The following is a 72,089-nucleotide window of genomic DNA, read 5'->3' on the forward strand; positions in this document are numbered from 1 at the left end:
CTCCAAGGGGCTAGATTCTTTTCCAAAATAGACCTGCGATCAGGCTACCATCAATTGAGAATCAGGAATGAGGACGTGTCCAAAACGGCTTTCAGGACAAGATATGGTCATTATGAGTTCTTGGTGATGTCTTTTGGACTCACTAATGCACCAGCAGCCTTCATGGACTTGATGAACAGGGTGTTCAAGCCATTTTTGGACCGTTTTGTCATCGTATTCATAGATGACATTTTGGTATACTCTCTGTAACACCCTCCCTGTACCAACTCCGTACATTCTACTGTTCCGGTGACCGGTGTCGGTCCGGACAGCTAGAACGTCCGGAAAAATATTTAAACTAAAGTCGGGAATCATAATTAACTCAAATATTAATAAGAAAAATTTAGTAAAAATTTTAGAAATAAAATACAACCAAGTTAAACGAGCCGGTGCCCTAGCGATGGGTAACCAGAGGGAAGTTACGGTTCTCGCAACGAGGAGCCCTAGACCCGGGGGAAAAATTATAAAATAATTTTTAAGACTCTAGAGAAGGGTTATTGAGGTTCCCATGGCATTAGAATGCCAAGAAAATACCTAGAAAAATTTTTCAATCGGTACAGACAATTTTGACCCGTTAAGCCAAACGGAGGGCATTTTGGTCATTTCGCCTTCAGAGGTGATTTTTGGCCGACTTGTCCAGTTGAGTAAATAATTAATATGACATAAAATATGAATAAACATTACTAGAAATTAAATTGAAAATGAGTAGTGGAAAAAAGAAAGGAAAATGGGAAAAAGACTTATTTATGACATCATTGTGATGTCATTTAAAATTTTCCACCAATCACACTTAAGCAACTAATTGACTAACAAATAAAAGAGACTAAAAGAAGACAAAAATAACAAAAATTGCAGCAGCCATCTCCCTCCCCAAAAGCCAGCCGAAACATGCCCTAGACCCCTCCATTGATTTTTTTTCAATCAAGCTTAATTGCTCCCTTTGTTACACCACTAAACCCTAACCCCTTTCATTAAACCTTGACCATATCACTTGGGGAAGCTTTTGGCAGCCAAGAAGAAGAAGGAAAGTGAAGTTTTGAGCTTGGGGAAAATCTCCCTACAAGAGGTTAGTGCATATATGTAGTTAAAACTCATTAATTCCATGATTGAGGCTTGTAATGGATGAGAAATTGTGAAATAAATGAAACAAATTCATGTGTATGTCCCCATAGAATTCGGCAGCCCTAATAGAGGAATGGTTTTGATTGTTTTAATGGACTTAAAGTGAGCTAGAAATGGTGTTTAAGGTATGAATATGCATGGATGTTGAACTAGTGTGCTAATTGAGGTTTATGGGTAAATTGAGTTGGACATTAGGGTTTTGAGAAGTGAAACTTTGACTTGGCTTATGAAACTGTTAAAGAACACTCTAATGGTCAATTAGTGACCATTTGAGGTATGTTGACCATAAATTGTACTGAAAAATGGCTTGGCAAAGAGAATGACTATGCTGCCTAAAGATAGCAGCAATGGACTGAAATTTCAGTCCAATTACATAGCCATAACTTTGGCTGTGTTGGTCCAATTGGTGTTTGGCCAATTGGACATGAAACTAGGCTTATAATGGCACATTTTTTCTGAAGAAACCATGCCCAAAAGACCAAAGCAAGAGGACCAAAACTTGGCCCCAATCCGGATACCCTGCAACTGATTCTGCAGAATGACTAAATGAACAGTAACTGTTCATTTGGCCATAACTCACTGTAGATTTGGTCAATTGCCCTGAAATTTTTACAGAAACAAGTTAAGAAATAGACAAACAACTTTCGTGAAGAAACCTACCCCAAATTATGGTCAGAACCAATTCAAAAATACAATCACAGTCACTGTTTATGTTACTGTAGATATGGTCAATTCTGCAGATTGGTAATCCGGCCAGCTGTGGTTTTTGAGCCATATCTGGAGCTAAAAAACTCCAAATGGAGTGATTCAAAAAAGGAAATTCAACTAGACAAAATAAGGAACAACTTTCATGTTTGTCATTTCTTCAAATTCCCACTGCAATAGTGTTTAATGGAACAGTAAACATATGCTTCAAAAACTGAAATTTTCTGCCCTCTTGGTTTTAAATTAGAAATGGTAATGGTGACCAATTCCAACAAGTTTTTAAGGCAAAATGTGGTATGTTGGGAGTGCCAAAACCAATGTACCTAATTTCTACCTAAAAGTCAACATTTTAGTTGACCATAGAGGTAAATAGTAACACCGAAACTTGAAATTTAAAGATTGAAGAATTTTAAAGTATCGAATGCCCTAGTATACCTAACATGATTGGTTTGGATAGTTTGGCATGCCAATAGGGTTCAGTTAGCAGTACTGCACATGGCAATATGCCATTCCGTGATTTCATGGCTTTTAGCCATTCTGACTTTGTATTGAGACTTGTCCTTGTGCCTGATGTTATTACTGACTTATTAGTCATTACGTACTGCCGGAGATGCATATGTGACCGATGGTGTGACGGCCCGAGGTACTAGATACCCAGTGCCAGTTTACCCGTTATCCAGTCCAGTCGTCTAGTGTAGGTTACTTGGGGCAACCAAATAAATAAAAGTGGACAAAGTAAATGATATACAAATACCAAACAAATAAAACATATACATTCACTACACATTTAAATTTTTGCTATTTTCTTTTATTATATTATTGCACCACTAAGCATTATTGCTTAGCGCGTTGCTTTTGCCACGCGTAGGTACTGGAGATCCCGATCGTGAGCCCAGTAGACCACGTTAGGTGAGTCCATCCTGCGATTCTGCACGATGTCCTTGTCACCTCAACCTGCGATTGCATTGGTAGGACACTAGGTGTCATTTTGATATTTTGTAGCAAATTTTTACTTTCTCATATGTATTTGAACTTATGTAATATATTTTGATGTTCATGTAAATAATGAAAGTTATGACTATGAATGAAAAATTTGAGCATTTATTTATTACTTGTATATGAGTATTATGAGAAATGGATGTTTGAGAAATGAAAAGGTTATTGAGAACTGAAATTGAGAAATATTGTTGAGATTTTGGATATTGGAGTTTGAGATGATTGAATACAAATTTTTGAAGTGTTTTTAACAGGTTCCGAAGAACTGTTTTCTCCATTTTTAGCCGGTACTCCGCCGGATTTTCTTTAAAATCTTCGGAACCTCAAATAAATAATACTTTTGATAAATGGCTAAAATAAATTATATTTCATAAATTATATTCACAAGCATGGTATAAATTAATTAAGGTATATTAGAATGTGCCAGACACCGTGTGGCATTACTTACTGGGTATCTTGTACGGGTAAGGGTGTCATACTCGCATCGAGGAAGAACACGTGTGGCACTTGAGGATGGTGTTGCAGACTTTGAGGAGCACGGCTATATGCCAAATTTTGAAATGTGAATTTTGGCTAGAAAGCATCTCATTCTTGGGACACGTGGTTTCAAGAGAAGGTATTCAAGTGGATCCCAAGAAAATTGAAGTCATGGCGATTGGCTTAGGCCTACAGATCCAACGAGGTGCGAAGTTTTCTGGGTTTAGCTAGCTACTATAGGCGTTTTGTGCAAGATTTTTCCAGGATAGTGGCTCCCCTAACTAAGTTAACTCGGAAGAATGTTCCATTCATTTGGACAGATGACTGTGAGAAGAGCTTCCAGAAGCTTAAGGAGTGTCTAACCACCGCCCCTGTGTTAACACTACCTATGAGTGGTGAAGGATACACCGTGTACTGTGACGCCTCCAGAGTTGGCTTAGGGTGTGTTTTGATGCAGAGTGGAAAAGTAGTAGCTTATGCTTCAAGACAGCTGAAGAGGCATGAGCAGAACTACCCCACCCATAATTTAGAAATGGCGGCTGTAATCTTTGCACTAAAAATCTGGAGACACTACCTGTATGGTGAAGTGTGCGAGATATACACCGATCGCAAGAGTTTGAAGTACATCTTCCAACAGAGGGATTTAAACTTGAGACAGAGGAGATGGATGGAGCTTCTGAAAGACTATGATTGCATCATCCAGTACCACCCTGGGAAGGCCAATGTTGTAGCAGATGCTTTAAGCAGAAAATCTTCTGGTAGTTTGGCGCACATTTCAGCAGAGAAGAAATCGTTGATTCAGGAAGTACATGAGTTGATGGATCAAGGTTTAATCCTAGATCTTTCAGATGAGGGGGTATTGCTGGCTCATTTTTCAGTGAGGCCAGACTTGAGAGACAGAGTTAGAGTTTCCCAGCACAGAGACCAACAATTGATGAAGATCATAGAAAGAGTCTGACAAGGTGAAGGTGGTGAGTTTGGATTTGCCAATGATGGCGCCTTAGTGCAAGGTTCTAGGATATGTGTGCCCGATGTGGACAATCTCAAAGACGAAATCATGCGAGAGGCACACTATACCCTGTACAGTGTCCACCCAGGTTCCACCAAGATGTACCATGATGTGAAGAATAGCTATTGGTGGAATGGCATGAAGAAAGACATAGCAGACTTTGTGTCCGAGTGCTTGACTTGTCAAAAGGTGAAGTTTGAACACCAGAGACCGTCTGGTAAGCTGCAGGAGCTCCCTATCCCAGAATGGAAGTGGGAAATGATCACCATGGATTTTGTGACTGGGTTGCCTCGTACCACACGAGGATATGATTCGATATGGGTAATTGTAGACCGCTTGACCAAATCAGCTCACTTCTTACCTGTGAAGACTACATATTACGTAGCACGATGCGCGGCTCTACATTCGAGAAATAGTCAGATTGCATGGAGTTCCAGCTTCCATAATATCTGACAGAGGGCCCCAGTTCACTTCTCGATTTTGGAGAAAGTTGCAGGAGGCACTTGGCACCGCATTGAACTTGATGCGGCTTTCCACCCTCGCAGACGGACAGTCCGAAAGGACAATCCAAACACTGGAAGACATGCTTCGCATGAGTGTTTTGGATTTTGGAGGTCAATGGGATGATCAGCTAGCTTTAGTGGAGTTTGCCTACAACAACAGTTACCATTCCAGCATAGGGATGGCACCCTATGAGGCACTATATGGAAGAAAGTGTAGGTCTCCTCTGTGTTGGACGGAAATGGGAGAAGCGAAGGTGCATGATGTAGACCTAGTGCGATTACACTTGAGGTAGTTCATTTAATCGAGGAGCGATTGAAAACTTGACTTTAGATGGCGAGAAGAGTTATGGAGACCCAGACGGAGGATGTGGAGTTTGCGATGGCGACTATGTATTCCTGAAGGTTTCTCCGATGAAGGGAGTCATGAGATTTGGAAAGAATGGCAAGTTGGCACCTTGGTATATCGGACCTTTTGAGGTTACGGATAGAGTTGGAGCAGTTGCCTATCGGTTGGAGCTACCACCCAACCTTTCTCACGTTCATCCCGTGTTTCACATCTCCATGCTCAGGAAATACATTCCAGATCCTTCTCATGTACTACAGCCGGATGTGATAGAGCTAAAAGAGAACTTAACATTTGAGGAGCAGCCTGTAGCCATAGTGGACTACCAAGTGAGACAGCTGAGATCCAAATAGATCCCTATGGTTAAGGTTTTGTGGAGGAGTCAGTCAGTGGAAGAGTGCACTGGAGTCGAGCGGGACATGCGTAGCAAGTACCCTTATTTGTTCAATGTATAATCATGTGCTTTATTCTGCCTTATGTAAAAATTTGAGGACGAATTTTCTGTAAGGGGGGAAGAATGTAACACCCCAAAATTTTAAATTTTATGAGCATTTTTGGTATTTTAATTTTATTTAAATTTTAGGAATTTTTTTGAGATTTTTTGGATTTTAAAAATCGGGTTCGATTTCCCGAAAATATAAACTTTGATGATTTTTAAAAATTAATTTAAAGACCACGTGGTAAAACTAAAAATATATTTGGAGTCTACGTGTTTTTCTGAGTTTTCTGGAATTTTTTCGAAATTTTTGGACCTCGTTTTCGGTCCCGAGACAGAGTAAAAATTCAAAATTTTATATCTTGAATCGGACCGGTCGAATCGAACCAGATCGGATTGGACCGGTCGAATCGGACTGGCCTTTTCCTTTTTCTTCTTTCCTTTCCCGCGCGCGTTGACCTCTCTTCCTTCTCTCTCTCTTTTCTCTCTCCTCCTGCCCCTGGCCAGGCCGACCTCCACCTGCCACCCGGTAGGCCAGCGCCTCCCGGCCGGTGGCGCTAGCAGCGGGGAAAATGCGCGTGAACTCCCTCCCTTGCCTTGGCGTTGGCTTCCGGCCAAAATTGGCCGTCCGCCACCAATTGGACCGGGTCTTGTGTCTAAAATCATCTACTCGTGAGCTTTCCATAGACACCAAGAACGCCGAAATCCATCGAGCGGTTTGTCCAATTTTTGCTCGGGAAGTTTTTAGCCCATTTCGACTTTTGGGCTAGATTTCTCGAAAACCGTGAATCCCACGAGAAAACCGAGAGTACCAGAGCGCTCCACACGTCGAGAGCTTCGCGAGGATATAAATTTCAAAATTTTCCGACACCGTTTTTCGGTGGATCCCACGGAACTTCGCAGTGTTTTTCCGAGCATTAAATGAGCTTAGAAAATTCTGAAAAATTTATGTACTAACCCCCGTGTTATGGGCTTCGTGTAGGTATCTCAATTCGCGGAAATCGGCGGTTGTCCTGCAGTGAATTTCCGGCGAGACGTTCTGGAAAAGTCTCCGAATTGGATCAAGGTTTTGGCTATCCCCCCATTGTCAAACGTCTTGAGCGCGTCCCCAAAGTCGGAATCGGCAAAGGTAAACCCGAACCTTGCTTTTTCATAATTTTCTAGTGCTTAAATAGGATTAAAAATCCATAAAATATTCGTGGTAGCTTAGAAAATTATGATTCTTTTTGCAATAGCCTAGTAATATTGCTAAGGATCGCGGGGCAAAGTTTTAGAATTTTTAGAGCTTATTTGGGCAGTTTTTGCAAAAATGGTCAATTATAGGGACTAAATTGAAATTTTACATGTTGTGATGGATGATTGATTTGGTGGGCCCAGGAGGGGCTGTGTGATGTGATTGAGTTGTCGACATATGGATTGTGAATATAGAAGTGTGTTTTGAGCCCTTTTGCAGGTTGGGTAGGTCCTAGGTATAGGGGAGACTCTGCCGGATTTTCGGCACGACTTAAGACGTATTGGTCTTTTTTTTTGTTTGTATTGAGTCAAATTTATTAAATGATTGTAATAAAAATTGTCAGGTGAGCAGGACATGACCTTCTTCCTCCGCCCAGCCGCCTCAGTGACCATCGTCAAGTCTGTGAGTAAAATATTAATTTTAATTGTAATTTCACTATTATTATATGTTCAAGCATGCCCATGCATCACTTATATGCATATATTTATGTAGTTAAACTCTAGGCACGATTTATGTTGTATTGATAACTGTTAAAGTGCCATGATGTTGTTGTGGTAATTTGGAGCAGTGTGCGTGCGTTGGTGTGCGTGTGATGTGGTGTGGACTATGGACAGGACGGGTAGTCACGGCTTGAGTTCTTCGCTGGGACCCGATCCTTCGGGGGGTAGTCACGGCTTGAGTTCTTCGCTGGGACCCCCGATTTGGTTTATTAAGCGAAAGTCCGGCTTGAGTTCTTCCTGGCACTGAGTTGGATTTAAGAGAGCTGTATAGGGGATCAGCTCCCATATATTATGATTGATGCTACAGGGTGCGTGAGTGCTCCAAATTACCTTTTTGATATTATGATGTGAAAATATTATTGATGTTGCATTTCACTCTACAGGGTGCATTAGTTTTAGATAGTTATAGAGATTATGGTTAAAATTGATATTTTACTCTCTGAGTCGAACGCTCACTCCTGTTCAAAAATTTTTCCAGGCCACAGGAGGATATTTTTGAGGTTAACCTGCTTTCTCCCTCGCAGGTCTATTACTAATGTTTGTATAAACTTGTTAAATCTTAGAATTTCCGCATGTGTTAGAAATGTTTATTTGATTTGGGTCTATAAACTAAATTATTATTTTGGACCTGTAAACTTAATATTCTATGCATGTTTGATGGATTGAATGAGGAAGCTGAGCTCCCATTTATTTTTATGCTGATGAGTATGTGGAGGGTGAGCTGAGCTCCCCAATTGAGTATTTATTGTGTTTACAGGTCGGGTGAGTCGAAAACTCCTCGTTGGAAAGTCCATTTTATGGCCGGACTCTGTCCGTTTGGTTTCTTGAAATTGGGCCCAAATGGGCCTTAGAATTGGGTAAATGAACAGTTAGGCTTACTACGGGTCTCGGGGGCTTTAGGCTGGCCCAGGTCCTAGTGCCGGTCCGGCCCATAGGTTGGGTCGTGACAAGTCATGTCATGCCACAGTATGATACAATTGATAAGAGTTAAAAAGTATATGGCTTAATTGGTAATTTTTTAACATGGGGTATAATTATAAAATATTCATAAGTATAGGTTTTTTTGGTAATTTTTCCAATCATTTTAATTTATACAAAATTTTAAATTACTTTTAAAATTGAGAGTGAGTTAACAATTTAATTTTGATTAATTTACTTGACATGAAAATGATAACACGAAAATATAATAAAAAAAGTGGTAAAAGAAATAAAAATGGAACGAGAGATACCTAAAATGACATGAAATGAAGTAATATAAAAAAATTTATAACCTTTAAATTTGATACGAAATTAGTTTTAAACATAATTGAATGATAAAAAATGTTTCATATAACCAACCTTAACTACTTTTAGAGACTTCATTATTATTTTTGTTATATATATTTTAATTAATTATATATAACTTAATTTTATAGTAAACATTTAAGAAAATTTTATATTTTAGTCTTTAGAATATATTAGGGATCGCAACGTGTAAAATATCTGTAAAAATTATCTATATAAAATATATTTATTATTGACAATTTGTATTTTAAAATTTAATAACTTTAGAAGAAATTGCCAAAACATCCTATACTTTCAATTTTTTTGCAATTATACTTTATACTAATTCTTAATAATCAATATCATGAGGTATGGCGAAATTTTTACGTTGGTCGTCACTTACTGCAACCATCCTCCTTTATCCAGGCTTGGGACTGACTAAGTACAAAATACTTAAGATATAAATAAAAAGAAATGATAGACCTAAACTGATTTGGAAGAGAATAATACAATATAATTTAGAAGCATTACATATTTTCGAAGATTTAATCTAAAATCATTTAGAGTAGAGAAAGAGAATTCATATAGCCGACCCCTATAAATTTTTAGAATAAAAACTTAATTGAATTGAATTGAGTATACCTTCTACTAATTAAATTATTAATTAAATCCTGTACTTTTTGACTCTTATCAATTATACCATATTGTTAGCATGACATGGCAGCTGAGATTGCATCTTCATTAGTGAGATAATGATTTTATTAACAGTAAGGTATAATTAATAAGGGTTAAAAAGCTTATGATTTAATTGATAATTTGTATAATATAAGATAGAGTTGCAAAAATTTAAAAGGTATAATTTTTTTAGCAGTTATAAAAAAAAGGAAATTGAAACTTAATTAGTTATTTATTTTAATTAAAAGAAAAACGATGCCATGCTTGAAGGTCATATAAGGGCTTGGGCTTTGGATTCTTTGGATTCTCATAAACTGAGCATTGAACCCACAAAACATTTCTTACGTGCAATTGGATTTAGACCTTAAACTCAATTTGAGTTTAGGGCACTTTATCTCTCATTTTGAGGGAATAAAGCTATATTTGCCTTCAAACTTTTTTATTTAATAAATTCAATTTTTTTACAAATTAATTATGAACTAATAAAATATTAACTTTTAATAATAAAAAATATATTTTTAATTCTAAATATAAAAATTATTTAATATTTTAAATCAAAATAAAAATTTACAATTTAAACCTAGAACACATTAAAATTCAAAATCATTTATCCAAAACACATCAACAACCCATAAATCAACAACACTAATTCAAAATTTAAGAACACCAGTTCATAAAACTGAAAATACATAGAATTAAGGGTTATTTATAGAGTTTTAATCTCTTAATCATAATAAAAAAAATATAAATACTAACCAAAGTAGGAAATTCAATTAAATTAAAATATATGAGGGATTCTAAATTAAATAAGAAAAATAAAAACTAAATTCTAATTATAAACAAAAACTTATAATTATAGGTAGAATAGAAAAACTAAAATAAGTTTTAGTTAAGATATAAAACAATAAGAAATTAAAGTAGTATTTTGACTAAATACGAAACCTAAATGAATTTGTATTATTATAAATTTATATTTTTTAATAATTTATATTTTAAAATTTAATAATAATTTATATTTAATTAATTATTTATATAAACCAATTTTGATGTAACACAAAAAATATAAATCCATGTCAAGAAAATTATTTATACTATTTTTTAAATTTAAAATTATTTTAAATTTGTGTATATATTATTTAAATCCATGTCAAGAAAATTCAATCAATTAAATATTTAAAAGAATTTGTTTGAAATAAGTTATTTATAATAAAAGAATTTAATTGAATTCTCAAATAATTATATTTATTTTTATTTATTTAAAAGTTTTAAAATAATTTTTTAATTTAAAAAATTAATATTTTAATTCCAAGGATAAAGTTAATAAAAAATTAATTAAATTTAATTTTTATAAAATTCTAGACTCTAAACAACAAAATATATTCAATTCATTTCTAAAAAACTTGTACCCGATCGATTAACCCTATAGATAACAATGGATAGAGTATCAGCGAAAGTTATCCTACTCAAACCTGATTAATATTATCTAAACCTGAATATGCCTCAAATTCATTTAAAATTTATTTTCAATTACTCGAACCTATCTCAAACCCGATTATTATTGCCCAAAAAAAATTCGAACCTGTTTAATTTTATATATTTTAATTAATATTTTACATAAAAAATTATTTTTATTAATAATTTATATTTTTAAATTTTAATAATTTTATAAAATATTTAAATTTTATTTTATATAAAATAAAATATATAAAAATTTATAATTATTATTATAAAAATATATATTTTATATTTAATTAAATATTTATATAAATAAATTTAAATAAAAAATATTCAATATATAAAATTTAAACCTTATAGAGATATTACTTTTTAAATTCAAATCTATTATAAATTTATCTATATAATACGCAAACTTACGAAATTAAATAACTGCAAATATCCAACCCTTTGCCTTCTCTAGTTAACCCGTTGCATGCCTCACTCTGACCCAGTACCGTTGGGATTTTGGCAGAGGCTGGTGATTCGCGACCGAAACGATTATCCCATCGAAACGGGTCGAGTTTCGCCGTATCTGCGGGTAAACACGTCAACTTTCGAAACATTTGACCCATCCGACTCGCTCTTAAACGACAGAGAGTGAAGGTCGAAGCACTGGCACCTAGCGATTAAAATGCACAAAAGGGAGGGAATTTCTCTCTTCCGAAGCAGTTTCCTTCATTCCAATGCACTAGCAGCAGTTCTACCACAGTACGAGAACCTGAACAAAAGAGCTACATCTATTTACGAAAATGTCTTCACCGTAAAGAATCAACGAAGAGAAACGGCCGAGATCTTCATTGAACACTGTTCAGGTACTCCCCCTACCTTTTGCGTTTCAGAGTTCGGAATCCAAATCCTGAAATCTGTTTCGAACTTCCAGTTTTTCTGGGTGATGATGTTAGGCTGTGAATTTATGTTTCTTATGGTTTGACTATTTTCGTTTGTTTTTGCAATAAATGTGATTAGTGTTTTGCTTTTTAGGTGTTAAATAACTTGTTGAGAATGAAAAGGGTTTTGGTTCTAATGTGAGCCAATACATGCATTAGTTTTAGTTTTGTTATATGCATAATTAATTATATTTATGGCATTGCATGGTAGTGTTAGGGGTGGTGGAGAGGGAAGTTAGGTAAATAAAGGGAATGCAAAAGAAGATTTAGTGAGAAATGGGTGTGAGCAGGTTAATGGATCAAAATGGTTAATTTCCATTAACCTTCTCTACTTCCAATAAAGTTTGAAGGCTAAAATCCATTTAAATTCAGCACTTTAACTTCGTCAAACCTGCTCTAATTCAGTGTAAATGAGGATATAATAAGAGAAGGCAGAAGAAATTATTTGCTAGATGTTCTTTATGGGCTATCTTAGTTTGGAGAGAATGAAACCCACTCTAGCTTTTGTATTTATTTCCAAATATAAATTTTTTAATTTCATCTTATTTTATTCAAATTATTGAAAATGATATTAATGATTTTCAATGCATCTACTGAATGAAAATTTATAAAGGGGGAGTTAATAGAATTGAACACCCAAGTTGATGGAGGTTACAAAAATGTGATTCGGTGCCCAAAATGTCCATAATGAGGATTCAAATTCAAGAATTCATTAGTAAAAAGAGAGAGAGCAGAAAATAGTTAAGAATATGGAACGAACGCTTGATTTTGAGGATGTTGAAATAATGGGAATTAGTGAAAATGAGGAAGAGGAAGATGTGATGCAAAAAATTGATCATGGAAAACGAAAGGGAACAATTCAGGGTAGTAGTATTAGTGCTTTAAAAAAATCAAAAGATCAACAAAGTAACAGAGGGCCTATTGATACTTATTTTTCCCCCAAATCGGCCATTTTGGGAAAAAGTGTGAAGCAACTATTATTGATGAAAATAGTCTAGCTAAGAAGCAGTTGTGAGAGCGTGCTTGTGTTGCTATAGCACAATGGATGTATGATGTAGGAATAGTTTTCAATGCTGTGAATTATGATAGCTTTGGCGAAATGATTCAAGCCATTGGAAATTATGGGAGTGAAATGAAACCTCCAAGTTATCATGAGGTTAGAATTTGGTTACTTAACAAATAATTGGTTACCACAAATGATCTTCTGGAATCTCATAAAGAAGTTTGGTAGAATTATGAATGTTCATTGATATGTGATGCGTGGACGGGTAGAAAAGGGAGAATTTTGATTATTTTCTTAGTTAATAGCCTAAGGGAAAGCGTGTTTATTAAATAAGTTGATGCACCAGAGGAATCAAAGAAAACGGCATTGTTGGCTAGTTTGCTTGAGAAATAATTGATGGAAATTGGTCTTGAAAAGGTGGTTCAAGTGGTTACAAATAATGCATCAAATAATGTTGTTACAGGTAAAATTTATTTAATATTTTCTATTAATTAAATGCAATGAAATATGGCTTTATTTTTATTATTAATGAAATGAATTGATGGAAATTGGTTTAATGAACTGAGCCTCCTCCCACAACCATAAGGAAATAATAATTGCTGCCTAGTCAACATGAATTGATACTTCATGAGATTGATGCAACATGTCTAAGATGGAAAATGACAGCATAAGATCTGAAAAATGTCAGACAACCAATTTAAAAGTTCTGCCTGCACGTGCATATATAATATTTTTCATATGTATGCACTTGCCTGTTCATTGTGGACAAATAGATATACTTTTAGGTGTTTTTTTCAATGTTGTAAATTATATAACTGTATGCGTCAAGTTAATGGCTAAAAAAATCCAAATATATATATATATATATATATATATATATATATATATATATATATGTATATGTATATATATATTTTTTTATTTTCTTTTGCAGTTGCTTTTAAAATTAGCTTAAATAGCCATAAACTTAACTAATGGTAACAATTGTAAACTTTGTCTCTTTTTTTTTTTTTCTTCTCTCTATACTACACTATATATTGATGATGGCGTGGTAGCCAACTAAAAGTGATTTGAATTTTCTCTCTTTTTTTTTTCAATGTTAGTTATGATCTCCACTTGCATTAAATATTAAAAGAATAGAAATACGAAAAAGTTCAATATCAAATTAAAATTATGAAAATACATAAAAATTATTTTTAAAAAGTGTATGAGTTCAAAAATGAGTTTCTCGAGTTCGAAGCATGGAAGCTGGATGTGGAGGCCAATGGTATGTGGATACAGATGGTATCAAAGATTAGAGAAGTAGCTAGAAAAGTATTTGGACAGTCTATAAGACGTGGACCACCCTCAAAAGAGAGATGGTGGTGGAATGAGGAAGTACAAAAGGCAGTAAAGAGAAAGAGGGAATAGTATAAGAAATTACCTAAATGTTATAATAATGAGGCCTATGAACAGTACAAGATAGCAAAGAAGAGGCAAAAAAGGCGGTTAGTCAAGCAAGAGTGCAGTCATGCAGGCCTTTGAAAAGTTATATTAGAAACGTAGAACTAAAGAAGGGAAGAAAGATACTTATAGATTAGCAAAGAGGAGAGAAAAGAAATGTCAAGATCTCAATCAAGTTAGGTGCATTAAAGATAAAGAAGAAAAAGTGTTGGTGAAATATGAGGACATTAAAGAAAGATGGAGAAATTATTTTGATGACCTCTTTAATAATAGTTAAATGGTAATTGCGTGAATATAAACTACAGAACAATAGAAAAGATTGTGAATTACACTAGAAGGATTAGATCTTTAGAAATAAATGAAGCACTTAAGAGAATGAAAGTGGGTAAAGCCTATGGACCTGATGGAATACCAATTGAAGCATGGAAGTGTTTGGGAGATGTGAGAGTGACATAGTTAACTAAATTATTTAATAAGATTCTAAATTCAAAGAAATGCCCGATGAATGGAGGAGGAGTATTTTAGTATCTGTTTTTAAAAATAAGGGAGACATACAGAGTTGCTCAAACTATAGGGAATTAAACTCATGAGCCATACTATGAAGTTGCGGGGGAGAGTTGTGGAACATCGACTACGTCATGACACTTTTATCTCCTCCAATCAATTTTGCTTCATGTCCGGTCGTTCAACTATTGAAGTGATCTTTCTCATTAAAAGCTTGATAGAGAAATATAGAGATGTGAAAAAATATCTATATATGATTTTTATCGATTTGGAGAAAGCTTATGATAGTGTTTCAAGAGATGTCTTATACAGAATGTTAGAACAAAAGAGGGTATCTATTAGGTACATATAAGTGTTGAAAGATATGTATGAAGTAGCAACTACTATTGTGCGCACAGTGGAAGGGGATACAAGAGATTTTCCTATCTTAGTTGGATTACACCAAGGTTCAGCTGTGAGCCCTTACCCTTTTACATTAGTTCTAAATAAATTGACGAAACATATACAAAAGAGTATCCCTTGGTACATGATGTGTGTGAATGATATAATTTTGGTAGATGAGACGCGAGTAGTCAATAGAAAGCTAGAGCTTAGGAGAAGTACTTTAGAGTCAAAAGACTTTAAGTTAAGTAGAACGAAAACAGAATACATGCATTGCAAGTTCAGTGAAGGTCGAACTGACGATAAGGAAAGAGTTAGTTTGGATGGAGTGGTATTACCCCAAAGTAATCACTTTAAATATTTGGGCTCAATCCTTCAAATAGATGGGGGATGCAAGGAGTATGTTAGTCATAGGATTAAAGCCGAATGGTTGAAGTGGAAACGTGCTGCAGGAGTTTTATGTTATCGCAAAATTCTCAATAAGTTGAAAGAAAAATTTTACCGTACAGTCGTACGATCGGCCATGTTATATGGTAGTGAGTGTTGGGCAATAAAGGAGCCATAAGTGTCTAAGATGCGAGTTGCGGAGATGAGAATGCTAAAGTGAATGAGTGACCATACTAGACTAAATAAGTCCATAATGAGAGCATTAAAGAAAAAGTAGGAGTGGTGCCAATTGAGGATAAGTTGAGAGAAAGGAGATTGAGGTAGTTTGGTCATGTGAAATGTAGACATACAGAGGCTCCAGTTAGACAAGTAGAGCACATTGGGTTAGAGGATAGAAAGAAAAGAAGGGGTAGACCTAAACTGACTTTGAGGAAAGTAATATAACATGATCTAGAAGTATTACACATTTTCGAGGATTTAACCCAAAATCGTTTAGAATGGAGAAAAAAAAATCCATATAACGGATCCCAATAATTTGGGATAAAGGCTTAGTTGAGTTGAGTTGAGTTGAGTTGAGTTAAGTTGAGTATATTAATTAACTTGAATATATTAATTAACTTGAATTTTGTCGCAGCATACTTGTATATAATTAAATTATCGATATAAAATGTCATTTCATTAAGGCATAGGGATTAGAGATAAAATGTAAATTGTTTTGTTTTTTTGTCACATGCCTTTTTTTTGTTGCATATTAACCCCTGATACATTTTACATCCACTGGTCTCTTTTTTGATCTGGTTTTACATTCCTGCGAAAATGTTCAATGGTTCAGAGTAAATACCAATAGATGATGTTTTGATTCACTTTTTGCTTGTAGCTTGGATTGGGAAGAATGTTTGTATAAGACATTTTAAGTTTTTTTGCAGATTGGTACCAAAGGTGCGGCAGGATATTGTGTAAATATACCATGATGTTGTGGAGGGGTTGGCGATAATGATTATACTTTTGCATTTCAGCATGTTGTGCTACCTAAGTGCCTATAGGTTAATATCTCACTTTATTCATGCATCTGCTCTCATTTCAGTGGGGGATGGTGGGCAGTATGCAGTATTGGTTTTGTAATGTGAAAGTCTGAGTTAGCCAAAGTAATCAAGCATTTCAGCTTATTATACTAAGTAAAATATTGAAGAAGTCCATCTGTCAATGTGCGAGTGGTGGCCAACTGGTTATTATCATAGTTCACCAGTGGTTTGGGGAATACATATTATTTTAAAATTTACAAAAACACATTGCATGCTATTAATACTGTTTTGTTGAAAGCTGCTCTCTGGTTCTGAAGTCCATCTCTTATTGCCCTTTGGAATGGTCTTCAACTGTCAGTTGGTGCTGATTTGGGATTAGGATGAAGTGGCTGAAATGGGAGCAACTGGAAGTTGTAAATGTTTCTCTTAAATTGTGTACTGTTTCTGCTTATCAATCTCTAAGGTTCCTTGTGTTGCTTTGCATTGAGCTCGGGTGCAGGCTGCTCTATTGTCATGGTGTTTTTTAATGCTTGAAATAGGCAAATTGCAACCAAACTGTCCTTGATGACAGCATATGACTAATCAAAGATTTATTATGTTGGCTGTGATTAATGCATGTTTACTCATCATTTTTTGTTCCATGGAGGATTTAGCTGTGGTATTAAATTCACTTTTTTGGTTTGGTTTGCAGTCATTTTGTTTCGAATAGCCAGTGTAATACTCTGTTCTAACCACTTCATGGTGTTGGAACCATATTATTGCAGCTGCTGAGTTTGTGCCTGATTTCACCATCATATCTGTTGGTTTTGATGCAGCAAGGGGTGATCCTTTGGGCTGCTGTGATGTAAGGACTTTCCCTTTTGTCTAAATGATTTGTTATAGTTTCATAGTTTATCATTTAATCAAACATAACTACTGCCATAGCTATTTGATTGTTTCCATGGTGTTCTCTTGTCAAACTGTCTGATGAATTTTAATTGTATAACATAGGGTATTTTTGGCAGTAGTCCTTTCAACACACTCGACTTTTATGCCAATTCTACTTTCTTGGAGTATCTTTTCTGTAATTTTAATTTTTGTATTTCTATACATTGACATCTTAGCAATTCCGTTGCATGTAACTCCTGCTGGCTATGCACAGATGACACATATGTTGTATACTCTTTCTGGTGGAAAGTTGCTTGTTATTCTTGAGGGCAGGTTTCTTTACTTGCTTTTATATTTCTTATCAATTTATTTATTTTAATTTTTTGTTGAGTTCACATTGATAATAAACTTGTTTGTTGCAGCTACAATCTACGCTCCATATCCTCTTCTGCTACTGAAGTGATTAAGGTGAACCCTCATTTATCTGAAATACGCAAGCTCGTTATACTAGAGAACATTTCCTTATTGGGCAGTGGATAATAGTGCTGATCTGATCCATTTCTCTATATATGTATGAGAAATATACACAAATTGCAAGATCAGAATTACCTTTACTTGATGGGTGGGGAGTTTTTAGAGAATTACTCTGTACTGTTGTCTCAAGTGTGCTGTCATCACCATTCTTAACTTTTTGCCTAAAGTTCTTCTTGGCTTTGTTTTTACCAGAAAAAAAAAAGGGGTATTGCTGGGTGAAGGCACTGGTCTTGAATTAGGCAACCCTGTCCCTTCTAAAGCTGGCCTGCAAACTGTTCTGGAAGTAGTGAAGATTCAGATGCACTTTTGATCTTTCTCTGGAGTCTAGTGTTGCAAAATTGAGTTGCAATGGGAAGCATACTGTTCTGAGAGTAAAAATGAGTGGTTCCCAGTCCTTCTATCAACTTTTCAGTCAAGTTAATGGTTGATGGTTTAAATTTAGGCTTGTATTTTTTTTGTTCTTTTTCTTTTTTATTCTCTTGGTTGCTTTGAAAATGGAAAGGAAATGGAATTGATCTGCAATTCAGAAATATGTTTAGATAGCAAAATAATCTTTTTTTGACCTTTACCTGCAGAAAAACAAATTAAAAAGAGGCGTAGGAGAGCTTATTGTATCATTTACTTGGTGGGATCTTTGATAAGATCAACTGCGGCTGACTAGATCCTCTCCTTGTTCATCTGCTTTGGTTTTGTGAATTTTTGTTATCAGTAGTTGCAATACAACTATTTGTTTAGGATGCTGATTCCTTACCGATAAAATCACATATTAGTTGCTTTGGTCAAAGAATTGACATTTTTATTTATTTATTTGTCCTCTTTTATCACTTACTAATTTGCTAATTCAAACCATGCCTTTCATTCACTGTTATCCCTCACCTCGTATTTTTAATACCATGAAGGCCATAATTGGACATGAGCTCAACTCAGGCACCAAGTTGCAACTCAAGCTAATGGCATGTTAATTTTGCTGGTGCCATGACTGCTTAGCATCTACTTCAAGACTGCAACTCAGACATCAGCTTTGCTTTTGTGAGAAGACAGCATTACCAATTGTGGTTTAAAAGACGCTTCATCTACGAGAATGTTGCTTTTTCTTGGTAGAAGTAGGGGAAAGAGGGAGAATATTGAAATTGGTGTTATCATTTCTAATCCCAGTTGGGTTAAAAATCGATGTGACGGATTGAAAAAAGAGATGGATTTCTAATGTTTTATAAGCAGCAACAGAAATTTCACAGCAGTATAGAGGAGGGTGGTTATCATTGATAATTCTTCTATCAAATACGCTGGGCATTTTAAGATTGGATACGAACAAATCTGGACGAGAAATGCATTTGACTTATTAATCAGACAAGGTCGATGATATGCCAAATTATTATGTTGCTACTCTACATCAATAAATCTCTGTTCCAATACCCAGCTAAAAGAATCGTCTTCCTTGGCATTCATCACAATCTCTTCAATCTTCGAACTGAGAGAGAGAGATGCATTATTATTAGTGCATTGTTTGTGGTGGTGCCATTGGGTAAGCGACTGGAACAACATAGGGAGGATGTGGGTGAGGATGGTGTCCAGGAGGAAGCATAACAGGAGTCCCAACAGCTGAAACCATGTGACCTGGAGGAGCAGCAACAGGATGCCCAACTGGTGCACCATACATGCCTAAACTAGGCATATGGGGTTGAACCCTATCCTTCACTGAAGATCCAATAGCAGCAGTGGCAACGGCACCTGCTGGGTTTGTGTTAGCTTGTTGGCCAGTAATGGGTGCTTGATGAGACGATACGTCTCCATTGTTCACACTAGTAATGTCATGGATGCTAGACCTCCTCCTGTCTCTATTCATTGAGTTCAACCGAATGAAGTATTTCTGAGCATGACTGGCCACTTGTGTAGGAGTTCTTGATATCACAAAGTTTCTTGATATGCTTCTCCAATCACCTTTTCCAAACTTGTCAAGACCTAGCAGAAACAACCTGTAAAAGCAAAGAGAAAAAAATTAGGCTAGTTTCAGCTTCCCTTTACAGAACTAACATATTAAAAGATTAAACCACTGCTCTAGATTAATTAATCAAATCATTTCATGAAGTCAAAGAATCTTGAGATAACATGCAAGTAGACCAATCTCAGAACAATTTCTTGAACTCCCTAATTGAAAAAAAAAAAAAAAAAAAGGCAGTTTTGAAGCTTTATACAACTTAGCATTTACCAGAAAGTGCATAGAGACAAATACCTATGCTCTTCTTCTGTCCATGGAATTCCTTTTTTTCTTTCTTGGTCCGTCCTTGATCCTCCTTTTCCTCCATGTCCGGACGAGTTATGTCCTAACCCAAAAAACCCACTTCCATAACCACAATTCAATCTCTTATCTGTAGCCACAGCCCCAGAACTTCCATGAGAATCCTTAGCTGAAGAAGTAGCTTCCTCTCCTACATAGTTAGGAAGTGGAATATTTCCTGCCTCTATTGCACTAACATCCTCCACTAGTAATTGGTAGTGTAGTTTCAATTCTTGAATACTTTTACTTGGCACCAAAGAAGCAATCTTTTCCCACAGCTCTTTGAAGTCCTCTTCCTCCTTAGTCCAATGGGTAGCAATTGCATTCTCAAAAGCTTTCTCTTCTTCTCTGCTCCAAGAAATTGCACTTTCCATGTTCAAAGAATCAGTGGGAATGATAACAGTGAAAAAATGTTAAAACGGATGGTGCATTGAAGTCTTCTTGTTATGTGGACCTGTTTTCATTAGGAAAGAAAGAAAAGAACCGTGGAAAGAAAATAAAAGGAAAAGAAAAGGGTGCGTAGGATAAGCAAAGAGGGGACACGTGGTGTGTAGGATAAGGAAGTGAGGTAGGGCATCAACCTATCAATTGAAGAGGACCACTTTGTATGATTTGTATGGGTAATTTGTCATCTTCATCCCACATTCTTGACAGCAGTTTTTAGTTTTACAAACCATATTGGAGTCCTCTTAAGTTGTTTAAAGTATCAAATTCCAACTTTAATTAAAATAAAATAAATTATAAATTTATTAATTTAATTTAATTCTAACTAATTAATAAAATTATAAAAATTAAAAATATTAATTTTAAAATAATATAAAAATAAATCAAATTAACCCATAAAAATTATTCCGCCATCAAAGATTTAACTCTTAATGTACCCATTTCAAATTTGAATCCCTGGCTGGAGTTCTTTATGGCGAACGATACACAAATCTTATTGTAAATCTTCAATTATTTGTAAATTTTTTTTTTCAGATGGGATATTTCTTTTTTCTTTATAAAAATAAATTAAATTATTGGTCAAATTTTTATTGAATTAATTTTATTTTTTAAAATCCTATTTGTGAAAAATATTAAAAAAAAAAAGTAATTAATCTCTGAATTGTGGGCTAGAGTTGTCTTTACGCTTCTTTGTATGATAACATCTTAGATTAGTGACACTTGCAATGATGAAGTTTGCAAAATTAGAGAAGATAGGTCCAAGAGAATCCACCACCGCATTGCCCCCTCACTATTCAAACGATGCTCCTTACGTTACGCGCCTTGTAAATCTTTCATCCTCCCTCAATATTTAGAGATGTAACGAAATAAATTGGAAAATCAAATCCCTAATAAAATTATAAAAATTTAATAAAAACTAAATTAATTCAATCCATTAATTTTAGTCAGTTAGTATATAATTTTTTATTTTATAAAATTAATGATTAATTAGAATTATATAATATCATTTATTAAATTTAAATTTGTTCAATATATATATATATTTTTATAATATTTTTAATTTTAAAATTCTATCTATTTCGTGAAAAATATTTTTTATATAGATTTTTTTCTAAAAGGAAAATATTTATTTTCTAAAAAAATAAGAAAATATTTTTTTATTATTTATTTATAATATTAAATTAATGATAGGTATTTACGTTTTTCTTATTTTAATAAGATTATTAAAATTAGAAAAATAATTTAATGACTTTCTATTAAAAAAAAGAAGCCATTTTTCTTAAAAGTAACATAATTTTCTTTTTAATCAGAAAAATATTTTTTATTAATTTATTTTTTAAATACTTCAAACAATAGAAAATGCAAAAAATGTTTTTAAAAAAATATTTTCCAGAATCTTAATTATAAATTTTTATAATTTATACTTCAACATTTAATATATCATATAATTAATTTTAAAAAATAAAAATATGATGAGAATAAAAATGCATAGATTTATATTTAATTTACAAGAATTTATAAGGTAATGAATTGTTAAAATTTAATCCAATGATAAAATGTACAAAGTATAACTACAATGAATTAAAATTAAAGTAATTATAGAAAACACATATAAATTTAGATTAATTAATATAAATTAAATTTAATCTAAAAATCGACTAACAATTGAAAATGTTATGAAAAAGTTGAAAAAAAATAAAATGGCTAACTGAAAGCCAGCTTTCAATTATTGATTTGAGGTATTTAATCAATAATTTTTAAATTAACTTTTCAAACAACAATGGTTAATAGCTTTAAACTATAATTATACTGGATTAATTTTTTGAAAAGTCAGCTTTAGCCTATACTTAGTGTGTTGTGCCTTGCGTTAAGGTTCACAAGCTAGTGAGTGTGCCCCCGTGGGCTAGCACTTTGATATTCTACATTGATTATAGAGTATTTGTTTATATTGATTATATAGCAAGAGTAACCTTATTAAAATTACTATAATTTTAATAATAGCTCGTTACTGTCACTGACTCATATATATATATATATGTTCTAACTTTTCAATAAAAAAAAAGTCAGCTTAAAATTATAATTATATTATTATAAAAAGTTCGAACTCATATAAGAATAAACTCATCTACCGTTAGACCTTTAAATTTTTAATCCTTCAACAATTAACCTCTAATCATTGATGGTAACTTCACTTGATTTGATTAGTTAATAATTAGAAAAGAGATTAAATTGAGTGAAGGTGATTGTTTGATAAAATTTATTATCTATATTTTATTAAATTAATAAATAATATTTTATACTTGTCAATAAATAATTATCACCTACTGTATGTATTATACACTCACCATACTTAGTAGTTGTCCATTGATTTAGTATAATACATGGTATAGGTTTAAAAAATAAAATCATAGCAAGGGTGTTCACGCGCTGTAGAGAGCGATGCGGAGAGATTGGAGTAGTTTTATATTGGTGTGGGAAATGAAGACGTGGCCCAATTTCCATTGCTAGTTGTGGCAAAAACGCGCCTCAGCCCACAACAAGGCTTTGGCTTCTTCTGCTTCTTCTAAGTCGTATATATATATATTTTTTAAGTGTCATTGATATTCTTTGACTTGCCATCACTAAATTACAAACAATTTCAGAGAGAATATTTAATTACTTATTACCATTATGTAAGATCATATTAACATCGTTCATACGAAGGGGGTAAAGATTTCTTTAAGATCAAAGGAAAGAGCTCTGAGATATTATAAGATATTCTACATCAGGAAAATTCAACAGTATCAACCTCAACCATTATATTCTCATTTTACAAATTGACAGTTCGTCCAATGGATAAGACTGCAATATAATATGTATCTTCCTTTCATTATCAGCGGGAATCTAATTTTTCAACATAACTAAAAGAACAGTTCATACTTTAATAGCAGTAAGATATTTTTAGCCAGGACTTGGATGTCTGGTGTTGATCTAAGAGTGGTTTCTAGAATTCAAATCTCATAAGTAATGATCTCCTGCCCCAATGCTATAAATAAATAAATAAATAAAGGGGGGAAAAAGAAAGACCAATATTTCCTTTTGGCAATGTTCTTGACAAAAAACATCAAGCACTGCCAGTGCAGGGGACTAAAAAAAGTTGGAAGTATAAAATCTACAGGTGGGAATTCTGCCCCAAGTGATTATACAGATTGATTGACAACTTGTAGACAAATTCAGAACAAAAACAACATCAGTCTTCATTTTTCATTAGATATTCAAAGACCAATTTCCCATAAGCTTGGAACAATCCCATTTGTTTGCATGACTGCAAAATAATAAAGGTTATCTCAAGTGCTCTTGGGGAGGGCATATACCATTGTGATTCTCATGCATCTGGAATAGAAATCGAAACAAGGACAATGTTCAGTAAATTGGATGAAACTAGTAAGGCAGGATATAAATATTGTACAGCTTATATTAGTCTCACCAAGGGGAAGAACCATGCTCAAAGTGGAGAAATTATCTCCAATCCTGTGATTGAATGAAGGACACACAATTGTTACAAGCTATGTCATCCTTCAGCAATGTGAGAAGAACTGCACAAGGTCCAACATGCTCATACCCATGCTTTGCATACTATCTGGGTGAAGTGGAAGGAGCAACCCCAATTTCTAATGATGGATAGCCTGGAAGTTTTGTTGGTTCTGGAATTCCTTGTAGAAGGGCTGCTCTTTCCGGGTTCATGAGCAGAAGCTGCTGCATGTCTTTGGGAAGAACATTGAACACTGCCTGGAGATCTTTCTTCAGTTTCTGGCAAGTTGCTGCAGAGTCTGCACTAGCCCTTCCAGACGACCGTAGCTGAAGATTGTGTTTATGAAAGGATTAAAATTTCACTATATCCATTTACATGAAAATAGAGAAATGATTGCATTTATGATGAACTATGCAAGCATCAGCATCGATGAATTAAGCATGGAATTTGTACACAAAGTGGATAAATTGTTCAGAAGGGCACTAAATTTCCACTCAATTAGATTTATACTGCTGGTCTCAATCTAGAAAAATGAGTGGGAACACTTGCAAGAACAGAGACATTCGTAAGAAACTTCATCTACTTGTATTCTATAAATATAAGGCACGCTATGAATGCAAATCACATCACCCAGTTCTCCTCAGAAGACAATAAACATTTTCTGCTACTTAAAAATGATTTTGTTGCTAGTTGTTAGCAGTCATCTTACACATCTGGTCTGGCTTGCCACTTCCTCCATATGCTTTTTGATGTGTTCCTCACGTCACAACTGATACCTAAATGTACAAAGCTTTGCAAGATTTATAGGGGAAGAAGATATGCTGGTAAGAGCAACTTAATAGCTAGTACAGCATCATCGCACATTAAAAAGTTAAAAAAATATTATCAGTTCTGAAGTTCTTCCAGTTGCAACTATCTTGTCCCTTCTTTCAAACAAAATAAAATAAAATAAAGAATAAGATTCAAAAGGTATCAGATGCTAAATATTAGGAGACTATTTCTTTTATCATTCTTCCTGATCTAGAGAAGTATTGCAAATTGCAATAGCCAATCAGAGCTTGCCATATCTGTCCATTTGACTTTTTAAATTAACAGTACCTGGCCAATAGGAACATGTGACACAGCAATCGCATACAAAGGCCATTTAACATTGGCGAAGTCCATTAGAAAGCTTCTCCAAGAAACTTTGGCACACAACACAAGATAAAAAGAAGAGCCATTAACAACATTTAATGCACAGTAAAAGGCATCTAGCTCTATTTTCTTCTAAGTAGACCCCATTCTACCAAATAGAACTTACTTGGGACACAATTAATACGGGAAAGGGATACCTCTCCATCTCCTTAGTCCTCAAAGGACGTTCATCTTACCCTCTTGCTTTCTTCATTGTCCACATTTATTTTATTGACATTACAACTTAAGCATCAGTTCTACAGCCAAACATGGTCACTGGCCACACCAATGTATTAGCTTGTGCTTTTGCTTTGGCTAAACCAACATAGGAAAAAACAGACTGATCATCTGGATTGAGAAATGCCAACATTGAGAAATGCCTTTTCTAAATAGTAAGCAGTAACTTTATAATTATTGTGATTCATCTGGATCTAACTTTCTAAGAGAGGGTTGAGTGTGACTAAAACTTCACCTAGGCATTTGAACCAAAAGAAGGATCTTTTAAAATCATACTAACTAGAGATAAGTAGTGACTTTGGAACTATTGTGATTCATTATGATCTTTTTTTTTGGCCTTTGCATGCAAGAGACTCGAGGAGTACTATAATTCAATTGGATCATTAACATGTGGGCATGTGTATCAGAATTTTAAAAAAGTCAGTTGCTATCACTAAATTGGCATGACCATGGAATATACATACAGCCATAGTTATTAAAGAGGCATGCTTAAAGGCTCAAGACTCACCAGGCTCCAACCCTAGCGCCTTATGCGCCTAGACATGTGCCTTTGTTCCAGGCACAAGGCTCTGGAAACGCATACCTTCTTTATTTTCACCTTTGGCGAGCACTTCCATTAGCAAAAAGTACTACCACTTAAATTTGATATTTGTCAATCTATCAGAATCCTATAATGATGCACTAGGAAGTTTTCGGAATTAATATTGCTGGTGATAACTAGTAATCAAAATCTCATCAAACCAAAACTTTTAGTAGTTTTTATTTATTTTATTTGGATTGCAAAATTATTATTATTTGATTGCTTATTAGTTATTATTATTTTTTAATTTCACGTTATTTAAAGTTTGATAGAATATTCACATTTATTTGACTTTTATGAATTTTTATTTTTACTTTTTATTTTTTTGCTTTTGTGCCTCACCTCACTCAGGCGCGCGCTTGCGCCTAGGCTCTAGGATGCATACAGTTGCAGCCATAATGGTTTCTTCATAAAAACAATAATAATAATAATAATAAATCTGTTTAAGGAATAACAAATTGCAATAAATGCGTAAATTTGCAAAATTTTAGCAAAAATATGCAACTATTTAAGTATTTATACACTGTTTATGAGTTAAGTTCATCATAAACCGAAGTAAAATGTCACATCCAAATGTCACCACCAAAAGGAGTCATGATTCAAAAACAATTTGGCAAACAATGTGAAGATAGTAAAGTTTAATTTACATCCTTCAAATAAATTAAAAAATTTGTTGTCTTGTAAGCTAGGATTTAAATTTTGGTAAGCAGAGTCTAGTTGGATCTTTGAGATCATAATAGTTATGAAAGAAATTTCAACTGTTTAGCACGAAGTAAATGGAAGAGAACAAAATTAGGTAAAAAATACCTCAGGAATTTATAAAGGCTCAAGCTTTAAGGCCTTCAATTTAATGTTGTAAATGGCCATTATCATTGCCTAATGGTTGTTACCTATACCTTTTCTTTGCCCCATCATAGGCAATAAGCCTAAAAAATCCTTCATGTCATCGCAGTTACATTAAACTAAGGCCATTAACTAAGAACAATGGGTGCATGCATTCATGAGAATCCTCATACAGAACAATCTTAACCATTAAGCGGTATACGCCAAGCACCAAAGAGGTTTCATCCTACTACTACAGTTTAGGAACAAATAATTTGTCCATTGTGAAAGAAAGCATCATTTAACCAAGCATAAACACTATGTTCTGCATCTCTTGCTGGGCATTTCAATATTAGAGCTCTCTTACTACTGGCACAAATTCTTGCTAATCCAGATATTTGCTTGACATGATCTCTCTCTTCTAATGACATTGTCTAAAATTCTTTACCAAAAATGGTCAAATTCCTGTGACCATTGGCCACTTTATTTTGATATCCTTCCTTAAGCCACAGGGCTGTAGACCTATTCTTCTTTAAGCAACAGGGCTGTAGTCTACACCTTTGTCCAATTGCCCCCAAAACTGGTCTGGTTGGAAATGGCAAATTATCATCAAGAAAAGACCAAAAAAGAGAGAGAAAGAAAGAGGATGTTGGAACCCAACCAAGCCTGCAGAATAAATCCGGAAAAAAGTCCACTGAGATTGCTTTGATATAAGCTTTTTCTATGAAAATCCAGCAGAAACTAAAGAGGGTGAGCTTTTCCTATGAAAAATCCAGCAGAATCTTGAGCAAGTTGAATTGACGATTCCAGCATGATTCTGGCTATAACATGGCAGAGAGGTGGAGAGAGATTTACCTATGAAAATCCAGTAGAAACTAGAGCAAGTGGACCTGATGATTCCAGTATGATTGTGGCTATAACATGGCAGAGAGAGAGAGAGAGAGAGAGAGAGAGAGAGAGCTTTACCTATGAAAATCAATCAGAAACTAGAGCAAGCGGACCTGATGATTCCAGAATGATTCTGGCTATATCATGGTGCATAGGGCTGCACAATAAACGGTTTTAACCAATAAAACCAAAACTAAACGGATCTAGTTTGGTTTTTCAGTAATCCTGTTTGGTTTTGGTTATATCTTTTTCAGAATCGTTTTTATGGTTCAGTTCGATTAATTTAGTCAAAAAGCCAAACTAATCAAATAGAACAAACCCATTTCTTATATTGTGTTGTTTGACCTCCATATAAAATCCCTGAACTCCTCCCCTTTTAAGAGAGAGAGAGAGAGAGAGAGAGAGAGAGAGAGAGAGAGAGAGCTTTACGTATGAAAATCCAGCAGAAACTAAAGCAAGTGGACCTGATAATTCCAGCATGATTCTGGCTATAACATGGTGCATAGGGCTGCACAATAAACGGTTTTAACCAATAAAACCAAACTGAACAGATCTAGTTTGGTTTTTCAGTAATCCGGTTTGGTTTTTTGTTATATCTTTTTCAAAATCAGGTTTTTTGGTTCGGTTTGATTAATTTGGACACAAAACCAAACTAATCAAATAGAACGAACCCATTTCTTATATTGTGTTGTTTGACCTCCACATAAAATCCCTAAACTCCTCCCCTTTTCCGATTTGGTTCGATTAATTTAGTCGAAAAACCGAATTAACCAAATAGAACTAACCCATTTCTTATATTGTGTCATTTGTCCTCTCAATAAAATCCTTGAACTCTTCCCCAAGCCCTAGTTCCCCTCTGCCTCCCAGGTCCTTAGCGCTTGATCTCAGGACCCTCTCTGCCTCACCTCTGTGAAATCAATTCCCTACATTCTCTCTTAGTCTCTTTCATGGCCAGCCACAACCCTTAAGCCTCCCTTTGTGATTATGGCCCCTCCTACTCTTAGCCTTCTTCCGTATTTTTATTTTACTTTATCTTTGCTTTTGTGGTTATCTGTTTCCATTTGCTTTTGTGGTCATCCATTTCAAATCTCATTACCTGGAAACTTTTCAATTAGGGATTTCCTCTTCTAGAAACCTCTCTTCCTCAATCACTCTTATTGCACCGTCTTCGAGATCAAATGCACTTTATCCATGATCTGATTCTCCAAACTCTAGAGTCGCTATGTCCAACACCTACGATAACGAAAACTGCAGGCTGAATATCAATTTTATTGCTCTATACTTTTGAAGTCTTTTTTGTAGGATCGATTGTTGCATGTATAATTCACAGATTCAGTGATTCTAGTATTTGTGATTGTTTTCTTGGGTCTGCGATTTGTACTTATAGTTTATGTTTCAGTAGATTTGCCTGGGATTGTGTTAGGACTCTAAAAATTGGTTATCTATAGGTTGTAATGACGCAGCGTATAGCGCAAAAATAAATCCAGAGGCGCTATGTCCAAATCCCTTAAAATAAACAAGATCTAATCCAAGATCTTAAAATAATAAAGCCTAATCCAAGGTCTAAGGATAAATAAAGCAAACACAGTTTTATAAAGAAGAAATTTTCATTAAATAATTTCAAAAAACTTATACATGCTAGGAATAGAATGAGTATTTATAGAGTTTTAAATCCTAATCTAATTAGGAATAATTTAAAAGTTTTAATCTAAATAGGAAATAATTTAAAAAACATAAAACTAAATAGGATATAATTTTAAAAAATAAACTAAATAGGAATATTATTTTAGAGTCCTTAATAAATTAGCAAATATAAATAAAATCTATTTAGGAAAATAAAGGAATCCAATTAAAAATAAAATTTTTGTGAAATATGGAAAATGCTAAGTCTAGTATTGATTTGCGCACGGCATCGGTAAAGAGAAAATGGCCATGTCTGTGTAGATTTGCCTAAGATTGTGCAAGAATTTTGAAAAATTGGTTCTCTGTAGGTTGGAATGAGAAAATGCCCTAAAACTAATGAACCAAATATTTTTAGTTCAGTTTTATTTATTTATTTTTAATTTAGGTTTATGTTAGAATTGATGAGATTTTTCTTAATTTAAAAAGAAAATTCCTCCTTAATTTATGAGATAATATTTCTCCTTAATCCAAGGGATAGTAGTCTTCCTTAATTAAAGGAATATGTCTTATATAATCCATTATAATTATAAACTATTGCATTATGTAATGAGTGTGTGATGTGTGAGTGAAAGATGTAGCTTTTGTGTTCTTTCTCCCTCCCTTCCTCTCTTTCTTCCTCCCTTTCTTTCTTCTTATTCTCTCTTTCTAAAACTTAACATGGTTTCAAAACTTGCAAAAGATTATAGAGTTTCTTCTTTCATATTGTCCTCCTTCTTCACAAAGCTATAGGTTTGAGTCTTAAAAACTATTTTCCTTCTTTAGAGTTTGACTCCCAAAGTTGTGGGTTTTAGTCCCAAGCTATTCATCTTTCTCTTCTTCTCTTTCTTCATGATTTGAAAGCCAAGGGTTGAAGTCTCTACTCTCCTTTCCTCCTTCATCAAAGTCTAGGGTTTGAGTCCATGCTCTTTCTTCTTTTTTCTGGCTTGAAGCCATTATTGCCGAGAAAACCATTATCCATATTAAAGGTGTGTGAGGATAATATGAGTCTCATCACTCCTCCCCCCTAAAAGTACAATCACCGGCAACCTTCCCCAAAGAAACCCTAATGTCGAAGCCAAGCACGTGAGCCTCCATGTACATCTACATGTTTTCTACCCAAAATCCACATGTCGATGCATAAATGAGCGTCCAGCCACCGTTTCTTGCCAGGGACCTCTTCGACGAAGTTGCCTTAAGTCGGCAATCCTACCCAATCATCTGGTCTCATCTGAAACTCGCCAAAGCTTCATTCCTTTTCCAACAATAGTTGCTTATTTATTTAAAAGTTTTTAAAAAGTCTTGATTCCATAACTTCAGAAAAATCTCATCAAGGGGAAGTGTTAGAATTGATGAGATTTTCCTTAATTTAAGGAGAAGATTCCTCCTTAATTTATGGGATGATAATTGTCCTTAATTCAGGGAATGGTGGTCTTCCTTAAAAGGAGTATGTCTTGTATCCTCCATTATAATAGACTATTGTATTATGTAATGAGTGTGTGATGTGAATCAAAGATGTAGCCTTTGTGTTCTTTCTCCCTCCCTTATTCTTTCTTTCTAAAACTTAACAGTTTGGACCGGTTTGGTTTGCATAATTTTACATTTTGGCTAGTTAGGTTCGGTTTGGATCAGAACTGAACCAACCCATTGTGCACCCCTAATGGGGCACGCGCGCACAGACACAAAGAGAGCTAAATGAAAGCACAATTCTAATACAGCACAAACTTAAAACCCTCAAAATTGTAGATACATTTAAAAAGAAATGAAAAAAACTGTCACTGGCAAACAATGAAAGGATGGGATTACTAAGATACACAGTTATGGGAAAAATGGAAAAATAACCTGGCTTTATAAAAACCACATATCAATTCTGTGAAAAGACAATCAAGTTACACAATCCTGTGCTTTTCTTAATATCTACTGATCTCAACAGTAAATAAGTAGCCATCCTTTCCTTTTCTTAGTATCTACTGATCTTAATTTTTCATATGCAAGATGAAGCCATTTGCTAGGACCAGTGTTGCAGCGCATGTTAGTGCACCATGTTGAAGGAATCAAAAGAAAAAGGCTTGGAATAGAGAGTATGATAAACAGACATATCAGTAATTTAACACGCAGAATTACTGCAATACAGAACTGAACAAAGGCCTCCGTTGTTCCCAGTCCCTTGTGAAATATATTATAAGTAATTTATTTTGCAACTTTGTATAGACTTGCATCAACCATCACAACAATACTAAAAACATGATTTAAATTATTTTCAGGCACTCCTATGACCAGAACATAGCTAGCTTAACATGATTTATAAAATTATGATATATTCTCTCAGCAACAGAGATCACTCTATGTTAGGATTTGTTCAAAATTAATGCCTATATTTAGACATGTGCAAATATGGCATAATTTTTTTTAAGTGAGATTAGAAAGAAAAAGGAATAATTAGAGGGGAAAAAAAAAAGTGTGTGCGTGCATGTGTGAAAAAAGAAAAATGAAAAATCACTTACCTCAATCTCTCCATTGAGATGCCTCTCAATAGCATTGAATGAATCAACAACCTCCAATTCAGACATTTTAGAAAGGAATAGTTGTATGTCAGTCTTCAATCTTGCTTGCCTCCATAGTCTATGTTGTTCTTGTTCAGCAACAGCACGCCTTCTTTGAAACCATGGCATAAAGTTGGGTCCTTTTAGAAACCGTCTGAACAGTGATGAAATGAAAAACTTAATCACTGAAAACATGAATGGGACTAATTATAATGAAGGAATCAGAAGCATTTGAACAAATTGAAGAAGAAGAAGAAGAAGAATGGATGAATGAGTAAATTAATAATGATTTAAAAATTCATTACCTGTATAAGTCCAACCAATTAGATCTCATCCGCTTTGATAAGAACTTCCCCACACCTCTTGCTGATAGGCTTGCCAAGAATTCATCAGTGCTAAATGGAGGGAGAGGAGGAGGGTCAGCAAAAGGAGAAGATCCTTCTGAAGGTGTGTTTGCTCTAAAGAATGGGCCAAAGGGAGCCAAAAAGTTGGTGGTGAGTTCCAAGAAATGCCGTCGCAATATCTCATTATTGACAACTGACATTGACTCCTCAACCCTTGGAGACATCCCAGCATCAATGAGTCTATTCAAAATAGAAGTGTCTGGCTTTGTTGTTGCAGTATAAGTGCTCCAAATGGCTTCCTTATGTTCTGTCATAAGGCAAAGAGGACCATCTCTTCTTAATTTAACAGCATTTAACAGTCTTGAAGGAGAAAACTTCTTTAAGGAAAGCTGTTGAAGACCCAATCCTTCAGGTCTTCCAGGCATCCTACCAGAAGAGGACCTGTTTGAAAAGGGAAGCCGGTTTGAATTTGGAGCAGGGCTTCCAACTGAAACAATGTGGGGAATATTACGAAGTGCTTTGAGGAAAAACAGGTTTGTCACTCCCAAAACAATGGGAGGGAATGAGTCTCCTTGAAGTGAATTCAAACAAGCAAATTCAGGGTCATGGATGGTGAAATATGGCCTAAAATCAACACTATATAACAGTGGCGCAACCAAACTTACAAGACTAGCAACTGCCTCACTGCACTGGGAAGGTGTTGGTCCTATGATAAGAATGGGTTCACCAATAAGTAACAACTCCCATAACACCCAAAGTTGCAATAAAATTCCCCGGAATGTACCAAAAATATCAGAATCATGAAAAAGTCCCTGTGGTACTGACTGATTTGTTGGAAGAAAAGGAGCTATAGAAGAAGCAGACTCTTCAAACATCCCATTTTCCAGGGGCAAGCTATGAGCAGGTGGCAGGTTAACTTTAAGCATGGCATTCCCAATAGGAAGCTCCATTAGCTTACCAGGTACTGGGGCAGGCCACATTGAAACATAAGCAGCAATATGCTCAAGAGCTTTCTTTCCCATGTCAAAATATAAAGGACCCATGATTTGTAACAAAGGTCTGAACACACCAGAGTACGGATTATGAGATAATATCACTACAGATTTTTGTTCCCCACCCCGCTTTAGCCTCTCATCATGTCTTTGCCTATTAAACACATAACCGTACAAGTATTTCAACCCTTTGTCATTTTTCCTAATCTTTGTTCTTGGAGTCGACTTCTCCTCTGTGGACATTGAAGATGCTTCTTTATCATCGATTCCTGTTATCTCAGGTGCAGTCACATTGCTCACATTGCTTTTTTCAGAAGCCTTCCGTCTCCGGATACGGAAAAAAAATATACAGTCATGAATGCTTGAACGGTTCTGGTGCTGGGAAATAGAATCTGGAAATGAACTAAAAGCAACATCGAGTTCTTCTTCATTTGTGAGTAGACCAGGTGGATAACACTCTTCAATAAGCTGACCTTGTTCAAGATCAAATCTAATGATACAAAAAGTAACCACCCATTGCTGCAAAGCTTCTGGATCAGGTCTTAAATTATGCTCTGGCTTAACAGAAAATGAAGGAGATCGACTCATTTCTAGGTTATTCAACAGCCTAACTCATCCATCCAAAAAACCAATTCTCTCCTCTTCAACCACAATTTCCTGTATTATCTTCATGGTTTTTACAGGATGTTGACCGCTCCTCGGCTATTCAGCTGTTTTCCAGTCACTTTCTTCTGGGATTACTCCTCCTAAGCAAATGTAATGAGAAAATCAAAGCCTACAAAAGGAAACCCAAATATATCCATTACAAAGAACTCACTCTAAAGATGTTTTCTACAGCTACTGCAACGATTTGTTTGGTCACCGATATATGTAATCTAAACTTAAAAAAGCCAAGAAGTTATCGAAACTGATTGCTGAACTAACATTATAAGCTCAGGCAAAGTAATTTATTTAAGAAATCAAAATAACACACAATACCGGAATCCAAATTACATATATCCTTCACTCTTCCCCTTTTCTTAAGCGACTAACAAGCAATGCATAAACGATGCAACAAAAACATTGTCAAAAGTCAGAATCTGAGAGATCTAAAATGGGTATATCAGAAGGTTACCTGAACGGAAGAATCCAGATTAGTTATTGCATGAATCCTCTAGATCAGCCAAATATGGATACCCAATTGGCCAAACACAAATGGCTCTTGGTTAGAATAGAAGAAGGTAGAAGAAAATGGAGATCTCGGTGAGCTTCCACACGAAACACAGTTAACTGTATGAATTGCAGATAGTTTATGCAATTATGAACGTAGATGACGAATGATTTCAGCTATATTTTGCTTAACTATCCAATAATTTAAGGGTTTTTGTTTTTTAAATGGATAAATTCGTGGGCTTTACAGAAAAATAAGTACGTGCTTAAGGTCTCTTTCAATCCCGGCGATCTTATTTTTGCCTGAATAAGGAAAGAGGAAAGGCAGTTGCTCCACTCTCTTCTTTATCGGGTAATTGTGAAGGAAAATGCTATTTCTTCAAAAAAATTTTTAACTTTTTTTTCTTAAATATTTCATGATAATATAAAGGAGTAATAAAAATAATAATTTGAAATATCACCAATAATTGGTTATAAAATAATAATAAAAATTTTCCAATATAATTTTTAAATATTTGATAAATATAATTATATTTTTATTCATTTAATTAATATTTAAATTTAAAATCTCATAATATATTAATAAATTAAAAATAATTAAATTTTCCATAATTATAAATTTTGTATATACTAAACCATTTAATTTATTCAAATATTTTATTGATAGAAAAATCTGGGTACAAATTCTTGTAGGATTATCTGATTTGATATTTGATGATTAGATGTAAAAAGTTTTTGAGATGGGTTAAATGCTCAATTTAGTTTGTCACAAGCACAAATAACCGCACAAATAATGGACGCATGCGGCTGATTAATATGATGCATATATATATATATATATATATATATATATATATATATATATATATATATATATATATATTATACAGAGTTAAATAATTAAAATATATTATATTAATATAAAAATACTTATAATTGTATTATAATGGGTAATGATAATAAAAATAAAGAAAAAATAAATTTTTTTAAATTAATATAAAAAAAATAAAAAAAATTAGATGAAGGTGACTAATTTTATTAAATTTTGGGTTAATTATTTTTTTAATTTACATTGATAGAATCTCAGCTTGTATTTTTGAGAACATCTTTCCTCTTTTTTTGTCATTAAATATAAAATTAATTAAAAATAACAATATAAACTTTTTTAATAATACAAATATTATTAGAGTATATTAAATTTTAATTAAGTACTTATTTTATTATAATTTTTTTGAAATTTAATTATTATTTTTAAAATGTAAAATCATTTTAATGTCTTTTAATTTTTTTTTATCAACTCATTCATGATTTATTTTATATTTTTTTTGTACAATTGGGTCTAATTGAAATTTTAGTTCGAGACATAAATAGCTCTAAAGAATTAAGATAAAAGGCATTGATTGTATTATAATTTTTTATCGTATATAATAATATTGTATAACATTAATAATATAGTTATTTTCGTATAGATAAATTTATATTTAAATAAATAGATGCAATTTTATAGCTTAAATTTTTGAATATATGGTGAATGTTGTAGCATTTTTTCGTAATTCATTACTTTAAAATTGTCTAAAATGGATGATTGATAGTTTAAATAAAAAAACAGAAATATTTAATACAATGATTACAATATAAGTTGATTAAATATATTCCCAACTTTAAAATATATCAACTTAAATATGAATCAATCTATGTAGCATATATCAGTAATTTTTCTTTAAAAGCATACGAACATGGTAAATGCATATCGTATCATATTGGCTAGTGAATTAATATTTTAAGGCGTTATGCCTATGACAATATTTCTTTTTTTTACTTTCAAATAATGAGATAAATGCTGAATGTGCTCCGCTAAATTATATGTCATCTAAAAGTATTAATGTTTATCCATAATTTAATATTTTTTGTATACAATTTTCAAATTGTATGTTTTATAATTTATTATTATTTTATAAAATGGGGTTTTAATTTTTATTTATCATGACTTATTTATTTATTTATTTAAAATAAAATTAATAATATAATATTATTTTTATATTTTAAAATAGACTATTCAAATTAAAATATGAGATCAATTTTTGTGTGAGAATGAGAATATCTCTACCCTTAGATTTGCCTCCGCGCGCGTGTATATATGTTAAATAATTTAAAAAAGGGTAAAATTGTAATTTTGATTACTTAAGAACAGTAAAAATCTTGTTTTTTTTAGTAATATATAATAATATATTATTACAAATTTTTATTAAAGTAGCAATTATAATTATATTTTTATATTTTTATTTTATTGATAAAAACAAATTTTACTTTGAAATCATAGAATTTCTCTTTTATTAAAATTTTTTAAAAAATAATTAATAATTTTGGGAGATTTGAAAGTTAAAATAAATAAATAAATAAATTATAAGTTTGTTTTGATATATGTTAAAAATTATATGTCAATAATTATTTTTTAAGGTTTGATTTTATTTATAAAAAATGAATTTGATTATAATTTATATATATATATTTATGTAAATAAGATAAAATTAAATTAAAATATTATTTCCTAAAAATATTTATACGTTATAAATGAATTATAATTTTAAATGATTTACGTTTAACTATATATTGTTAAAATAAATTACATTAAATCATATAAAAATTCAATTTTCTTAGATATTAAAATAAATTTTATAATTATTTTTATTAAGAATGCAATTATAAATAAAATTAGTTTTTCAAATTACAAAACTATAAAATCAAAATTTAAGATTTTAGAAATACATATTTTTGTTTATTAATTATTTTCAACTATTTAAAAAAACACATTACTATATTTTAATTTTAAAACTTATATATTAATTAAATATTTTTAATTGTATAATTATTTAAATTATATAGTTATTTAATTATATTTATTTACACAATCGTTTGTACTATATTAAATAAGAAATAAATAATTATTTCAACATAAAATTTGAATAGAAGAATTGTTTTATTAATAAGTAATAATTAAAAAAAAATAAGAAAATTAAACGTAAAATTAGATGAAAGCATGATAATAGAATTAAATATTATAAATTAAATTATTTACAAATTTATATTTTTAATATATTTTAAAAATTAATTTATAATAAAATTAAACCGGTTCGATCATCTGATGAAAATGCAAATCAAATTGTGCAGATACTCACCCAAAACCAGCCCCATTTTCTAGACATTTCTGTTTGGTTACCGAAAAGGTTACTCTCACTGTCAAGTTTGATAGATAACTTTGGGTTGACATTGTACCTTTATTTGCTGTTTGACTTATAATCTGCAAGGTCCAACCAGTCCCAATTTGTCAAAACAATGGTTGATTTTTTTTTTTTTTCAATTTTCATCTTTTTTAAAGAAAATGTCGATTACGTCCGAACCAGAAGAAAACTGCCTGGTCCAATTCCAGTCCAATTCAAGGGAGGGGAATTGTTTCAATATGATTCAAACCCATGAAGCTCTGGTTCTAATCTAATGACCAGGCCAGTTCCAACTCGAACCGTACCATGGCGGAGAACATGAAGGGCAACAAATACAAAAACAAAATACACTTTCAGAAAAATTCATGTCTTTCCAGGATATGAAAATACCAAGCCATACCTGAAAAAATGATCTTCAATGCATACAGAGTGATACTAACGTATTGTTGCACCCACCATAAAGCACAAGCTCTGAAATTATGCACCTCAAATTCAACAGTCATGTCTATACAGTTAGTATAATATACAGCTCTTACCTTTCTAGTGATCTCTGTAGCATAACAAAAGCTCAGGACTTGAACAATACACTGATCAAACTCAGAATTATTTACAGTTTCTTGCTGGAACACAAAAAGAGGTGTTGAGATATAAGTACAGCAAGTGTGTTCTCTGTATATCCTCGTGCTTTCTCGTGTCAATTTGAACAAACATTGTCGTAGAAGTCCCAGATAACCATAAAAAGAGAACTTCCCTGTTAAAAGTTATTTCACCTTCTCTATGCTTTCTTATCCATAATACAAAAAGGGCTGGACAAGTTAGAACCTAAACATCATACACAGGCAAGCACTCCTCGATAGGGATACGACAAATTGGACACTTTTTACACTTCTCACAGCAGACACTGCAATATGTTTATTAAGAGTAATAAGCACGACAGAAGAAAGTGGGAGGAAAATGATGAGCCACACGTTTCAAGTACCATACCTGCAAAGGATACGATGTCTACAGGGAAGTAGAACCACGCTGATCTCTCCCTCGAAGCAAACCCTACATAAGACTTTTTCCTAAAAAGTATATTGCAACAATATTTAGATATTAATATGACTGACCATTATAGTGGAAAAAACAGAATATCTGAAGCAAATTCGGATAGGTCATGTCTTTAAGTTTCACAACAACAGAAATATCCAATTCACAGACCTAACAATGCATGAAAGTTTATCACAACTTACTCTGATAGATAATTAAAACCAACCTATACACAAATATATCTCAACTCTGGCTGAAACTTAACAATTGATGCTCGAGAAAAATGGAGGTCTTGGTTTTAACAATAACTAATTGATGTTCTGGCACTAAAGAGACTCAGCACCATGAATATATTTTTATAGTATTTGCAATCCAGTTGCAAGTTTTTTTTTTTTTTTTTTCTATGTTGCAACTGATAATATAAACTAGAACTCAAATGCTTGATTATAGTAGCCTTCTTCGAAATAATTGAATAGCTGTAACCATGTGACAAGTACATTGAAAACAATCTATATATATTTAAAAAAAAAAAATCAAAACAAGGTCTATTTACTTTGTCTTGCAACAATATTATCATTTTCAACATAATCATCCCTGCTTCAAGTGATCATAAAATTGATACAGGAATAAATTCCACATTTCTCTCTTTTCAAACAAGAACATATAAAATGTGTGTGCAACATGCTAAGAAAGTACATCACTTTCAGGTTCTCTCAACTCAATGGAGTTCTCACTTTTCCTTAAAGATATTTAACATTCCTTGAGTTGGCTGAAAGAAAAAACATCACTTTAAACAATAGACACCTAGGTTGATGATTCCACCTCAACAAAACAAGCCTAACTCACTCTGAAGAAAAATGAAGAGGCCCTTCAGGAAGAAATTATAGAACAGATTAATTTAAACAACGAAATTATGTCAAAATTCAGAATTGAAGTGGAATAAACTCACTGTTCAGAAAATTAATAAACTTATTAACCCAAAATGATAGATGCAAATAGTTAGCAATTTAAACCTAAACCCAGAAACAAAAATGGACTAAAGTGACTCACAAGGCAAGAATCATGTCACAGAAAATTAAGACTGTTCAAAGATATGGAAGAAGTTTTGACGCCAATCACAGGTAAAAGCAACATGACAAATAGGACACTTATTTGAAATATATATATAAAAAATGACAAAAAAAAAAACACAAATAACAGAAATTATTCATTTGGACCACATGTCCCCTTAATAAAAAACCAATAATCACTTGTTGGAAAGGGGGAAAAATGAAACTACAAGTCATAGAGGAAAATATTACATTTTGAAGTCTTTCAAACGCCTGCTGGCTATATTTGGTGATTTCTGTCTGTTCACCAAGGGCAGCTTGAAGCCTCCAGACCTGAGAAGAAACCAAATAGATAAAAACAAAATACAGCAGAGAAGCATCATCAATTACTTCGTAACTGGGCAACAAACAGCTCTTAACTGGATTAAAGAACAAAGTAGAACCTCAAGCCACAGGAGAGAGAGAGAGAGAGAGAGAGAGAGAGAGAGAGAGAGATCATAAAATATTGTACTTGCCACAAGAAAAACAAAACATTATATAAAACAAATCACCTCCTCGGCGAGATCCTTTTTAGGCATTTTCTTCACTATCTCAGGAGGATAACCACAAAAAGTGTTGTAGCTGCATGTCAAGGAATGAAATGTAAAAAAGATCAGCAAATACTGCTGATTTAATTTCATGAAATTTTCAGATACTCTACACACAATTCAGCAGCAAGACCACTAATTGCTGCTCCTGTGGCATGTAGAGAAAGAGTATAATATTTCATTAAGAAAAATCAGAAATACAAAATTGCAGACATTTTATAAAATAGGGATATTCAAATGTCAACAAACCACTAAAACTTTTAAGTGAATTTCTGATTTTCAAGGTCTTGCTTCTATTGTTATATCCTCGCTTTTACCCTCACTTAGGGATATCTCGTCATAAAATGAGACATAAAAATGAAACATGTACATATGTTGCTATTGCAGTTGTAAAATCTATAAAATGTACTCACCTAGAGGCTCCCTCGTGGTAAAGTCGGGCCTTTTCCTCTCGACTTCCCTCATCAATTGACCACCAACCCAGTAGCCTGTTTTAACAGATTGAAAAATGAAGAAAGACTAAATTACGTAGTGTTTACACTACATCAAACACTCATATGGACTCAATAGGAATGATGTTGCCCATAAGGTTTGGCTTCTGATGAAAGAAAAACTCAGTACCTAGAACCATGGTGCAAGAACCCCAAGCAGTCATGAGCCCGTGAAGAAAATCTAAAATATATTCCCGAGCTAGATTCACTTCTTAGTAAAAGAATAAGCTTCTCCACCAACTTGGATGCAGCAAATAGCACACCAGCACCTTGAAGTATGAAAAGGGGAGAGAAAAGAATTGGAAGTGGGATATTTTTTGCACCAGCAGGTGTTCCCTGATTTTCATAAGTCACTATATATCTGTTAATAAGATAATACCAGCCAATATCCATGAACACAAATCAATCATATACATACCTCTAAATGCATACAAAGGAGGACTTGAAAAGCAATTAATGGAATTTTCATGATATGGCCACCAATGTCTTGCAGGCCACACATTCTATCCTGAAGTTGATTCTCCTCTGGAGAAACTACTATGCCACTGTTCCAGTCCAGATACCTAATAGTTGTAGAAGATGAACTAACTTCTGTTGTCTGGGAATTTCGATGAATCACTGGATTTGACCATTTTGTACAAACAAGAAACGCAAAGCACTCTGCAATACTGCGGAAAGAAAGTCACTTTTAACAAAATTTTGATGCATTAAAACCTTGAACAAAACTGCAAGGTAGCTCTATTCTGTTCAGTCAATCATTGCAATAAAGAGAGCGTAACTCAAGAGGAGGGATAAGTGAAACAATACCCAAAATTTATGAACAAGTCCCACCAGCCTAAAGCACCTACATCACCTGTAATATATTCAGAATCAGAAATGAGATCATTATTTTGATAGGAATTATCATATTTAAAGTTCAGCAATAAGGATTTCATACACAATTACATAACAGGAGTGTGAGCTATTACATCATGGTGCAGAGCAAAGAGAAGGGCAGAAACCAATTACCATGATTCAAAGGATACATATGCTTTTCCCCTTTTATTATATGCGAGTGAATTCATGTGGATAAGGAAAGATATCAAAATATTACCCCAAGAGTAGACCTAACTAGCCTTTACAGTAATAATTGGATGAAAATCAAAAGAAATCATCCTAAATAGAAATTTTATTCTTTTTTTTTTTTTAAGAGGGAACTGAATAAGGAACATCAGAGGAAGAAGCATCTTATGAAGACTCTCAAGTCTCATGCACATCTGGACATGATGCATTCAAGAGTTCTGCAACATGTTGATTTATTAACCATTTTTTCAAAGATTCACAATACGCTACTTGAAAATGTATCTATAGTATTCACTTTGAAAATATATCTACAGTAACTCAGAATATGTATCATTGAACTGAACCACAAAGGTTGTCGCACCACTTAATTTGGGATTATCAATTCATCAAGATAGATGATCCTGCAGGCAACTCCGCCTAAGTAGTTTGCGCTTAGCCGGTCCCAAGCCCGGATAAAGGAGGAGGGTTGCGGTAGGTGACAACCAGCGTAAAAATTTCGTCACACCCTATGATATGGATTCAAATGATATAAACGTTGGGGCGTCCTCTACTAACGACGCGCTACATCGGAGCCCGGGTGTAGTGATAAATATGCAAAGATGTAGGGCGTTCACCGAAAGCGACGCGCCATGCCGGCGCCCGGGTGTGGTGTTAAGTGAGCAAGGGTTCCCACATCATGGACGGGTGTGGGTAAAGAAGTTAGTCCATAAGACAGATAATAGAACAAATAGTGGAACAGAACACAAGATAGACATAGAAAATAATAGAAGATATCATAGAAGGAGACCAATTAGGAAGGAGCAGGATAGGAGGAGGATCAGGGTTGGTACTTGGAATGTTGGATCACTTACAGGAAAATTAATGGAGCTTGTGGATACCTTGGAAAGGAGAAGGGTGAATATTGCTTGCATTCAGAAAACTAAATGGGTAGGAGAGAAAAGTAAGAAAGTGGATAATTCAGGTACAAATTATGGTTTATCGAAAAGGAGAGAAATATAAACAGTGTGGACATAATCATAGATAGGATATTGAAAGATATTGTGATAAATGTGAAAAGAGTATGAGATATAATTATACTAGTAAAACTAGTACTAGAAGAAGAAATAATAAATATAGTTAGTGCTTATGCCCCACAAATAGGACTAGATAGTGAGAGTAAACAAAGGTTTTGGGAAGATATGGATGATTTAATGCAAAGCATACCAAATGAAGAGAATGTTTTCATTGGTGGAGATTTGAATAGACATGTAGGAAGTGATAGACAAGGTTATGAGAATGTTCATGGAGGTTTTGGTTTTGGTTTTGGAAATCGAAATGAGGGAAAAAGCATTTTGGATTTTGCTATGGCATACGACCTAATACTAGCAAATACCTACTTTATAAAAAGAGAGTCACATTTAGTGACTTTCAAAAGTGGGCAACATAGAAGCCAAATCGACTTCCTCTTAACCAGGAAGACAAATAGAGCTCTATGCAAGGATTGCAAGGTCATTCCAGGAGAAGCTTTAACAAGTCAACATAGGTTGGTGGTCTTGGATGTCAAGTTTAGGAACAATTCAAGTAAGGTCAGAAGAAATAGTGTAGCTCGAACAAAGTGGTGGGAGTTCAAAGGAGTAAAGCAAGTGAAGTTCAAAAATGAGCTTCTTGAGTCCGAAGTATGGAAGCTAGATATGGAGGCCAATGATATGTGGATACAGATGGCATCAAAGATTAGAGAAGTAGCTAGAAAAGTACTTGGGGAGTCTAAAGGACATGGACCACCCTCAAAAGAGAGATGGTGGTGGAATGAGGAAGTACAAAAGGCATTGAAGAGAAAAAGGGAATGGTATAAGAAATTACCTAAAAGTGATAATAATGAGGCATATGAACAAGACAAGATAGCAAAGAAAGAGGCAAAAAGGCGCTTAGCCAAGCAAGAGCACAGCCTTTGAAAAGTTATATGAGAAACTTGGAACTAAAGAAGGGAGAAAGATATTTATAGAATAGCAAGGAGTAGAGAAAGGAAATGTCAAGATCTCAATCAAGTTAGGTGCATTAAGGATAAAGAAGGAAAAGTGTTGGTGAAAGATGAGGACATTAAAGAAAGATGGAGAAATTATTTTAATGATCTCTTTAATAATAGTCAAAATGGAAATAGCGTGAATATAGATTATAGAACAATAGAAAAGAATGTAAATTATACTAGAAGGATTAGATCTTTAGAAGTAAAGGAAGCACTTAAGAGAATGAAAGTAGGTAAAGCCTGTGGACCCGATGAAATACCAATTGAAGTGTGGAAGTATTTGGGAGATATGGGAGTGGCATGGTTAACTAAATTATTTAATAAGATTCTAAACTCAAAGAAAATGCGATGAATGGAGGAAGAGTATTTTAGTACCTATTTTTAAAAATAAGGAGACATACAGAGTTGCACAAACTATAGGGGAATTAAACTCCTCAGCCATACTAAGCAGTTGTGGGAGAGAGATGTGACGCATCTCCGACGTCATGATACTACTATCTCTCTCAATCAATTTGGTTTCATGCACAGTCGTTCAAGCTGTGGAAGCGATCTTTCTCATTAGAAGCTTAATGGAGAAATATAGAGATGGGAAGAAAGATCTACACATGGTTTTTATTGATTTGGAGAAGGCTTATGATAGTGTTTCAAGAGAGGTCTTATGGAATGCGTTAGAACAAAAGAGGGTATCTATTAGGTATATACAAGTATTGAAAGATATGTATGAAGGAGCAACTACTATCATGCGCAAAGTGGAGGGGACACAAGAGATTTTCCGATCTCAATTGGATTACACCAAGGATCACCATAAGCCCTTACCTTTTACATTAGTTTTAGATGAACTGACTAAACATATACAAGAGAGTATTCCTTGGTGCATGATGTTTGCGGATGATATTGTTACGATAGATGAGACACGAAGGAGTCAATAGGAAGCTAGAACTTTGGAGAAGTACTCTAGAGTCAAAGGGTTTTAAGTTAAGTAGAACGAAGACAGAATACATGCATTGCAAGTTCAGTGAAGGCCAAACTGGTGATAGGGAAGGAGTTAGTTTGAATGGAGTGGCACTGTCCCAAAGTAATCACTTTAAATATCTAGGCTCAGTCCTTCAAGTAGATGGGGGATGTGAGGAGGATGTTAGTCATAGGATTAAAGCCGGATGGTTGAAGTGGAGACGTGCCACGGGAGTTTTATGTGATCGTAAGATTCCCAATAAATTAAAAGGAAAATTTTACCGCATGACCATACGAATGGCTATGCTATATGGTAGTGAGTGTTGGGCACTGAAAGAGTCCTACGCATCTAAGATAAGAGTTGCAGAGATGAGAATGTTAAGGTGGATGAGTGGCCATACTAGACTAGATAAAGTCCGTAATGAAAGTATTAGAGAAAAGGTAGGAGTGGTGCCAATTGAAGATAAGTTGAGAGAAGGGAGATTGAGGTGGTTTGGTCATGTGAAGCGTAGACATACGGAGGCTCCAGTTAGACAAGTAGAGCACATTAGGCTAGAGGATAGAAAGAAAAAAAGGGGTAGACCTAAATTGACTTGGAGGAGAGTAGTACAGCATGACTTAAAAGCATTACACATTTCTGAAGATTTAACACAAAATCGTTCAGAGTGGAAAAAGCGAATCCATATAGCCGACCCCAAATTTTTGGGATAAAGGCTTAGTTGAGTTGAGTTGAGTTGAGTAGATGATCCTGCAGGCATTATCACAAAACAAATAATCTTTTCCCAATAAAAAATCTGCACTCTAATTGAATTTAGATATGACTACTGACATGTATATAAAGGAGGTTCCCAGTTAGAAGGTATACATATCCATAGTTCAAAAGAAGAAATCCGTCGACTCGTATCACTCACATTTTGAGAAAACCATTTATGCTGTGTTTGGTAAGGGGAAAGGGGAGGAGAGAAAATGAGTTGTGGAGCTCACAAATTTAGATCTTAAGATGTCAGCCCTTCAATTTTCTTTCCTCCTCCCTTTCCTCCCTTCTCCCAAAAACGGCATTAGTAAATTAAAAATCTCTCTCTAGGTTACAGTGAAGCTATAGTTTCCTAACATCTTCAAGTGGGCACACCACCCCAGTAATATACACGGCAACCTAATGAGCACATAAATGGGCACAATCCACATAATTTTTCCAAATTGGATATGGAAAACAACACAAAATGTGGTAACCCTTCACCAACTTAAGAAACCATTAACAAACAGGGAATCCATTGCAATTTGCAACAATCATTATTCCAGCATTTTATCCCAGAAAAACTACCCAAATTCAGTCAAACACTGACACTGAAAGATTGACCAAGTGAATGGACTCCAAGAAGCATGAAGCAATCATGAAACAGAAGTGCGCACGAAATTGCTCACTTTAAGCCAGGGAAAAGTTCAGTAGCAAATGGGAAGTATCAAGGAAAAACAAGACCATGCAGACAGACACATGCATTCACTGAAATATACAGACAATACTTAACTCAACTAAACCTTTATCCCAAGAAATTGGGGTCAGCTATATGGATTCTCTTTCTCCATTTTAAACGATTTTCGATTAAATCCTCGGAAATGTGTAATGCTTCTAGGACATGTACTACTCTCCTCCAAGTCAGTTTAGGTCTACCCCTTCTTTTCTTTGTATCCTCTAACCTAATGTGCTCTATTTGTCTAACTTGAGCCTCCGTATGTCTATGCTTCACGTGACCAAATCACCTCAATATCCCTTCTCTCAACTTATCCTCAATTGGCACTGCTTCTACCTTTTCTCTAATACTTTCATTACGGACTTCATCTAATCTAGTATGACCACTCATTCACCTTAATATTCTCATCTCCGCAACTCTTATCTTAGACACATACGACTCTTTCAGTACCCAACACTCACAACTATATAACATGGCCGGTCGTATGACTGTACGGTAAAATTTTCCTTTCAACTTATTGGAAATTTTGCGATCACATAAAACTCTCGTGGCACTTGTCCACTTCAATCATCCGGCTTTAATCCTATAACTAGCATCCTCCTCACATCCCCCATCTACTTGAAGAATTGAGCTGAGATATTTAAAGTTATTACGTTGGGGCAGTACCACTCCATCCAAACTAACTCCTTCCCTATCACCAGTTCGGCCTTCACCGAATTTGCAATGCATGTATTCTGTCTTCGTTCTGCTTAACTTAAAACCCTTTGACTCTAGAGTACTTCTCCAAAGCTCTAACTTTCTATTAACTCATTCTCACGTCTCATCTATCAAAACTATATCATCTGCAAATATCATGCACCAAAGGATACTCTCTTGTATATGTTTCGTCAATTCATCTAAAACTAATGTAAAAAGGTAAGGGCTTATAGCTGAACCTTGATGTAATCCAATTGAGATATGAAAATCTCGTGTCCCCTCTCACTGTGCACACAATAGTAGTTGCTCTTTCATACATATCTTTCAACACTTGTGTGTACCTAATAGATACCATCTTTTGTTCTAACACTCTCCATAAGACATCTCTTGGAGCACTATCATAAGTCTTCTCCAAATCGATAAAAACCATGTGTAGATCTTTCTTCACATCTCTATATTTCTCCATCAAGCTTCTAATCAGAAAGATCGCTTCCATAGTTGAACGACCGGGCATGAAGCCAAATTGATTGGGAGAGATAGAAGTGTCATGATGTAGTCGATGCTCCACAACTTCATAGTATGGCTCATGAGTTTAATTTCCCTATAGTGTGAGCAACTCTGTATGTTATATGGTAGTGAATGTTGGGCACTGAAAAAGTCGTATGCGTCTAAGATAGGAGTTGCAGAGATGAGAATGTTAAGGTGGATGAGTGGCCATACTAGACTAGATAAAGTCCGTAATTAGAGTATTAAAGAAAAGGTAGGAGTGGTGCCAACTGAAGATAAGTTGAGAGAAGAAAGATTGAGGTGGTTTGGTCATGTGAAGCGTAGACATACGGAGGCTCCAGTTAAACAAGTAGAGCACATTAGATTAGAGGATAGAAAGAAAAAAAGGGGTAGACCTAAATTGACTTGGAGGAGAGTAGTACAACATGACCTAGAAGCATTACATACTTCTGAGGATTTAACCCAAAATCGTTTAGAGTGGAGAAAGCGAATCCATATAGCCAACCCCAAATTTTTGGGATAAAGGCTTAGTTGAGTTGAGTTGAGTTGTACTAAAATACTCTTCCATTCCTTAGGCATTTTCTTTGAGTTTAGAATCTTATTAAACAATTTAGTTAACCACTGAAATCGACAGATAATAAAAAATTTATATTGCATCTATGATTCTTTATAAACCCCGAGGAAAAAATAAAAATAGGTCCAGTAATCAACATATTGCAGGAGCTAGAAGTCACAACTAGAAAAAAAAAATGTCTTAAAGAGTGACTGCATGAAAGCCGATATGTAGTAATTGGATTACATCTGAAAAGAATATATAACACTACAATGGAGTAACAGTAGCTTTTTATTTTGCCACATAAGGCATTAATGGTTGAAAAAGAAATATGAATTTCTTGAGATAAAAATCCATACAAAAGCAGAGGTCAAGTCACTGGAAGTTACAATTCTATTGCAAGAAAAAAGATTGCCTCTGTTGCTTCTCTTTGCCAACCAAACGAAACTAGTTCAAGAAAAGTTCACCCCATTGCATCTATGAGGATTTAGAGCCAGCTGCTCATTAGATACTTTTCTAGACAGCTTTGGGGCTTCAAGAACTTGATTTGACGCCAACCAATAAAATCACCGCCTGAAAATTCTGTGTCACTAACCTCCATCCAAGACTCCTTTTTTTGCCAACCAAGACATGCTATTTCCATAGGGAAGCACAAAATTCTAATCCACCAGCAAAGAGGGTGAAGTTGCAAGCCTCTGAACACTTAGTCACGCGCTTTTTATTTCTTTTTCTAATAAGAAAAAATCACACCTTAACTCCAGTTCATGAATTTGTTTTCATCTAAATCAGCCTTTAGCAGGCTTTCTTCGGCACCAATATTTTAACTGATATCATAGAACTTGATAGAACCAAATTGTGGCTTTCTGATTTTCAATTACTTTACTTTTTCATATAAAAAATCTCCTAATAGAAATATTTGATGCAAGCAAAAAGATGCAATAGAATCAAGTAAAGTTTGAGAAATTACCACATAGCTTCAGAAGGGTGAAGACCGTAGCAGCCACAAAGAAGACCATAGATATTGCAACCCAGAAGTGCTGCAAAAAGTAGATGCATTTATCACTATCATTCAAATTCATATATTCTTAGCATATATGTGTCCTAATTGCATTTTCAAATTGCAAATCTACATATTTCAGAATACCCAGTTGCCACTCTTCAGACCTTCATGGATAGTATCACCAACATAATAAAATTTTGCACTTACTGTTGAAGATCTCCAACATAATAAAATTACCCCAAATCATAAAACAGGTAAGGCATTTTTTCCACGTGAACAAAATAGAGCAATAATAGCATGCACACAATAAACATCATAAATCCATTAATAAAGGAAAGCAAAGCAATTGCTTGTGACCTATACCACAAGATAATCCTAGATGGCACAAGAACTTTCCATGAAGTAATTGTCTTGGTTGTTCACCTCGACAAAAAAAAATAAAATAAAAATGGAAGGCTTTAATAAAAACCACTAATATACACCTGACCTATAATACTTAAAATGACACAGAAGTTCAAATTTTACAAAAATTTAAGTTAGACCATTAAAAACCTGAGAGGCCCATTTGCATTCAAAATCACCAACCCCTCCTACTTCTTCTTCTTCTTCTTCTTCTTCTTCTTCTCTAGTTTTGTTGTGACCATACCCTTTAGAGAAATGTCCTAAAACAGCCATTTTTTCCCGTTACAAAGTGATACAACACCATTTGTAATAGGAAAATCCATCCTATTACATAACAGGTTATTTTTAAAACCTTGTCCCCATTAGGCCCTAGCCTTCCTGTCAAGGGGACACAGAAAATAAATAATTTCAGCCTGTTGAAAGCCCAGAATAAACAACCACATCACACATGGTAGTGGCCTAGTGGGCATGGGTTGGCTTTGATACCATTTAGAACAGTTCTGATCCATCAACCAAATTATCCTAGCTGGGGTTGTTTTTAAGGTCATTGAACCTAACAATTATACTTTGGATCTCCCAATAACACTATTTATAGAATGTGGGGCACAAAATTGGAGACGGAAAATTTTGAGGAAATATGAAATATATGTACAAAATAAGATTGTTGAAAAATTCACAGAATACAAATACACACACATGCACGTAGATTAGAATAATGATCACAGAAAGAAAGAATAACACAGCAAAAGGAATTTTACATAGTTTGACGAAGTGCCTACATCCTGTTACGTACCAGACTTGCACAACTTACTGGAACAGAGAAATAGGAAGAGAAAGGGACAGAAATAGACTAGGCTGAGGAAAGAAATGGAGAGGGAATAAGATTTAAAGAGAATTAGAGAAGAGGAGAGATAGAATGAGAGCAGAAATAGAGAGAGAAAGAGGAAGAAGAAGAAAGAAAGACGAGATCTGCATTTGTTATTAATTTTAGGAATGCCCAATTACAAGTGCCTCCCTCCTATTTATACCAGATCTTCCAGAACAGGGTTTCAGCACCAAGTTTCAGGGTAACAGAGAAGAAATTGGGAAAGAAAGAAATGAGAGGGAATTGCAGAAAAAGAATATTAATTTCAGCAAAAACCCTAATATCAGGATTTGTACCTTGAAAAGAACTGAAGGAAAAAAGAAAAAAAAAATTCCAATTCAAGAACCTGAAACAGAGCCGCGGGTTGGAAAAATTGGAAATGGAAGAAATTTAGAAGTAATTGCAGCAGAAGATTGTGAAGATAGAGTCGCAAGAGAGGAAGAATATAGGAGAAAGAGAAATTAAGAAAAAAGGAAGAAGGAAAGAATTTCAAGAACAGGTTTTGCCAAGAACAAGAAACAAAAGGAAAAGAAAGGGAAGAATTTCAGGGAAGAAGAAAGAAGAATTTAGAGGGAAAGAAGGAAGAGAGAGAGAAAAACAGAAAGAAACCTGATTCTGGCCTTGATGCAACTCGGATGAACCTTTTTTTCTTAAGGTCAAGCCCACTCAGAAACCTTGCTTTGATACCACTACCAACACAACTTACTGGGAACAGAGAAATAGGGAGAGAAATGGATAGAAATAAACTGGGCAAGAAGAGAAATAGAAAGGGAAGAAGATTTAGAGACAAATAGAGAAGAGGAGAGATAGAAAGAGAGCAGAAATAGAGAGAGAGAGAGAGAGAGAGAGAGCAGAAATAGAGAGAGAGAGAGAGAGAGAGAGAGAGAGAGAGAGAGAAAGGGGGGGGGGGGGGGGTGGTGGGGGGGAGAAGAAGAAAGAAAGAAGAATTCTGCATTTGTTATTGATTTTAGGAATGCCCCAATTACAAGTAACTCCCTCCTATTTATACTAACACCTACTACTTGTAACAAAATAACAGAATACTGCCCTGCCCATTTCAGTCAGCCCACCTAAGTCAGCTCATCAAGCTCTCCCATCCCTTGGTCATAATATTTGCTGTAAAAGAGAAGATTACAAGTGCATATTTATAAAGTTGATAAAGTTTTACTTTCACAAGTATGATTATTCAAGCATTTTGTACTCTTTAATAAACTATAATGCAACCTTTTTTTCTTTTTTTTTTTTTACCTTTTTTGGGGATGAAGAGGGAGAGGGAGGGGAAGAGAAGAAATAAGCCCAAAAACAATTGCTAAAGGACTTCAACAGCTCTTCAAGTTAACAAAACTCACAGGTAATGTCTCCCATATCGATTCATCATTCATGCTTTCTTCTTCTCCAGGCATTAGAGCCCTACACATTCTGCACAGTAAAAGAGAATCAGCTATGGTATTACAGACAAAAATTAATTATCGGTCCAGAAAAAGATAAAGGCATGGATAGAATCAGGGTACAGAATAAGGTCAACTGGAGTTTCCAGTAATAAATGGCTAAGCAAAGGCCGACACAAAAATTTTAGAATTGGCATTCCATATATCATATAGGATATTCAGATTTCACGCAAAATGGATGCAGGATTCCTATCCTGAAGATTAGAATTTTGTTATTAAATCAAGTGCAAATTTTGATGCACTGAAAATTTGTCTTCAATAAGCGGTCATAGCTTGATGAAGAAAGGAAACATTGGCTGAAAATTGCCAAGCATGAGCTGCACAACCTTTCATGCACAAAGTGGTATTAGTCTGTAGAATGGTCTAAAAAGTGGGAATCATGTGGAGAAAGAATATCTAAATATAAAAGACAAGGCAAGTGTATGAACATATTGAGCTCAATTAGATACCTATGTCAATAAATTGGCATTGTAATGAATTCAACAAAAATTGAAGGAAAATACAAAGGACAATATTAAAGAATAGCATCTTTCTTAACTTTGTTTATGACATGAAGCTAATATGTTAACCAAGAAACTATGACCTGTTGATAAAAAAAATCTTCATGATAATAAGCACTAGCATTCAATATGGGGCAGCATAAGATGTCCAAAAGAGCAAATTATTATAATGAACTGATAAATGCTATGGAAATACCTGAAATTGTCTATTAGAATAATTATTTCAAATGCCAACAAAGGAATGAAGACAATCTTCAAGTTTACAGCTGCAACACCATGAACTACAAAAGAAGACAAGGCATTAAACAAGATTGAAGAGCCACACACCCGTACAAAATAACTAGGAGAATTTAAACAGCAGTGACTGATCCTCAACAACGCAAAAGCAATAACAGGGTGTTTGCCATATACCATAAAGACTCTCAAGATAAATACAAAGAAGCAGTTCAAATGCAATGAGCAATGGTGTTGCTACGACTGCATGACATGGTGCCCACTGTCCAAGAAAAAAAAAAACCTCAATAGTACATTTTCAGAAATTGGCATCAAAAAAATGGTGACCCAAAAGAGAGAATTATTGTACCAAAATATTGGGGGAAAAAGGTAAGTCTTGTACAAATTCATATTGACATACATGACGATTATGTGGAACTGATGGAGCAGGTAGTGAAAATCTTCCTCGAGCAATAACTCCATGGAACAACCAAAGAGGAAAGAAAATCAACCTGAAATTGAAATCAAAACATAAACTAGTCGAGTCCATGATTGCATGCTTCCAAATAACAAGATATTATAAATTAACATCAAATTCACAAATTTACAACACGCTAGAAAGGAAATTCCACCCAACTTATATCTTCTAAATACTCAAAAATGGAGGCAAAAAAAATAAAATAAAATAAATGATAGAGAAATGAAACTTTTCAGCAATTGAGGGGGAAAATCACTGCTTCCATAACCTATCAAAATTCACCTAATTCCATTTTACTATTTTAGCTTATTTCATCTCTGGCTAAGCAATCCACCATCGTGCAAAAAATTATTTGTAGTTCCTAAGTTGTCTTAAGCCTTGACTAAAAATTTAAAAGATAAATAATCCAACCGTTCATATTTTCCTTTGCCTCTACTTCCAAGCAAGTGACACTACTAGATTCAACTTATGCATAATTCCCAACTTAACTAAACAATTCCCCCACCACAATAGATAAACTGTTCAAAACAACAGAGAAAACCGTCACAATTTTAGAATAAAGAAAAATAAAAGGTCCCCAACAAGCCTCCTGGAGTCATGAGTAATGACACAAGGAGATGTTGTAGAAGCAATTGAAACATTGCTCTCGGTAGTGTTGATAAACACTCACTTCCCACTATTATGGAAGAAGAACCTATCCAACATGTAACTTTGTTTTGTTGTTGAGGGGGTGGTATGGTTGTGGACTTTCACGGGCGCATTTCTGTCCCACTACTTGCATCATATCACACAACCATAACATCTCCATATGCACCACACTTAAGAGTTTTCAATATTAATACACGAAATTTAGCTTCTAATAGTACAATTTACAATCTTTACAGGCCACAATCCACTAAAAAGGTAATTTATTTCCTTATCATAACCATGATTTCAAGTATTGGCCAATACCCATTGGAAATTTCAAGGGTAAAATTATGCGAGCTTGTTTTGTTTGCACCCATATCACAAATACAAGTAACGACACTGTTGTTACACCACAGGAGCAGTTATTAAAGCAGTTAAGCTTATAAACTCTTTTTCAATGAATAGATATTTTAGGCGTAGTACTAATATGTTCCACAGTTCCTTAAATTATTGCTAAACTATGAATTCATTTTCCTTTTGTTATAAAAAAATTGAAGGACCAATAGCAGTGGCTGTTATGTTATATCTATGCAACCCCAATACCCCAAGATTATGGTGGCAATTTTAAACCTTGGTCATAACTCCCAAACTATAGTAACCCATAACTATATAACTCCACTCAATGTAAACTATTTAATCATGGCTGAAGGTTGTGGAAGTGGTTGGAAGGTGGTGGTTTGGTTGCATGGAGAAATTCAACAGCTTTAAGACAGCTTCTTGCTTTTCAACAAAGGTCAATCATATCAATTTCTTGACAAACATCAGGTAGTAAGTTTCTAACCCATTCTGTAGACTCCATTATATGATCTATTATGAAATTAATAGTTTAATCCCTTACCAATAAAAATGAGGTTCACTCATCAGCTCCTCTACCTTGATCTCATCTTCCTCCCAATAATACTACAAACAAAAGCTTAACATATCACTCACTAACTCCATCAGCTGTAATACTCATTTGCTAGAACCTGCACTTTGACGAGTACAATAAGAACAGCATTTCCTTCAAACAGGTGCTTAGTAATAACAAAATCATTTATGTTGTGAGTATGACCTCCTAAAAGAAACCCAGTTCAGACAAATATTCACTGATAGAGTTCCTCTCAAACAACAAACTGTTATAATCCTATTGCAAGAAAATTTGTGACCCCACATTGAAAATATGGGATTTCAATGTGAGTTATATATGAACTTGGGCTCTCCAACCTCAACAGCTAGCTTTTGGATTGTGGTTCTCCTAAGTTCGTATCAATGGTATCAAAGCCATCCATTTTAACTCCCAGTTGTAATCGTGCGGTGCAGGTAGTGATGTCTGCATAGCAATGTTCACCTAGGCCTAGATTAAGCTAGCGTAAAGCTAGCCTGCGTGGGCACCAAGATTGCAGAGCGTGGTGAAATGTTATAATCCCATTGTAAGAAAAGTTGTGTTCCATATTAAAAGTATGGAATTTCAATGTGAGGTACATATGAGCTCTCTAACCTCAATAGCTAGCTTCTTAGGTGTAGTTCTCCTAAGTTTGTATCACAAACATGCCACAATTTACCTACTTCACACCTTGCTAACTTCTCCACAAAGGGCAATGACAACTTCAGGTGACTTCCTGCTGCCAAAGGAAGCAATTACCTGCCAAACATTCCATTCATCTAACTCACAAATTCCCATTTTAAAAAAGTGTTATCTATAGTGTCATCTATCAAAACACCTTTAGTTGAATATATTTAGCAAATTGGGGCTGCATGTTCTCTTAAAATTCAATTCAACAGGGATTATCATACTTGTAGTAATGAACAAGCCACTTCCATTTTATGATAATGCACTCGATCCAGTAAGCCTATAAAAAGTTGTTCATCTCTCTCTCTCTCTCTCTCTCTCTCTCTCTCTCTCTCTCTCTGTGCCCCCACAATAATAACAAAATGAACGATGTGGCCAGGTATACTACCAAAGATAATTCTAGTTTTTCCCACCTTTTCTCCAAAATAAGTGTATCTCACTCGAAGAGTCCTATTTCGTCCTTTTACCCTCATCATCATTTACCCTTTACAGAAACTTTACTAATCCCCTAGAATTTTCTGCCACGGAGATTTAAAGAAACTGAACCTTATCAAGCCAGTGAACAATTGAATGTTTACATTACATGAAAATTCAATACACATTCTTCTGCACTTCTCTGCCATCTTTGTTTCAATTCAAAAAAGAATTTATGACTTCCAAATCCATTTATTTTCAGCTCATTTGTATAAAAATATAATAAAAAAGAAAAGAAAAAGAATCACTGGAAGCGATATTTATAACGAGATGTGATTATTTTCCAAGAGAACAACGCAAGCCCATTCCTTGCCTGCAAAACCCAACAGTCCCAAACCACCAAACAAAACGCGCCAAAATTCTACCACTTACACAAATTCAACACCCGCAAGAATCCTTCAATCCACAGCCAACCTCAGTTAATTAAATTCAATTAAAAATCCCACAATTAACAAGCACAAAAGACAAAAATAATAATAAATTAAATTTTACTGACCACCAAGAGTAGGAGACAGCGTGGTCGAGCTTGAAGACGAGAAAGAGGGTGAAAAAGAAGAGAAGACTATGAGCAGCCAGGGCCTGCACGGACTTCAAAACCCTTCTCCAGCTCATCATCCTCTTGTCCTACCCTTTCACTGCTAAATTAAGAGCCAAAAAAACAGAATTTTAATACAGAAGAAAAAATTGGGCAACGAAATCACAAATCAAAGCGAAGAGAAAGAAGAAAAACCAGTATAATAAAGCCCTATCTCGCTAGAAGGAAGATGATGCAGCTCTCTGTGACTGAACAAAAAATTTAAAAATGATGGGAAATGAGGAGGTCAGGTCTCATGTACAGTGGGCGCCATTGGAGAAAAGAAACCTCTCGCTCTCTCTCTCTCTCTCTTCACTCTTTGATTAATAAAAAACAAAGCGCATTTACTCTCGCTCCCTCGACGGCTTTGCTTCCACGCCAAAGCAACGCCGCTAATTTAAAATATTAAATTAAAGATTCTCAAAAATATTAAAATAAAATTAAAAAAAATGGTTTCTCTTTGTTTTTTCCGCATTTTAATTTTCTTATTTTAAGCTCTGTTTGTCTTCTACAGAAAAAAAAAATTAATATATTAATTAAAAATATTAAAATTAATTTAACTTCAATTTAATGTGTTTTTAGTTATAAAATATAAATAATTAAATAACTTTTAAATTTTTTTTTTCATTTCCATTTTCATATTATTAAAATTTAAAAAAAAAAATTAGTCAGATGTAAGACAAACCAGATTGATTTTTTTCATCATTGGCAATTACGCAAATTGAAGACTTTGGATAATTAAAAAATATTATATAGTTAATGCGTTCACACGGTGGAGATGAATTATCAATCACAAATGTCTAAAACTGGAATCAGATCCTTTTTTTATTTTTGGAATCAAGTCATTGTTAGTATTAATTTCTCTCTTAAACCGACATCCCATATTTGTATTTTTTAAAAAAATTAATGAAATTTCTGTGTTATCCATGATAATGTATATATATATATATATATATATATATATTATTTTTTAATTAAAAAAATATTAATATTATTATTTAAAATTTTAAAATATTAATAATAAATTTTAATTAAATAAATTATAATTACTTTTAAATTAATAAATTTAATAATTATAATTTTTTTAATTGTCATAAATTATTTTTTATATATAATAATAATAATAAAATTATTTTTAAATAATAAAAATAAAATAAAATTAAAGTAAATTAAAATTTATTAAATACATAAAAGGAAGAAAAAAAACTTTCAAATATTAATTTTTCTTTAAAATAAATATTAACTTTGATTTTACTGTAATTGACTTTTTAAATTAAAAATTATAAATATAATAACATATGATAATTATATTTAGTAATTATATTATATATGTTTAAAAAATATAAAAATATTTAATGTTGGCTTTTCTATTTTAAAAAATTAAAAATTAATGAATAGGTATTACCTTTAATAATTTTACATTTTAAAAAAAATTAATCATTAATTTCTCATAAAATTTAAATATGCTTGATTGTAATTTAGAGCAGATATTTAAAAAAAATTAAACTTTTAATTGTAGTAATAATTGGCTAATAATTATAATATTAGTTGAATTTTAAAATTAAATATCTTGAATTATCAAATTATTAATAATTAAATATTAAATTTAATTACAGTAAATGTATTTAAAAATATTTCACTTTTGTTGACTTTTTAAATTAAAAAGTAAAAAATTTGTAATGAATAATAATTATATTTAGGAATCAATACTTTTTGTATTATTTAAATTAGCATATTACTCATGCTATTCATGGATAATTTATATTTTATATTTTTTAATTTAATTTTTAAATATACTTAAAATAAAATAAATTATTATTATTAAATTAATTTTAAATTAAAATTTATCTCTTATTTAATTTAATTTGAATAAATTTTTACCTATTATAATAATAAATTTTTAATTAATTTATATTATAATTAATTAAAATACCTATTTAATTCTTTTTATACATTTATTAAGAGTAATTTTTATGATTATTTTATTTAAAATGTAATTAAAGTACTTTATTTAAAAAATAATTTAAATTTCATAAAATTTTTATGTTTTATCTCATAATTTATGTAAAACGTATTTATTTTTTATAAATTATAGAAAATATATTAAATTAATGAGAAAATAATATTATTTTAAAAATATATAAATATAATATTTTTTTGTTATTAATATATTAAAAAATTATCAAATTACCAATATGGAATTGAATTATTTAACTTCAATAATAATAAAAATACATAATATTATTATAAATTAAAAATAACATTATATTATATTATTTTCAAAATTACTACATCTAACTGTAAATTTTTTTATTAATCTCAATTTTTTTTATAAAATAATTATTTGATAAAAATAGTTATCACTTTACATAAATTTGTAATATAAAATAAATACATTTCATAAAAGTTATAATTTTAAAATGTCATAATTTCTATTATTAAAATAAATACTATAAATACATACAATTTTTCAAAAAGCAAATTTTATGATTATAATATTGTAAATTTAATTATTCTTAATCATTTTTATTTGTAGCTAAATTTTCAATATTATTATATTTACAATTTATCTTTAAAATTCTACTTCTATATAAAAATATAGTTAAGAGATAATTTATACCCTAAGATATAGATATTTAATTAAACTTTAAAAATAATTTTGATGAAAATTAATTATAATAAAATATAGATAATCAAAATATTAATTATAATTTTATTCGATATATAATTATAATGAAATAAGATATTCAAAGTTTAAGAAATATTAAATAAAAAATTTTAAAAAATTAATAATTAAATAAATATTAATTAGATATATTTAAATAAATAAATTTTGAGAATGATAACTAATAATTTTGAAAGAAATAATAAAATATACAAAATAGTTGAGCACATTTAGGTTAAATAAAAATACTTTGTGAAAGAATAGTATTTAACGTGTATCAAAAATCTCATATGATACTATATATTGACAAATAAATGAAAAACATTTAAATAAAAAAATAATTTATAAGTAAATATTATTAAATTGAAAAATGATAAAAAAAACATTTAAATTCAATTTTTTAAAAGTAAAATATTTCTTATTTACATTGTTATTTTAATTAAATTGCCATAAGTTGGTCATAATAATGATGACGATAATAATAATAATAATAATAATAATAATAATAATAATAATAATAATAATAATAATAATAATAATAATTCATTAATTTTAGAAAAATACAAAATATTAAATTATTAATATAAAAAATAATATATACTAATTATAAATAAGTCCAATCTCTATATTTTATTTTTATAACTTTTATGTATATACTTTTGTCTCTCGAATTTTTTAATAAAGATTTTATAATAAAAAATATAACAATGCAATAAAAATATTTGTTAAAGATATGAGATAATTTAAGATTGAATTATATGATAGTTGATTATTAAATTATAAATTAATGATTAATTTTTTTTTAAATTCATGACCATCAATAATTTATTATTATTATTATTATTATTATTATTATTATTATTATTATTATTATAGAGAGTAATATTTGGTAAATAATATTTTTACAAAAATGAATTTATAAAAAAATAATATAAATAATTTTTAAATATTATATTTAATCATAAAATATCTTAATTTTTAAAAATCAAAATAAAAAAATAATAATTTAAGTCATAAATATTAAAGTAATATTGTAAGTAATAATAATAATTATAAAAAAATAAAAATAATAATTAGTATTTATAAAATAATATAAATAATTTATAAATATTACATTTAATTACTAAATATTTTAATTTTTTAAAAAATAGTAATTTGAATCATAAATAATAAATGAGAGTGTTTATAAATGAGAGTATTTATTATTAATTATAAAATTATAAATTAATAGTCAATATTTCTTAAATTAATAGTCAATAATTACTTTTATTATTATTATTATTATTATTATTATCACTAAACGTAACATATGATAAATAATATTTTATATAAATGAATTTATAAAAAATAATATAAATAATTTTTAAATATTATATTTAATCATAAAATATTTTAATTTTTTAAAAATTAGATTTTAAATAAAATAATGTTTTAACTAATAAATGTTAAAGTAGTATTATAAAAAATAATAATAATTAAAAGAAGAATTAAAAATTAAATAATAATTAGTATTTACAGAATAATATAAATAATTTATAAATATTGTATTTAACTACAAAATGTCTTAATTTTTTAAAAATCATATTTTAAAGATAATAATATTTTAACTAATAAATGTTAAAGTAGTAATATAAAAAATAATAATAATTAAAAAAAAATAATTAAAAATGAAATAATAATTAGTATTTACATAATAAAGTGTAATAATTAAGTAATTTATAACTCATATACGCATAATTAGAAAATTAATAATTTAATTATAATTTAAATAACTTATATAATTAATCAATAAAAAATAAAACTTCAATGGGGCAGGTATATATATATATATATATATAATTTTTTTAAATAATAATAAAATAATATAATATGATTAATACTAATATTAGTTATTTATTAATTATATTATAAATAATATCAAAAAAATAATAAAAATTGATTATTAATATAAATTTCTTATTTTTCATTACTATGAAAATAAAATTTTATTCTATAGTTTATTTTATATATTTTTTTATTAAATATGTGTTAAAGTAAAATAAAATGAAAGTAAATTAAAATTTATTAAATATATAAAAAAGAGATGGATGATAAATTATTTAACGCTATGTGATAGGAGGATAAAATATTTAACTCCATGTAATAATTTTTATAGTATAATTTTAAATTATTTTATTAATTTTAAAATGTATAATTCTTAAATTTTTATAATTAAATGAAATAATAAAAAATTGAAGAATATTTAAATGAGAAATTTATAAATTTTTAAAATATATATGCTATTTTTAATTAGTTAGCGATAAAAATTATGGTAATAGTAAAAATATTTAAAAAGAAAGTGTTACATGACATTTCTCTATAAATACATTTCTACTTTATATATATATATATATATAAATAGATTGTATTTAGAAAATTGAATTACATAATAATTGTATATTACAAATTTCATGAAATATAGTAAAATAGTAATTAATAAATTTAATTAAAAATATCAATTGGTATAAATATGATAGATTTAAAATATTATCTCCTCTTGAATTTGTTTTATAAAAACAATGATAAATTCTTTATCAGAAAGTCAAAATGCAACACATATAAAATTATTATATATTTTTTTTAGGAAAAATTAATAAATTAGTTCAATTAATTCTTAATTTTTTCTTTATCTAGTTAAATTGAAATTTTTAGTTATTTATAATAATAATAATAATAGCTATTTATTATAGTATTAAAGTGTAATAAGCACATAATTTATAACTTATATATGCATAATTAAGAAATGAATAATTTAATCATAATTTAAACAAATTATACAATTAATTAATAAAAAATAAAACTTTAAGTGGGGCAAGTGTGCATATATATATAATTATTCTAAATAATAATAAAATAATACAATATGATTAATACTAATATTAGTTATTTATTAATTATACTATAAAGAATATAAAAAAAATAATGAAATTTGAATATTAACATAAATTTCTTATTTTTCATTACAAAATAAAATTTTATTTCATTTTTTCATAATTTATTATTTATATATATATATATAACATTTAATATATAATTAAAAATATATTTTTATTAAATATGTGTTAAAACAAAATAAAATCAAGGTAAATTAAAATTTATTAAATATATAAAAAAGAGAGAGATGACAAATTATTTAACTCTATGTGATAAGAGGACAAAATATTTAATTCTATTTGATAATTTTTATAGTATTATTTTATTAATTTTAAAATATATAATTCTTAAATTTTTATAATTAAATGAAATAATAAAAAATTTAAGAATCCTTAAATAGAAATTTAAAAATTTTGAAATATATATGCTATTTTTAATTAGTTAGCCATAAAAATTATGATAATAATAGTAATGGTAAATATATTTAAAAGGAAATTAGAATTAAATAAAAAATGAAATTAAATACTTAATATAAAAAATAATAATTACTTACGTTAATTGTTATAATTATAAAATATAATAATTTTTATATTGTAAAATGTCACGTACCAGCACTAAAATTTGAATGACACACGATAATAGTAAGAGAAAATCTTCTTACTTTATATATATATATATTATAAAAATATAAACCAATTATTTATCAGAAAGTAAAAATGCAACACCTATAAAATTAGTATATGTTTTCATTAGGTAAAATTAATAAATTAGTTCAATTAATTTTTTTCTCTAATTAAATTAAACTTTTTAGGTATTTATAATAATAATAATAACAATAATAATAATATTTATTATAGTATTAAAGTATAATAATTAAATAATTTGTAACTTATATATGCATAATTAAAGAATTAATAACTTAATTATAATTTTAAAAAATTATACAATTAATTAATAAAAAATAAACTTCAAGGTAGGTGTTCATATATATATGTGTGTGTATGTATACATGTATGTATATAATTTTTTTAAATAATAATAAAATAATATAATATGAGCAATACTAATATTAGTTATTTATTAATTATACTATAAAAAATATTAAAAAAATAATAAAAATTAAATATTAACATAAATTTTTTATTTTTCATTATTATGAAAATAAAATTTTATTTCATATATATATATATAACATTAAATATATAATTAAAAATATGTTTTTATTAAATATGTGTTAAAACAAAATAAAATCAAGGTAAAGTAAAATTTATTAAATATATAAAAATAAGAGAGAGATCAAATTATTTAACTTTATGTGATAAGAGGACAAAATATTTAACTTCATATGATAATTTTTATAGGATAATTCTAAATTATTTTATTAATTTTAAGATTTATAATTCTTAAATTTTTATAATTAAATAAAATAATAAAAAATTTAAGAATCCTTAAATGAAAATTTTATAAATTTTTCATATATATCTACTATTTTTAATTAATTAACCATAAAAATTATGATAATAATAGTAATAGTAAAGATATTTAAAAGGAAATTAGAATTAAATAAAAAATAGAATTAAATACTTAATTTAAAAAATAATAATTATTTGTATTAATTATTATAATTGTAAAATATAATAATTTTAATATAGTAAATACCACGTGCCAGCACTAAAATTTAAAATGCCACATGACAATAGTAAGAGAAAATCTCCTTACTTTATATATATAAAGATATATAAATATGTAGTAATATAATTAATATATGTGGCAATGCGATAAATTCAATTTAATATTGCCATTTGGCATAAATGTATTGATTATAGAATCTTATGTGGCAATTTAGAAAAAAACTATGTATATATACACACACTCATCTCCCTCCAGCTAGGTAATAAAAAATGATAAAATTATAATTTTATTATTTTTTGAAAACAGTAAAAATATTGTGTGTTTTGGTAATATATAAATTATATACGTCGCTTGTTGTTGTGAATTTTTTCTTCTGATGTTTATCATATTAATATAAATAATACATAGAAAAGTATTTATATTAAAACTATATTTAATTTATAATAATATAAAATATTATACTTACATATTATAAACAAAAATTATTATCTACTAATAATTATAAAAATTATTTAATTAATTTAATTAGAATACAATTTTAATTATTTACTATATTGCTTATTATTTATGTGTATATATTGCAGTTTAATATAAAGTATTATTATTAATATAATATTTATTATTTATGAATAAAATATAATTTGATAATAAAAAAATATTTAATTATATAGTTTAGTTATAGAAGATGATAGTAATATTGTTTTAAAAAAGTAAATTAACCCATTAAAAAAAATCTTAACACTATTCTTATTATATATTAGATTTATATGTAAAAATAATATATATGCACATTGGTTTTAAATATTTTTTAATTATTAAAAATAAATTAAATATATTATAAATTAATCATAATTTAAAAGTAAAAGAAATTTAATTACTTGTTGCTTGTAAATTAATTTACACATCTAATAGATTAACTCTAAATATATATTATGAAAAAAAAATCTATAAGTATTTTTTATAAATATTTTTAGATAGTAATTACAATATTATAATAAAATAATAATAATATCAATAAAAATCTTTCTATTTTAAAGTATTGTCTATAAAAAAATTAAAAATATTATAAAATATATCAATAAATTGTTATTGTTGTAGTTTCATTGTAATGAGAATAAAATCTAATATTTCATTAATTACTTTACAAGGTACATTCATTTTATCATAGATGAAGTCAAATTAAAATTAGTTTAATAAATGTAATAATAATTAATGCGAAATTAACATTAAAAAATTAAATAATTTAGCTAAAAATAAATAAAATATTAGAAAAATAAAAAAAAATTAAATTCATATATAAACAATGAAGTGATTTAAAAATTAAAATAAATAAATAGAAATTTGAATATTTAATAAATAAAATTTAACCTCTAAATAAAAAATTTAAAGGGATCCTTGAGTGATTAATAAATATTTTTAATATAATAATTTTTTTTGACATAATTATAATTATAAACATACTCTTTATACCCCATGTAAATTTGCCCACTCAAGATCACAAATTTTTCTAATTATCAGTCTCATTGTCTCATTAAGACAAAGGGCGCTAGCTTAAGTGCAAATTTTTGTCTTTATCTGAGTTAGGTTCAGACAACTTTTGAGAGTTGAAAGGTAAAAATAATGATAAAATTATCAATTTACTGTTTTTTGGAACAGTAAAAAGTTGCTCTCTTTAGATAAATATAATAATTGCCTTTATCTTTGCTAGGTTTAGATGATTTTTGAGAGTTGAAAAGTAAATATAATGGCAAAATTGTTAATTTATTATTCTTAAGAATAGTAAAAGGTAGAAAATATTTGCTTTCCTTTTGAATCATTAAATATTTAATTTTTTAATTTAATTTCTAAAATTTCAAGTGCACAAATCATAATAACAATTCAATTAATTATTTAATTTCATCAACTTCAGTAATTCCAAATGTAACAATAAATTTGATAATAATATGTATACATTAAAAAGCAATGCAGGTACCAACATCATTATTCATGGCATATATTTAGTAAGTATTTTTAAATTGTTTTTATATGGGGCAACAACAACTTCATTATATCAATATTTGTTGAGCTAATCATTCATTTTTTATTTAATTTTATCTGGAAGGGAGTGTTGAAGATTGGCAAAATGTTTAATTTAACTCTGTATTTATCGAAAAAGTTTAATTTAGTTTATTTTAATTTTTTTAAAATTAATTTAAAACTTTTAATTTTAATTTTATTTTGTTCAAAAATTAAAATTTATGAGCTAAATTTCTCAATTTTTTGATTTAAATAAAAAAATTAAGAACTTTAATTTCTTAATTTTTGGACTAATTTTTTTGATTTCTTTATTTAAATAAAAAAATTAATAAACTCAATTTATTTATTTTCTTGATTTTTGGATTAATTTGGGCTAAAATTGAAAATTTTGAATTAAATTAGACAAAAAATTGAATATAAACTAAATTAAATTTTTCCAATAAATAGATAAATATAATTAAACTTTAAGCCATTGAAGAATTATAATTTTACATTGAAAATCATTTTCACAGGCAATATATATTTATTATTTTTTGTTTAGTTTATGCTATTTTCCTCTTCAATTTAAAAGACCTCTTTATTTGTTATAATTGATGAATTATATATTTTAATTTTTATTGTATGACATAACATAATAACTAAATAATAATAATGTAATTATTAAAATTTTAATTAATTATATAGTTCTTTCTCTACTCTTGATCATTTTCATATTATTTTAAATTTAATATTTAATTGTGTATTTGAGCTAAATAATTGATAGAGATATTATGATTTTAGATATTTAAAAGAAGGAGAAAAACATGCAAAGAAATTTATGAGAAGGTTATCAAGAATTTCCTAACTCTTAATTATAGATTTGATATAAAATGCAGTTAATATGTATAATATCAGTTGTCAATTACTTTTTCAAAGAGTTTATTAAACAAATTACTATAACTGTTTGAATATTTATAAGCGATCAACTGCATTCAATAACTGAATTAAATACCCTTTAATATATATAAGCTCAATTTTATATAAAAATGAGTTTAAAAATTATTAAATTAAAAAATATTTATATTGAGATTTATATATTATTATATAAAAAAATATATAATAAATACATAAATTTAAATAAAAATATTTGAAGGTGTTGAAATATAAAAAAATAAGATCTATATAAAAAAAATGTATATATATATATATATATATATATATAACTTCCCTTGTATCAAATAGCTGCATATATAATCACATCATAATAGATAAACTATATACGCAGATTTCACAATCTAAATGTACTTTTCAGCAATGATCCTCAAAAAACGTAAAGAGAATGAATGAACATTCCACTTTTATACACACATAGAAGCAAAAAATTTAGTCTTTTATTTTCTGCTTTCTTATCTATTATGTGTTATATTTAATAACTTCATAATCACACAGATGTTTCTGCTTTATATTTTCAGATATAGAAAAAATTATTTAATATTACAATCAAATAATCTTATAATTATTATAACATATACAATAATGATAATTAATACTGATCCTATACCATATCAGGAACCATTTGAATTTCTAGCAACTAATAAATATTAAGCCAATGAGTTAATAGACTTAAATTTTAAGTCTATCATTAGACTTGTAAATATGGGCTTAGAACTGTCATGGGTGGACTTTATTATATAGAAGGAATAATTATTAAATTTATTTTTATATAAATTTAAGTTAATTTAATGATAGAATTAAATTGATATAAATCATTAAATTATAAATGGATTGATAATTATTTCATTTAATAGTATATGTTATTTCTATTCTGTGTGTATTCTCTATTAAAAAAAGTAAATGAATTAATAATAATTTGATTAGTGTTTTAAAAAAAAATAAAATAGAAATTTAAATTATATAATTTTTTTAATGTATTTGGTGAAATTAAATAAAATCTAAAAAAAAAAACAAATAAAATCTCAAAAGCTTGTATTTGGGCATTGAATTTGAAAATGGACAAGGCGAGAAATTTCCTTCACAGACATTACACTGATTGACTCAACAAAAGTACAAAAAAGAAATATTTCACAACAACCGATACTACTTTAACATGTTCCTTCTGTAGATAAAATTAAATGTCTGTTTGACATTATATTTAAAGAGTTGAAATTAATTTTTAAATAAAAATATTATTTTATATATAATTAAAGAATATTTTTAAAAATAATTTTATTATTTTAATAAATTTTATTATTAAAATTTATTAAATTTAATTTTATATTATTTATTAATATTTTATAATTAATATGTTTAAAATAATAATTTTTAACAATAATTTCAATGATAACGTCCAACAACTGCTGATCGATAGGGCGCCTAATTAGATCCGGCCACCTTGTCAATTGATTTTCCCTCTGCGGTGGAGGTGGAGCTTTTCCATTTGTTGAAAGGTCGCACTTTGTGTTTTTGCAAAAGTTTTTATTTATTTATTTAAATATATTTTTACTTTCCTATTTTAAGTGATGTTTAATAAAAATCATCACTTTATTTATCATTTTAAAAAATTAAAGAAGTGTTAATTATTTTTTTAACTTTATGTTCATTTTTATTACTTTAAATATATTTATCTCTTTTTATTACAATTTTTTTTCTAAGATACTACAATGGTACTTTAGTTAAATATTAATTTTTTTTATAAAAAATTGACAATTTAATTATTTTTTAATTTTTGTGCAAAAATTTTAAAAAATACTTGAAATGAGATGAAAAGTATTACATTTTTAATGCTTGATTAAATATAGAAGTAGAAGAATTTAATTTCACAAATTATGATATTCAATAGTTATTAAAATGTAATTAAGAAAGAATAGATGAATATGGTAATATTAAATTTTCAATAGTAGTTATAAAAAAGTTTAAAAAATTAAGTTAATTTAAGTAAAAAATCAAAAAAATTAATTTTTTATTTTTAAGGCTAAATTTTTTTATTCAAATTTAAAAATTAAGAAGTTTAATTTATTTATTTTTTAAATTTTGAACTAAATTTATCTTAGATTGAAATTTTTGTGTTAATTTAATAAAAAATTAAAAAATATATTAAACTGAATTTCTTTGATAAATATAAAGGTGAAATTAAATTTTAAATAAAAAAATCAGATAAATAATTAAATTTAATAAATTTATATTTTTAAAATATAAATATTTGAATTAAGTAAAATTCTTATATTCACTTTCCAAATATGGATTGAGGCTTCCTTAAAATTTGGTGATCTAGAGTAGGTAGAGTTCAGTCCAATATGAATATTCTAATTTTGGCTATATTTTTAATATTTTTATTAATTTTTGCTAATTTAGGAAATAATGGGTGTTTTAATTTAGTGGGGTCCCCCTCATCATGATGATAACAACTAGTAGATCATCATATCAGATGGTTGGTCCCACTCAAAAAATATCATCAACATCAAATCATATATTTATTTATCATCACCACAACTATTTACAAGTATTTTTTTTTTCCTTGTGTAGCTTTCATAATTTTGGCTTTTTATCATTAAACTTATTCCAGTTTTTGTCTCTTCAAAGTTCCAACCCTCCAATATGTTATTTTTATTTTTTTTTAATGTGTATTAATTATTAACTAATTAGTTGACAGGACTCCAATTAAATTAAAATTTTGAATTTTTGAATTTTATCTTTTTATAATATAATAATTTAAATATCATAAATAAAAAAAAATTAATTAAAATATTAATTCACTAAATTATATTGATTCAGTATCAATAATCTCTCAATAAATTTAAATACATGACATTAACTCTGATATTAATTATAAAATTTAATATTTACTATTGTGTCAAAAATATGTATGATTTTTATTATACTAAATTAAATAAAAAAATATTAAGAATTAAATAGAGTCAAAACGCTTTAAACTAAATTTATTTTTTTAATATAATTTTGGTAATTAAATATGAAACAATATTGTATTGAATCATATTAAATGATAAATTTAAAATAAAAATTAATTTTATACATGTGTTTATATTTTTTTAGATATATTATATATTTTTAATATAATTAATTATATCCTATATGTAAATATTTAAATAAATATATAATAGATGCTATTTCAAGTGGGCTAGGCCCAAGTGTCTTGGGTCAAATCGAGCATGTCTTGTATTCGTGAATAAATATACTTAGACCTTATCATTTTATCATGTGTGACTTAAATAATTAATAGTGTGAATAATTTATTTTATTGAAGTATTAACTTTAATTATTGAGTTATTTTATATCTTTTAATTTTTTTTATATATCATAAAAGTATATAAATTTTTCTATTTATTTTTTTTACATAAAAAGTTAAATATTAATATTTAATAAAAAATTTATTATTATTAAAAATTTATTTTAAGTATTTCTTTTATTATAAAATACTAAAATTAAAATTTTTAAAATAATTTTTAATAACATTACATATTAAGATTAGATCCTATACTCTTGTCTTCAATTTTCACAGCTTGAAAATGCCAAGAAAATTTCATGCGATTACAATACTCTGTACACTCTGCACTGAGCCAGAAGCTCTTTAATAGATTAAAAGAGTCATAACAGGACCAAATGATCCACTCCAGTCAACAAAATTACAGAAGATGGGCCAGCTAGCTAAATTATGGGCTGCAAAACTGGAAAAGAGAAAGGTTACAAAACCAATTCTGTTCCATTCCTCCCTCAGAAAATGAAAAGTTGAAAATGAAAAGACAGAAAGGGCCTGAAAATGCCCTAGTCAGCTGAAGCAGTGGCCCGCTCACTGCCTGCTGTTGCATACTTTTGCATTTGAAATTTCTTTATGCGCACAAAATTGGCGGGAAGTGGAGCATTTCAGTGCTTGATACTTTCAATGGCCTTATAAGACATTCAACATGCAAACACTGCTGCCTCTGTCGTTGGAAGGACAACTAGGAAAATTGCTTGAGCCAGTGGCAATTTGCCGCATCCTTCTCCAAGTCATCCTTCAGCTTGCTTTACTTGTGGCAGAGCATCCTTCAAATCCATAGTCTCTAATGGCAAATCAAAGAATTAATAGCTGTTACTATTAGCTAATGGTTAATTTATATTAAGTGTATGATAAAATTACGTTTAATTGTTGTTATTGATGTGTAAAATGGTTTATAATGACATAATTTATATAATTTATTTTATTATTAAAATAAAAATATAAATATAAATTTATTATATTATATTATTATTAAATTAAATATATAATTTATAATTTAATATATTATATCATTTATTATATTATTAAAATAAATATATAATTACTGATTTAATATATTATATCATTTATTTTATTATAAAATAAATATATAATTATTGATTTATTATACTATGTTACTTATTTTATTATTGAATTAAGAAAATAATTAAATTCTTTAAAAAATAAATGAATAACTTTAAAATCGTAATTATAAAATAATAAAGTAATTATTATTGTTGATAAAAAAATTTATAGCTAATTTTAAATTTTTAGATGTAAAAAATTTATTTTTTTCACAATAAATATGTATTTTATATTTTTTGTTATTAATAAAAAATATTTTAACAAAGTTGCTCTAATTAAGATGCTAATATTATAAATAAATAAAATAAAAGTATTAATAATATTAAATTTCTAGTTACATGAAAAAAAATAATATGGTCTAAATAAAAAATAAAATCAAATAAATTATCAGCTTATCAGAAATAACTCTAAAAATATAGCTGATACAAACTGCAGCTCATGAGTATTATATCAGTTATCCATCAGCTATTAGCTCTATTTTTTTAAATTTATCAAGCACTCTAATTCACCTATTTGGGTGTCTATCAGTTATTAGTTGTATTCAAAAGGTGAACCAAACACCCTCTATAACACCCCTAATTTTTAAATAATTATTTTAATGGTAAATATTAATATTTTATTAAATTAAGTATTATGAAAATTTATTTGAAATTTTTTGAAATTTTAAAATCATGTTTGATTTTCAAAAATAATAAACTTTGTCGATTTAAAAAAAAATAATTTAAAGACTACATGACAAAATTAAAAATATATTTGGACTCCACAAATTTTTCTGAGTTTTTTGAAATTTTTTCGAAAATTTTGGGTCTTGTTTTTTATTCCAGGGCAGAGTAAAAATTCAAATTTGATATCATAAATCGAACCGATCGAATCAAACCGGATCGGATCAAACCGACCCTTTTCTTTTTCTTTCCTCTTCTCCTTTGGAGCCCCGACACTCCCCTTTTGGCCCCTCGTTTCTCTCTCCTCTCTCTTATCCTCGCGGACTAGCCGCCACCCCACCCTCCCCAACTCGCTGGCGTGCCGCTAGGACACTTCCCCCTCCCTAACTGCTGAAGGAGTGGAAGCATGAAAATTAATTCATTAGAGCATTGAATTTCAAAAAGTTTCTTCTAGGGTTACATGCATCATACCACATCTCTTATGTGCCTAATTAATTTCAATGCTCAATTGCATATTAAAACATTTTTAATATGTATTAGGATCTATGTTTGCCATTCAAGATTGTAAATTAACAAATTAATTCATTTAAACTCTAGTTTAAAAGAGGAGTTAGAGTACTAACATCTTTGATGCAC

At 30.5% G+C, this 72,089-nt stretch overlaps 4 protein-coding genes across 24 annotated transcripts; 1 reads left to right on the plus strand and 3 right to left on the minus strand.

Moving 5' to 3' along the window:
* Positions 1-11,198: 11,198 nt before the first annotated feature.
* Positions 11,199-18,651, plus strand: LOC110652806 (histone deacetylase 15-like). 13 transcript variants are annotated; one of them, XR_009144261.1, is made up of 6 exons: positions 11,199-11,611; positions 17,191-17,270; positions 17,568-17,626; positions 17,716-17,761; positions 18,021-18,250; positions 18,403-18,651. XR_009144261.1 is itself a non-coding variant. In XM_058136766.1 (5 exons), the coding sequence occupies exons 1-5, from the start codon at positions 11,431-11,433 to the stop codon at positions 18,135-18,137; spliced, it is 483 nt and encodes a 160-aa protein (XP_057992749.1). In that variant the 5' UTR covers positions 11,199-11,430; the 3' UTR covers positions 18,138-18,651. The 13 variants fall into 13 exon arrangements, 2 of the variants coding, with proteins under 2 accessions (XP_057992749.1, XP_057992754.1); XR_009144266.1 differs by adding an exon at positions 16,331-16,447 and having other exon boundaries at positions 17,568-17,761; positions 18,020-18,651; XR_009144269.1 differs by lacking the exon at positions 17,191-17,270 and adding an exon at positions 16,331-16,447 and having other exon boundaries at positions 18,020-18,651.
* A 491-nt stretch (positions 18,652-19,142) lies between these two features.
* On the minus strand, positions 19,143-20,582 carry LOC110641451 (transcription factor MYBS1). Its single transcript, XM_021793165.2, has 2 exons — positions 20,058-20,582; positions 19,143-19,800 (listed from the first exon to the last, which is right to left on the minus strand). The coding sequence occupies exons 1-2, from the start codon at positions 20,474-20,476 to the stop codon at positions 19,320-19,322; spliced, it is 900 nt and encodes a 299-aa protein (XP_021648857.2). The 5' UTR covers positions 20,477-20,582; the 3' UTR covers positions 19,143-19,319.
* A 3,008-nt stretch (positions 20,583-23,590) lies between these two features.
* On the minus strand, positions 23,591-34,823 carry LOC110641448 (uncharacterized). 5 transcript variants are annotated; one of them, XM_058136807.1, is made up of 6 exons: positions 34,410-34,821; positions 32,265-34,070; positions 31,921-32,113; positions 24,148-24,383; positions 24,013-24,056; positions 23,591-23,918 (listed from the first exon to the last, which is right to left on the minus strand). In XM_058136807.1, the coding sequence occupies exons 2-4, from the start codon at positions 33,881-33,883 to the stop codon at positions 24,162-24,164; spliced, it is 2,034 nt and encodes a 677-aa protein (XP_057992790.1). In that variant the 5' UTR covers positions 33,884-34,070; positions 34,410-34,821; the 3' UTR covers positions 23,591-23,918; positions 24,013-24,056; positions 24,148-24,161. The 5 variants fall into 5 exon arrangements, with proteins under 5 accessions (XP_057992790.1, XP_021648850.2, XP_057992785.1 ...); XM_021793158.2 differs by having other exon boundaries at positions 24,013-24,383; positions 32,265-34,041; positions 34,410-34,820; XM_058136802.1 differs by having other exon boundaries at positions 24,013-24,383; positions 34,410-34,820.
* Positions 34,824-38,105: 3,282 nt separating this feature from the next.
* On the minus strand, positions 38,106-56,575 carry LOC110641450 (uncharacterized). Of its 5 annotated transcripts, none has more exons than XM_021793162.2 (15): positions 56,405-56,575; positions 56,171-56,312; positions 52,908-52,998; positions 52,685-52,769; positions 52,470-52,554; positions 51,675-51,744; positions 49,026-49,095; positions 41,626-41,671; positions 41,237-41,486; positions 40,949-41,154; positions 40,741-40,815; positions 40,292-40,361; positions 39,993-40,073; positions 38,647-38,726; positions 38,106-38,563 (listed from the first exon to the last, which is right to left on the minus strand). In XM_021793162.2, exons 2-15 carry the CDS (start codon positions 56,287-56,289, stop codon positions 38,485-38,487), a joined length of 1,407 nt encoding a protein of 468 aa, XP_021648854.2. In that variant the 5' UTR covers positions 56,290-56,312; positions 56,405-56,575; the 3' UTR covers positions 38,106-38,484. The 5 variants fall into 5 exon arrangements, with proteins under 5 accessions (XP_021648854.2, XP_021648853.2, XP_021648852.2 ...); XM_021793161.2 differs by having other exon boundaries at positions 52,857-52,998; positions 56,171-56,309; positions 56,405-56,574; XM_021793160.2 differs by having other exon boundaries at positions 52,857-52,998; positions 56,405-56,574.
* Positions 56,576-72,089: the final 15,514 nt, after the last annotated feature.

Source organism: Hevea brasiliensis, chromosome 2 (genome assembly GCF_030052815.1).
Source record: "Hevea brasiliensis isolate MT/VB/25A 57/8 chromosome 2, ASM3005281v1, whole genome shotgun sequence".
Classification (NCBI taxonomy): Eukaryota; Viridiplantae; Streptophyta; class Magnoliopsida; order Malpighiales; family Euphorbiaceae; genus Hevea; species Hevea brasiliensis.

What these genes read in the sequence shown, in the direction of transcription:
- LOC110652806 (XM_058136766.1), top strand. Translation starts at nt 11,431, where the DNA reads ATGCACAAAAGGGAGGGAATTTCTCTCTTCCGAAGCAGTTTCCTTCAT. An exon ending in CTTCATTGAACACTGTTCAG is followed by an intron (nt 11,612 to 17,190) that starts GTACTCCCCCTA and finishes ATATTATTGCAG; the next exon opens with CTGCTGAGTTTGTGCCTGAT. An exon ending in ATCCTTTGGGCTGCTGTGAT is followed by an intron (nt 17,271 to 17,567) that starts GTAAGGACTTTC and finishes GGCTATGCACAG; the next exon opens with ATGACACATATGTTGTATAC.
- LOC110641450 (XM_021793161.2), bottom strand. Translation starts at nt 56,289, where the DNA reads ATGATGAGCTGGAGAAGGGTTTTGAAGTCCGTGCAGGCCCTGGCTGCT. An exon ending in ATTCTAATAGACAATTTCAG is followed by an intron (nt 51,745 to 52,469) that starts GTATTTCCATAG and finishes TTTACTGTGCAG; the next exon opens with AATGTGTAGGGCTCTAATGC. An exon ending in GACTTGTTCATAAATTTTGG is followed by an intron (nt 41,487 to 41,625) that starts GTATTGTTTCAC and finishes TTCTTTCCGCAG; the next exon opens with TATTGCAGAGTGCTTTGCGT.
- LOC110641451 (XM_021793165.2), bottom strand. Translation starts at nt 20,476, where the DNA reads ATGGAAAGTGCAATTTCTTGGAGCAGAGAAGAAGAGAAAGCTTTTGAG. An exon ending in TGGACAGAAGAAGAGCATAG is followed by an intron (nt 19,801 to 20,057) that starts GTATTTGTCTCT and finishes TTGCTTTTACAG; the next exon opens with GTTGTTTCTGCTAGGTCTTG.
- LOC110641448 (XM_058136807.1), bottom strand. Translation starts at nt 33,883, where the DNA reads ATGAGTCGATCTCCTTCATTTTCTGTTAAGCCAGAGCATAATTTAAGA. An exon ending in AATTGGTTGGACTTATACAG is followed by an intron (nt 32,114 to 32,264) that starts GTAATGAATTTT and finishes ATCACTGTTCAG; the next exon opens with ACGGTTTCTAAAAGGACCCA. An exon ending in ATCTCAATGGAGAGATTGAG is followed by an intron (nt 24,384 to 31,920) that starts GTAAGTGATTTT and finishes CACAATCTTCAG; the next exon opens with CTACGGTCGTCTGGAAGGGC.